A 71,466-nucleotide genomic window follows, 5' to 3' on the forward strand; every position below is an offset into this window, starting at 1 on the left:
CACTGTTTAATGTTTAAATGTACATAGTTAATAAAATACAATAAAATAAAAACAGGAAAACAATGATGAGTACGGCAAACAAATCTCATACAACGTTATTACATTTAGAGATGCCAATCCTGACGTTTCCACTTTCCATCTGAAATTAAAACCAGTGTCTTAACCCTTGAGCATCACTAGAGGACATTTTGGTTTTAATTATTTTGGACTGTGTTAATGCATATGGCATGGCAAATGGCAATGGTGGTATTTTTTTGCTAATTTTAAAATTTAAAAAAATTTTATTTGGTGGGCCTATATTATAGTGTGTGTATCAAGTAGTACCTTAGAGATCCTTTTGGACCAAAATGTCCCCATTGAAACCCATTAAAACACAATTTTTTGATCCCACAGCCATTAGAACAAAAAGATGTGATCCACCAGATTGAGCCAGTTGTACATGTATTGCCTACGGGACAAATGACTGCTATTTTCCTGGTTTCTGTTCCTGTTGTATTATGTTGCACTGTAAGCCAATAAAAAACACGAATGCAACAAAAATGGTGTGGGTGTGTTGCTATGGATGTCACAGAGTGGTGTGTATGTGTATATAGAGAAATTAGTGATGCATTTTTATTTTTTGTGCAGTGTAAGATTTTTAAAATGAAATCACACTCAGAAATTAGGGCAAAAATGGCCCTTTGAAATCCATAAAAACATCATTGTTTTTATCCCACTGCCATTAGAACATAAAATGATTAGAACATAAAATGATGCAATCCACTGTCTTAGGACTTCATTTTGAAGCAATCCCTTCAAAAAATGTTTGTTTCCACCAAATGGTGCCACTTCACATATAGCCTGTAGGGACAAATACATGCAATTTCATGGTTTGCTCCAAGTGCCCTGCTGCTGTATTTTGGAGAACTGCAGGCCAATGGATGAAATATGCAATTTAAATTGTGTTTTTCTGTTCATATGGATTTAAGTGTGTGCGTGTGTGTGTGTGTGTGTGTGTGTGTGTGTGTGTGTGTGTGTGTGTGTGTGAGAGTGAGTGAGACCATATGAGTTGAGAGTCGTTCTAATGGCTTTTGTTTTTCATTAGCTTTGTTTCATGTGTCCTTCAAGTACAGAGATAAACATGAGTTTGACTTTGATATAGGGTTAAAATTCTGAAAATGAATTAATTTTTGGTGGTTATGATCAGGACTGATGTTTGTTAAAAAAATTAACTCAGTTAAAGTGGAAGATAATTTTAATATATAATATTTTTATGGCAGTTTGTTTGATGCTGTCACGGTATGTTGTTCCCAAAAAGGTGAGGACCCAGATGCACACTTATATGATTTAATAAAATAAAAATCCAACTGAAGATCCAACAAAACAGGCAAAAACACAAGGAGCCGGGCAATCCAAATTCCAAAACGATACATCTGCAAACACAGGAAGACAAGCATAAGGTTTTCACAGACAAAGACAAAGACAATGTACCAGCACAGAGACAGGGGAGCACAAAGACTAAATAAACTTAGGAGGTGAAGCTAATCAGACACAGGTGAAACAATCAAGGGCAGGTGAAAACAATCAGGGCAGGGCACACAATCAAACAAGCGGGAAACACAAAGGCAGGAAGTGGATCAACATGAGAGACAAGGTGACAAAGTAAAACAGGAAATGATCTAACCAAAGAGACACAAGTGAAATACTAAACTAAACAAGACTAACTACTGACAAGAACACAGAATAAACTAAATAGAAAACTAAACGACGAGAACTCATGACAATAGACAAAGTGACAATTTGAAACAATAATAACTGAACACCGAAATACAAGACAAAACCAGAACTAAACTAGAAACTCATGACAGATGCGGACATTTTTGTGCTCTAAGGGTAGTTTTGTTTTTTTTTTAAATCTGACACTGCACAAAAACTAATAATACATCGAAATCAATTTTGTTGCTAATCATTGACATATCCCAGACTGTGATAATCCCCCAAAAAATCCCTCTAGTATTTAGTATATGGAAAATAATTATTTTTGTTTTTGTCATTAAAAAAACTGTTTTTTTGTGTAAGCAAACTGGCATTTAAAGGGTTAAAATTCTGAAAATTAATGAATATTCGGTAGTTATGATCAGGACTGATGTTGGTTAAAAAAATTAACTCAGTTAAAGTGAGAAAAAATATTAATATATAATATGTTTATGACAGTTTATTACGCGCAGACATTTTGGTCCTCTAAGGATTCCTAAGACCAGTCGTCGTTAATGATGCACAAGGGTTAAATTCTGAGAACATCCAACCTCTCTTCAATCAGACTTCTTTCCCTATCTTTATCGGGCTTCCCTATTATTGGGCTACTGGAGGCCCGGGCTGACCCTCAGGCTGGCTTTTAGTGGACACACTTTAAACAGGCTCATTTACCTGAAAGATAACATTTATTACACGTTTAAAAATTCCAACGTTTTGTCATTTAGACCCCAAAATATGTTTATAAAGTGCCACTGTTTTTAGTCCCCTGAAATCATTCTATCGTTCTTCAGACAAACAAAGAACTTTAAAAACATCTATTTAAGGTTTTTCATAATCAGCCTCTTGCAATGATTTTGCTGGGATAGTAGGTTTTAAATCTCAGAACAAGCAAGAAAGTAAAGCTTGACTAGAGATTATCTTTGACACATACTAGTACCAAGGTGGACCAGTAGATGGCAGCATAGTCACAACAGATTTAGGAGATACCTGTAAGCAGAGGCGTTTTAGGGAGAGGGATAATGGAATACATACAAGTCAGATCAGATGCAGGTTCATCATCACCATCCTCTCATGTCCTTTGTAACACTCACATCAAGACGTCATGCTTTGATCACTTGTATTTTTGCCATCACAGACAATACTAATGCAAATAAACCTTATAAACTGTTTCCTACCACACTCTAGAAGACCTCCTCTCTCGTCTAAAGACATCAGAGTCTCACATTATAAGATTTTACAAACACTGGGCGTCCTGCAGGACTGCAGCTACATTCCTGTTGTGAATATGTCCTATCATGCTCTTATGTAAAAAAAAAAAACCACGTTTATAAAACAAGTAAGTATGGAAGCCCTAAGCGGACATGCTTCATATATTTTATTTATTCCGTTTTCCCATGTTAACAAGTCATTTCTGTTGTTTTCTTAAAGCCCCCCTTCCAGGTAGAATCCAGTATTTAACCTTCTAAACATCTCCATGTGTTGTTTCTCATGTTCTACAAGACATATCAGGGACAACATCAACATCATCTCCATGACTGGGCCTGTCTGCTGTTAAACTGCAGTGTACCAAGGACAGGCTGAACAAGGTTGGCAGGTTTGAGACGTCACAAACCTAAGGAGCCAATCCTGTTAATGGACGGGGTGACACAACGCATTATGTGCAACCTACGGCAACCAGTTCGGCAATGCGTGAGCCAGCTGTAACCGTCATCGTATGTTACTATTACTAATTACTACATTTCAAGCTAGCTAAGTTTCAACAAGTTGCCACTAAACAATAGCAGAGATGTTTTGTTTTCACGACGGAGGGGGCGGTTGGAAATGTGCATAGTGGGCGGGGCCTATGTAGATTCAGGAGTTTCTAATGAGGGAGAAGGAGGAGATGCTTTGGGAGGAATTTTACAAGGTAATTAAACAGAAAAAACATATGAGACTCAATTTATTATTTCAAGCAGAGCATTTTATATGTCTTAAAACATGACTGGAGCTGCTCTTTAAGATCTCGACTATTTATCTCGTTATCTGGAGATATCATAGCTGATCCACCGTAAAGTCAGGTGATCTTAACTCGTATCCCCAGAGCTGCAAAAGCACCAAACAAACATAGAAACAGGCTTAACTTACCTCATCAGTGTGGGAGACAGCAGCATGGCATGTCCAGCTCTGCAAAGCCACTTTCCCACTGGTCAAAAAACCTCCTAACACTCATTTTTTTTGCTAAGTGGGAAAGGTTACAATCTGCATTCAGAACCCTGAATACACAAAACCCTTGTTGACAAGCTAATCTCCGCCCCCTTTCCGGCCTGATACAATGCTCCGTCTGTAAATTCTGCGACTCCTTGTTAACTCAGCTACAAATTCCGCCCGTCTCCGACCGAGCAGCGCTCGAACATTGCTCCAAATATGTCGCCGTCGAGTTTGATAGAGGATACTGAATGAGTAATAGATACAATAAAGACCTTACCACCGTAACATCTTCACTGGTTACTAACCCTGTCTCTGGCGCGTTTGTGACATCAGGAGGTGACGCAGCAGAAAAGAGACAGACGGGAAAAAGAGGCATCTATTAGCGGGTCTTCCCGGATCTTAAAAACCAGAGTCAACACGCTAATTTCTGTGGGAAAGGTGTATAACATCATAGCGAGCAGCCCGTTGTTCAGTTTTGTAGTTCGACAGAAAATCCTTATCCCGTTATCACGAGAAAACCAGCTTTGTTATCTCGAGAAATGACATAAATAAGTTAAGATCGCAAGAAAACATGTATTGATGCATGTCCGCTTAGGGCTTCCATATAAAACACATAAACAAAAAGGAAATCAAAAGGATGTAATACTGAGAAAACAACCAAACAATCAGGTGAGGAGACGTTTGGAACATTTGTTTCATTTCCTTTAGATGAAATCAGAAGGGAAATATTTAGACGTGAACCATTGAACCTTATATGACTGTCAACTCTTCTCTTGGGTCTTTAAATATTTCTCTGTTACAGAGATGTCCTTAAAAGACTTGGTGCTTTATTTTGGAATCTTAAATGAGATAAGAATGTAAAAAACCTTAAGTTTAGCAGAGTTTTACCTGAAGTTAAGGTCAGATTACATCACAGAAAATCTCGGAATATTCCTTTAATTCAGCTCTTACCTCCTCTTCCTACACCTGCCTACAACACAGGCCAGTGTCACTCATAAAAACAAGGAAATGTCAGAGACACCTTGTGTGCGTGGGGGAAGGGTGGAGGAGGAGGAGGGAGAAGGAGACGGTCTCCCTCCCTCCCTCTCCAGCACACACACTCCCTCCCTCACACACCGCCTGCCCTCAGCAGCGTCTGACGGCTGCATCCTCTGCTGAAGCACCGCGGCTCCTCCATCCTCCTCCTCCTCCTCTTCTGCGTCGTCTGCTCCTGACACTCTGACCGCTGCAGGACTCCTTTGTGTCTCCACGGGGGCCTTTGTTGTCGTTTCTCCCCTTTTTGGAGAAAGAGCAACACCGTGGACATGATGGGGAACAAAGAGCGACGAGGCGTGAATTTCAAAGGCTTGCTGAGGAGGAACTGGCTGCTGATTGCCACCGTTATATCCGTGCTGCTCGGTATGTAGACACGAACGCCTGCTGGTGTGTGCTGAGAGAATGAGGCGCTTTTATTTCACTGATTCATCCTCACTGCTTCATATGTGCATCCCTTCCTTTTCTGTATTACCATTCAGTGCTGCTTTCAGCTGCTGTCACTGGTGAATAAATCATCCTCTCTGCATCAGCATTGCTCTGCTGGACTAAACTGCAACAGTAAACGTGTGTTAAGCTGTACATGCATTATATATGCTCATTATAGTTAACAGAAGAGTGATGTAGATGCAGGCTGGGTGCAGAGTGCGATAGCCTCTGTCCTCTCCTCTTGTGTCTGGATGTGTCTCAGTCAAACGTGACCAGACTGAAGGGACAGTTGATGCTGGGCTGCGAGGAGCCTCAGCACACAGGATGTAAAGTGCCAGATATCAGCAGGTGCTTGTTTATCAGATGTAGATTTTTGTCAGGTCACATTTAGCTGCATTTCCTGTTGGTTCATACAGACAGAGTTAGAAGCATTTGCTTGCATACTTCAACAAAGTGGTGAATATGCAAATAAGCTTTCTTTCTGAGATTAAGCTGAGATAAATATCTGTCTCATGTCTGTAAGCTTGTTTGCTTGTTCCTTCCCTCTAATAAGACCCACAATGTTTCCTAGATTAGCGTCTGTAATCTTGGCAGGCAACACGTTCATGTACCTATATATTATTTATATATATATATATATATATATATAAATAATATATAGTATATATATATATATATTATACATATTTGTACCAGACGAGGAGGTATATCTCAGAGGATAATGTGGTGAAATGTGAGTTAGGTTAGGTTAAGGCACTGAAACAGCTCGGCTAGGTTTAGAAAAAAAGGTATTAAAATAAGTATGCTAGTTAGGTACAATAACTACCTTAACGTGCGTTACATACGTACATAGATTTATATACGATGTCACCTGACTTCTGCCTATTTTCCCGTTATGATTGCTACAGCCACTAGAGGTCGCCACCTATTTATAAATGCAAGTATCAGTTGCAAAAAGCTGTTGCACAAACCACCGATAAGGTTATCAGACCCGGCGTCAGCATTACTAGGAGGGGGAGGGGCACAATAAATCGGTGCTTTGAATAGACACGCTGTCCAGCTGTTGGTAAGTGTGCACAATTAATTAGCTATTGGGCCCTATTTACACGATCTAAAACGCACGGTCTAAGGCGCATGGTGCTAAGTGATGCCACCACAACCTCTTTTCTTACACCATGCCCCTGCACACGCAGAACTCACACAGGTCCCTGTACGATAAACTGCACTGTACAGCAGCGTAACTTTGATTATTGTGATTATTTAAATCTCCAGACGGACAGGATCTGTTTACCAAAGTTCTGTGTGCTGACCATCTCAGAAAGATCTGCTGTAAATGTTTCTTTACTTATTGTTGCTGCTCGATCACATGGCTGTTTTATGTGGTGTCGACACGTGACCGCAGGATCGATGTCTGTTCATCTTTTCTCTCCACTGTGTCCTTATAAATACATCATCTCTAAGATTTATATTCATGTTATTTGTGAACGAGTTGTTTTAAAATTTTAATGCAATTAATTTGGCCATGAGTCCTTATCATTAAAACTAAAATGACAGGTAAATCCACATTATGACGGAGTGTTTACGACCCTGTCTGTCAAAATGAAAAAGTCTAATGCAACCTGTGACTGTAATGGTAGTAAAAATTAAATAAATGAATAATTCGCCTCACGCTCAGCAACTGGAGGAAAGGGGAGGGGACAAGATGCAGGAGGGGGGGGCACAGAGGTCATCCAGGAGGGGCCTGGCCCCTAAATGCGCGCCCACAGCGCCGGGTCTGAAGGTTATGATGTAGTCTCTGCAAAGTACAGAGTTGCATCCAGGGCTAACTAGCTTGGCTTAGCATAAAGTCCTTAAGTCCTTAAAAAGGACAGTGTATCCATACACCCAGCGACTCTGTGCTTCCTCTTTGGCTAAAGCGCATTGACAAGTGGTGAGCGCTGGTTTTCACAGGACTGCAGCGAGTCACCACATTCAGCTACAGAAACTCTTCCAGAAAAACCTGAAGTGAGAGGTGTAAGTAGATGTATTTTTAAACTTAGGACAGAGCCAGGCTAGCTCTTTCCCCCTGCTTCCACTCTTTATGCTAAGCTAGGCTAACTGTCCTAACTGTAGCTCTGTAAACAGACATGACATTATCCTCTCATCTCACTCTCAGAAAGAGAGCAAATAAAATGTTGAACTCTTCCTTTAATTATCACTTTAAACTAAAGTATTAGCACAAATGAGATACTTCAGTTTCTTATTCACACATTGCCTTCAGCACCGAGGAAGCTGTGGTTTCTCTGAGTTTTAGGTAGATAATCTTTTTATAATGTAAAACCATTAAATCATTATATTAAGAAGTGAATTTGTTTACAGCAGCACTGTCAGCATTTCATCAGAGCCAGACAACAGCCGCAGCTTTTCCACTGCATCCCATACGTTTACTTCTCATCCTGCAAACATTTCATTTTCTTTCTGTCATCATCCATCCTAATCACTGGCTGGTCACCAACCCTAACTCATCTGTTAAAATAGAAAACATTAGAATAAAAGCAGAAAACACGTAGCATTAGCATGCACCTGCAGCAACAGAGGCTGGACTATCAGCTTTGCACTTTGGGCGACCGGTCCCTAAACGTCCCAGGATCGACACATGTTAATAGGTTGAATTTGAGGTTATTCATTTGCAATTTGTATGACTAAATCACAATATTTTCAGCTCATGTGGCTGCAGGCTTGAGGATGAATGAAGCACAAAGTTTTGAATCCAAAATTCAAAGAGGAAGCATCATTTCTCTCTCATGCAGGGAGGACAGGACAAGTACTTAGGCTGTAAGGTCTGTTATTTCTACTCGCTTGGTCACAAGACAGACAGGCAAAGTTCCCCTGAGGTCCACATCTCTTCCAGCTCACTGTCACTGTTTTTAACTTGGCTCAGTTCAAGGTTACAAAACATCATCAGTGGGCTGAGAGGAAACGGCCCACTGTCTGGTGATGATGTAAAATCTTAAAGTGAGTCTTTCTTACATAACTGCAGGCATTATAACTGCAGCTGTAAACTGAAGGAGAACAGACAGGGTCACCATCCAAATCAGAGCCAGCAGAGTTCAGACCTGCAGCCTGTGCAAGAACAGCAGTGTAGACCTTCGGTGATAACACGATGATGTGCGCCATCTACAGGCAATGTGACATGGATATTTTCTCTTAAATATGGAGGGGACTCTAGCAAGGTTTTAAAATGAGACAGAGCCAGGAAACCTTCATATATTAAGGCAGGTTAAAGGTCAAAATTACTACTATGAAGTCGGCCAACCCATCCCACAGATGTTCCATTGGATTGCCAAGTCAACACCTTGAACTTATCTTTCCTCAAACCATTCCTGAACAATGTCTGCAGTGTGGCAGGGCGCATTATCCTGCTGACAGAGGCCACCGCCATTAGGGAATACTGTTTCCATGACCTGCATCAATGTTCAGGTAGGTGGTACGTGTCAAAGTAACATCCACATGAACGGCAGGACCCAAGGTTTCCCAGCAGAACATTGCCCAAAGCATCACACTGCCTCCGCCAGCTCGCCTTCTTCCCATAGTGCATCCTGGTGCCATGTCTTCCCCAGGTAAGCGAAGCACCAGGCCACCTTCTTCCATCGCTCTGTGGTCCAGTTCTGATGCTCACATGACCATTGTAGGCGCTTTTGGTGGTGGACGGGTCATCATGGGCACCCTGACCGGTCTGCAGCTACGCAGCCCCATACTCACCAAACTGTGATGCTCTGTGTGTTCTGACACCTTTCTATCAGAACCAGTGTGAACTTTTTCAGCAGTTTGAGCTTCAGTAGCTCTTCTGTTGGATCGGACCACACAGGCCAGCCTTCACTCCCAACTAGTATCAATGAGCATCACCGGTTTTCCTTCCTTGGACCACTTTTGGTAGGTCCTGACCCCTGCAGACCGGGAACACCCCACAAGAGCTGCAGGTCTGGAGCTCTGACCCAGTCGTTTAGCCATCATAATTTGGTCCTTGTCAAAGTCGCTCACATTCTTACCATTGCCCATTTTTCCTGCTACCAACACAACAACTTTGAGAGTTGTGTTCCTAACATGCTCCACCCACCGCCAGGAGCCATTGTAATGAGATAATCAATGTTATTCTCTCGACCAGTGGTCATTATGTCATGGCTAATTGTGTGTGTATATTTGATGTAATCCCTGTAAAGTACAGAGTTGTATCCAGGGCAGACAACAGTCCGTTTCCTCTCAGCCCACTGATCATGAAAACATACGTATTCTAACGCAGGGTAAAGGTCACAATGAAGTGTACTGAGAAGTTCACAGAGGCTAAATCCTTACCGAAGCCAACGAAGGATCTGGCCAATGATACGTTGGCACTGAAATTAGTATTAAGGAAGAAGAATGAATGAGAGGTCTTGTGTTCCTTCCACACTGGTTAAAGCTGCACATGCACAGTTGCAGAAAGGCAGGATGAACAGATAGCGAAGTAGCGACAGGTTGCTAGCCTTTACCTTAGAGTTAGCATCAGAGGCCAATGAACAGCTGTGTCTGTGTTGTTGTGATGGATGCAGAACTTTCAGATCCTTTACCTGAGTGAAGTAGCACTGATCTACCTAATGTTTTTTGGCTAATCTTATAGCTGCATGAACATGTATGCTGCCTTTTGTTGCTTTAGATGTTTAAGATCTTCTAACTGAATGTTCCGTACTAAAAGAAACAAATTCAAAGCATGCATCATGTGTAAGAACATAATATTCTGTCCAAACAGGCTCAGAAAAACAGCAATTTCTTAGTTTTTCACGATGCATTTTGCAGCTAGAGGTTGTGTCAGCACATAGAGGAACATTAAATCCGTCAGTTTATTAGTTTAAAAATTAAATCTGCAATCGTCAAATTTGGACATTCATGTTTTTTTTTACAGGACAGGAAGGAAATAATAATAATTTGTAACCTGAAAAGAAAAACGGAAATACCTGCGTAAATGTACTTAAATACATTCTTCATCTGCATACAGTTTGCTGAATCATCGATGTGTTTTACAAGCATCTTTAACGGGGGTCTGGTAAATGTGATAACACAGATGAGTATATGAAATCACTGAGTGGAATACATGCAAGGTTTATAGCTGGAAAATATGGACCAGTGTGTGTTGAGCCTCGTGAATTCTGTACAGATGAAAACGCAAACTCTGCATTCGTTTTACAGACATAACCCCAACGTGAATGTTCTTTAAAATGCAGTAACATTGGGTTTGTCTTTGTATATCTGCAGCCATTATATTGTCCTGCTGTGTGTGTTTTCACTCTGTCTTCTCCTGCTGTTTCAGGGATCAGTTTGGGTGTCGTGGTCAGAGAGTATGCCTCCCTCTCACATCTGCACAAACAGTACTTTGGCTTCCCAGGAGAGATCTTGATGAGGATGCTGAAGCTTGTCATCCTCCCGCTCATCATTTCAAGCATGATAACAGGTAACTGACACATGAACATTACTAGTTAAACTCTCTGGTGTCATGGAAAAATATGACTATGTCCTCATACAACAGTTCGTATGAGCGACTGTACGCAAGTATAATCCTTCGAATGTCCAAAGCCTTCTTATCTGTAGTTCGTCAAACACTGATTCCTTGTTACAGTCACCTTTGTTGTCACAAACAGACATACAACATAGTGCCAGCTTAGCATCCAGGTTTTAGGTACCATTAAGCAGCTGTTTCAGCTTTACGTTCCATGCAGGGGTGGAGCAGTGATTGTAAAAGTATGGGGGTTCTAGGGTAGGACATGAGCAGGGCTATTTTGGTGGCCTATAGGCAGGTTTGGGGTTTGATGCCCAACACTGCAAATGGTATAAAATAATTTGTTCTGCCGCACAATATCATTTTTTTATGTATTGCATGCTATTTTGCAACAGTTATCCCAATAATGATCGAGGTTACCACAAAGTGTGAAGACATTGTGGAGCCTTAGACCCCAGTAGGCAGGACGGGAGATTCTCCCCAAGGTTTTTCTTTTTATAAAATGGTCTGTTTTGATGCAATTTGTATGCACTCTTTGTTATCACTCAAAGAAGGTGTCAATATGGAAGTAGGCTTCTATTTAACATTGTACCCAGGGCTACATTCAAGAGACTGCCTATATTGACTATGCATTGAGTTGGACTTGGTTCTGACAGCCAGCAATGAGAGACAAAATCCGTTTCTGCTCGCACGCAACTTTACTGTGGTGGGATGGTCTAACACAGGGGAGCTACTTTGAAAACATGAAAGTGGCCAAGAGCTACTTGCATCACATCACTGTAACTTTTGGTGGCAGCCCATGTTGATTCCTTTATCCACTGAACGTTGGCACCACAGATGAGGCACACAAACTTGTTCTTCACATTCGTGAATAAAAACTCGCTTTCCCACACCCCGTGGAAATAGTATGATTTCTGCTTTTTCTCGGCCTGGCCCCCTTTACTGTCCATCATAAATCTGGCTAAACAGGCTAACAGCACCAAACTCCTCACTTTAGCTCAACTAGCATACAGCATAACTGACCCGACCTGTCGATGCAGGTTGCTGCAACGTTGCTGTGATTGGTTAGGCTCAGACATTGACAAACTTGCCAGGAGCATCACCGGTTATTATTGAGTGCAACATGCCTGGGTTCATGCAAACTCTTGGTGCCCATGCAGAAGATAATGTGAAAAGTGTAGAGGTTAGGAGGGTGTGTGTGTGTGTGATGCATCTGACTTTTGGAAACCTTTAGCCTTTCTAACATGTAATCAACCTTGTGAAATGATTTGGATGATTGGATAGATTTAAGTCCCAAAGCTACTTTTAGCAGAGGGATTGAGACTTGGGTTAAAAATGTCCTCATGTCACGTTACATATACAGTATAATGTCATGATACTATTACTACCTCACCTGACTTTCTAAAAGATCCTAACTGGCTTTCTTTGGCAGTGTTTCTGCAGTGCAGCCATATTTCTAAGAGACAAATGTGCAGTATTGGTCCGTCCCAGTCTTTCCCTAACCTAAAGTGTATTAGATGCCCAATCTTAACCACAACTCAACCATGGTTAATGTGCAAGAACAATGACCTTTTCCTGACATCAGCCATACCACAGCCGCCACGAGCGGAGGCTGTAGAACAGAAAAAGAATGAAGGACGTGGGTTTTGGCTACGACGTTGGCTAACCCTAACCCTAACCCTTTAAATACTGTCACTGAACGTGCAAGTTTCACCACTATTTGTCACAACCTTCTGAGGCAAAACAAGCTACCTGTGTCAAAGTAAGATATTTGTATGTAAATGTACATAAAAAGATGATGGTAATCTCTACTGTTGTGTCCAGATCTGCAGAGTTTAGCTTGTATGTACACAGTGATGGTAGGATAACATCTGTCAGGTTAAGTCTGAGTCCTGCTGTGTAGAGATAAGAAAAATTGAGTGAAGGAACCATTCACAAAGTAGACTGAAGGATAACTGCAGGTGCTACATTACCTCCTCTCTGACTAATCCCTTCACCTGGTACACAGCAGCATGCCAGCGCTCCCTCCTGAGAGGACTCAGGCCTGCAGAAGAAGAACATTTCACTGAGGCTTTAGCTTGATCTTCATTATGAGACCTGACTGTGTTGTTTGTTGATTGTGTTGTGCATTCGTTCCACTGTTCATCCATGAAAACACTTCTTACATTGGTTGCTCAGGATGAGTTTTTTCCACCTGACTTTCCCCGGAGTTTTTCCCACCTGGGTACCATCATGTCTCACTGTGTATTACAACTCATTATTAAATACAGGGAGGCCTGCTGTGGTTATATGTGTAAGGTTTTGCTACAGGTCGTTCGACACCTGTTAGGACGAGCTGATTGTTTGGATTTCTGTCGTGCTTTTTGTCCTCAGGTGTTGCAGCCCTGGACTCTGAAGTCTCAGGAAAGATCGGTCTGCGAGCTGTCATCTATTACTTCTCCACGACCATCATTGCAGTCATTCTCGGTGAGTTCATGTTGTCCCTCCTGCCTTGCTTTTCTTCTATGGACACTGATTGTTATTAATTTATTTCAGTTACTATGTGGTTAAGGCCCTCAAAAGGTGTTATATTAAAGTGGTAATACAGTTACATTATAATCAACTTATTGTTGAGTGGTGTACTCATTTGCAGGTATTATCCTGGTGATGACCATCAAACCAGGAGTCTCTCAGACAGCTGAGCACATCGACAGAGCCGGGACCACGCCCAACGTCACGACAGTCGACACGCTCCTGGACCTCGTCAGGTGACTTCCGAGAACTAGTCATCGGAATTACTGCTCTGTTGTAATGGCTCTGTTCCCTTGTGTTGGACTGGCTGGTTCTCACTGTAAACCTAAACAAATTGGAAGTTTATATCTTGTATCTAGTTTTTTTGTGTTTATTGGCGGTTGGCAAACCAGCTTAGAGGTAAATTACTGCCACCAACTGGACTGGAGTGGAACAAGGGGAGTAGATTTGGGGTAGGCAGTAATCTCTATTAAGGATTTGTAGAACAATCTGTTCTAGATCTAAAATTCAACTTGAGCCTTTCGGCGTTCAGATATCCTGACTTCCTTGAATGCATCATAAATGATGGCTCCGACCTCTGTTCAAAAAACTTGTCATGTTAAAGTTTTCTTCTCCTCTTGAGGACAGACCTGACAAAGCTTCATGTTGATTTGTTAGTAATCTGCATCATGATGGGGTTAGGGTTAGGGTTAGCTAACCCTAAATGCCGGCTACATGCCCTGGCATGCTCACTGTTCTCCTCAGAGGCTGTATCGTCGTCAGACTATAGCCGATGGGAACCAAGATTGGGGTAGGCAGTGAAATTTTGCTGCAACAGTAAAATCTACAAATTGATTAGAAACATTTGTACAACATAGCCATTTAAAAGAATCTGATCGTAAGTGGCTGTACGTTATAGTTATACGACCGATTCCTCAGAACTACGAAGAGTTGATTCATTCAGATATTGAAAGTGAATAAGTGAAAGGGACTGTAACCTAAGTTTGTGATATGAAACGTTGCTCAACAGGCTGTTCTCATTCAGTGTTCGTACTTATACCTACCAAAATCAGTGCTTTACAAGTTATTTATTATCCAGTTAATTGTTGGCCAATCTGCAAAATTAGATTCTCTCAGCATTTGCTCCACCTAAAAAAGGTGACAAATTCTGCTCGAGGTTGAGGCCAATGGGTCAAACAACGCAGGACTCAGGACACCGAGGAGAAGGAGAAATCCACTTTGAAACAAGTAATTATTTTAACCCACACTATGATGTGTTTCCTGAACCTAACCGAGTATTTGGGCCTAAATCTAACAGACCTTTTTATGGTGACAGTCATGTTAGAAAGGTAGAAAACAGGTGGCTGTCAGAAAGGAGTTTTCAGGCTCTGCTAGATGATCTGACAGGTGTTTTGTTTGTTGCATACTGTGGCCTTTAATTCCAAACCTATGAGGTTCAAATGTCCAACCTTCAATTTCTTGAATGAAGGACAACTGCCCTCCCTTTCCCACTGGTCAAAAACCAGCTAACACCCAGCTTTTTTGCTTCATGGGAAAGGTTACAATCGTTCCAAATTTGTTGGCGCTGAGTTTGATAAAGAGACTGAATGAGTAATAGATCCAATAAGAGCCTAACCACCGTAACATCTTCACTGTTTACTAACCCTCTCCGGCACGTTTGTGACATCAGACGGTGACGCAGAAGTAAAGAGGCTTAGAGGAGGATACTTCACTGGCAATGGGAAAAGAGAAAATATAAGCGGGTCTTCACAGGTCTGAAAAACCTAAGTCAACGTGGTAATTTTGGTCGGAAAGGGATACTGGTTCAAAGAGTCGTTGCAGAGACTCAAGAAACGATTGTAGTACACATCTTCTGTGTCTCTCAATCATCCCCAACCCTGTCTCTTCCATCAACAGAAACATGTTCCCTGAAAATCTGGTTCAGGCGTGTTTTCAGCAGGTAAGACGCTCTGCACTTCCATAAATCATTCCTGTCTGAATTTATACACATATTTAAGTGATATTGGAACCTATACCTGACCCATGTGACCCGCCTTCTGATCACATTCCAGTACAAGACCAAGCGCAAAGAGCTGGAGCCTCCGAGAGTTTCATCCAACACCAACACCACCGTGATTCCACCTCTCACAACTACGATCATCTCAGTGGTAGAGGTAGGTATGCACATTATTAACAGTCAGCAACCTTAACCCGTTTGCATTTGCACAGTAGCGCAATGCTTTCAAATGTGAAGACCAGAGACTTCCGGTATGACCGCGAGCTAGTAAGTCACGCTCAACCCTGCTCTGCTAAAAATCCTAAAAAATCCTGATATAGAATATAGAACTACAGCTATAAAGTGTAGGCGACCCTTGGTCTTGAAGCGGTGATGTCAAATCTTGGAAAACCGAGCAGAAATAGAGGGAAAATACAGACGCAAGTGAAGTTAACTGACTTCAGGGCGCAAAGCATGGAAAATCAAGCTAGCAAAGAGGCTAACATGAGCACGGAGACTCCTGAGGAAAGCGGCAGCGAGCTAACCGGAGCTAAAGCAGAGATACTGGCGGCAATACACAGCTTGAAGTCCGAGTTCTCAACTAGACTTGATGGGATCCTGCAAGCCGTTGAAGAAAACAGAAAAGAACTGGCGGAGTGCACCGAAAGGATAACGCAAGCAGAGGTGCGTTTATCAACCGTGGAGGACGAACACGCCGAGCTACAAGAAACGGTTAAAGCACTGAAGAAAAGAAACAAAGTTCTGGAGGATAAAGTTGTAGATATGGAAACGAGATCGCGCCTGAATAACCTGAGGCTGGTGAACTTGCCCGAGGGGGCCGAGGGCCCGGACCCTTGCTCATTTCTGGAGGGCTGGTTACCGGAGGTGCTGAACTTGGCTCCCCTGCGGTGCCCGATAGTGATGGAGAGAGCGCACCGGGTCGGGCCGAGAAGAGACAACGAAACTCCGCCGAGAACGTTGATAATGAGATTCCTGAACTACAAGCAGAAGATAGAAGTGATAAAAGCAGCGAAGGCAAAGAAAGACATCCTCTACAAAAACCAACAGGTGCGTCTTTACAACGACCTCGCCACAGAAGTGCACAAACAACGGAGACAGTACGACTCGGTGCGCCAGCAGCTGCGGAGTCTGGGCCTCAGACACGGCATAATACCCCCGGCCAAACTGGTGATAACTTATAAGGAACAAACACGCACATTTAACACTCCGACGGAGGTGCAACACTTCATAAACAAGGTGAAGGAAGAAGCTGCAGGAGTAAATGTTGAAGCCTGAGACAGAGGAAGCAACAGGACTGTCAGCTGAATGTTTGTGTTTACATCCCTGCAGATGTGAGGTTGATCACACGGTAAGAGGGATTGTGCAACAACAGACTGTGAAACAATATAATTTGTGATACTAAAACGGGGAATTAACAAAACGTGAAAATCCTCTGGGTTTCTTTTTTTTTTCTTCCTTAACATTCTTTCTTAACATGCTAAAGTTAAAGGCATCAGTATATCAGTATTTTGAACACTGGTAGCTTATTATGTTTGCACAGGTTTATAAAACATACTCCAGTCAGGGATGTTTGTCGTTACATAAAGCAGCACACACTGTTAAACCCTGAAAAAGCAGGAGACTAAGTTTGAATGTTTTTGATTAAGCTGCTGCAGATGCAGGAGGGTTTGCACACTAAGACAGGCTGTGTAATAATAGAGTAAAGATACTATAATTTCTGTTATTTTAATGGAACTCCGCTCAAACATTGCCCTCTATCTTATTTTTCACTCTTTAGTAATTTTCGTAAGTAATACGAAACAAGTTCGTTAAGTAAATGTTGCCATTAAAAGCTGCAACAAGGTCAGTATTTTAACATTGGCAATTTATGAGCTTGCACTTATATACCACTTTTTTCAGGAGTAACTATTCAGATAGAAGTAAAACGGAGCAGGTTAGCAAGGGCAGAGAGAAGGCTGAGTGGACTGATCCAGGGATCTGTTCGCAACAGTAGCTGGAAGCAAATCTAGGGGGGCTTCCCATTTAGTTGGGAGAATGGGGTTATTTTTTTTCTACTGTTCAGTGTGTTCAATGAATGTTTTAGGGTTTAAATGTGTTAATCCTCTCAGATATGTCATTTTCATTAAGGGTACTTCATGGTATATTATTCGGAATGTCTCAAAAAGTAGAACTTAAATGTACCTCCTGGAATTGCAGAGGTTTACAAAAAACTAAGAAAATTAAACAGGTTATGAATAAGTTGAAAGACACCGATTCAAAAATTGTTTTTCTGCAGGAAACACACACCTTAAAAGAGGACATTGTAAGAATTAGAAGGAGGTGGCAGGGGAGCATCTATGCAGCATCATTTACAACACAGGCAAGGGGAGTTATGACACTAATCCACCATTCAGTGCCCTTTCAGGTTTCTAATGTAATCGAGGATAAATTTGGTAGATATTTGATCGTCCAGGGATCGCTGCTCTCAGTAAACTTGAATTTGGTTAATATATACGGCCCCAATACAGATGAACCCAGCTTTTTTACAAATGTATTTCTCACACTTGCATCCCTCCCAGGAGAGTATATAATTGCTGGGGACTGGAACTGTACACTAGATCCAGTCAGGGACAGATCTACAGGTACTGATCAAACTCATAATAGAAGTAGAACAACCATTCATCATTTCATTAAAGAGTTAAATCTGTTAGACATCTGGAGACACCTGAAACCTAATGATGTTGCCTACTCCTGTCACTCAAGTACTTATCAGACATACTCACGGATAGACTACTTTTTAATCTCTGCATCATTAGTTTCAAAAATACAGGATTGTTCATACGGCAGTGTATTAATATCAGACCACGGACTGTGCTGTATGATATACACAGATGGGAACCTTATTAGAGATCGATCTAGATGGACTCTGAGTCAGAAATGGTTACAAGATGATGACTTTGTAAAGTACGTGGGAACAGAAATAGATAATTATTTTAAGGATAATACAACACAAACAACAGCATGTGTCAAGTGGGATGCTTTCAAAGCCTTCTTGAGGGGGCATGTAATAAGTTACACTTCATCCAAATCTAGGGAGTTACGCCAGAAAAGACAGCAACTAGAATCCAGAATACAAATTCTTCAAGAGCAGATATTTAGGAATAAAACCCTGGAAGCAGAAAAAGAATTGTTGCTCTTAAGAGCACAATATAATAAACTATCGGCAGCTAGGGCAGCATCCAGTATGCTTAGGCTGAACCAAACATTCTACGAGCAAGGGGAAAAACCCGGCAAACTTCTGGCCTGGCAGATCAAACAGTTTGAAACAAGGAAAAACATTACTTCAATTATCAACAATAATGGCGATACAATAATAAATCCTGCTGAATTAAATAGGGAATTTAGGGAATACTATGAAAATCTATATAAATCCCAAATCAAATACGACCCCCAGGCCCAAAAGACATTTCTGGATAAACTGGATATTCCAACTATTTCTGAAGAATTTGCAGAGATGCTAGAGGCAGATCTTAAGGAAGAGGAAATAAGTATTGCTATTGACGGCATGAAAGCGGGAAAATCAGCAGGACCAGACGGAATCCCAATAGACCTGTATAAAAAATTTAAGACAAAATTACTTAAACCATTATTAGAAATGTTTTTGGAAGCATTTTGTAATGGTAGTTTACCCAAATCAATGACTGGTGCGTTAATAACATTACTGCCAAAACCAGGAAAGCCCAACAATAGATGCGAAAATATGAGACCAATAAGTCTACTAAACTCTGACCTCAAAATTCTGTGTAAAGTCTTAGCAAGACGGCTTCAAGAAACATTACCCAGTGTAATACATAGAGATCAAAATGGGTTTATCATCGGTCGCCAAGGGTTCCACAATGTTAGGAGGGTCCTTAATATTATTCAAAGCTTGGAGGACACTTCAGATATGGCCCTCCTATCTCTAGACGCCGAAAAGGCTTTTGATAAGGTGGAATGGTCCTACCTTTTTAACACTTTGGAACGATTTGGATATGGAAACAAATTTATAAAGTGGGTTCAACTACTGTACCTTAACCCTATGGCGGAAATACTAACAAACAAAAATATATCAGAACCGATCTCAATCAAAAGAGGATGCCGTCAGGGGTGCCCCTTGTCCCCGCTTTTGTTTACTCTGGCGATCGAACCTTTTGCTATAGCTGTACGGATGCATACGGGAATAATGGGAATAACAACTGGCCAGACAGAACATAAACTTTCCCTATATGCAGATGACGTTATCTTATTTATCTCGCACCTTAACAAAACAATCCCTGCTCTTCTACAGTTAATAAAATCATTTGGTGCCATCTCAGGATATACAATTAATAACACTAAGTCCTCAGTTCTATTACTCAATGAAAAGGAAAGGGAAAACCCACTTACGGAAACTTCTAAATTTAAAGTGGTAGATCAATTTACATATTTAGGAATTCAAATTGGATCTAAACTAGATTGGACTGTAAAAATTAACTATGAGCCTTTGATGGAAGAAATAACAAAATTAATTAATAGGTGGATTTCCCTGCCTTTATCTTTGATTGGCAGAATAAATGTTATAAAAATGAATATACTCCCTAAAATATTGTATGTATTTCAGAATATTCCACTACCTCCACCTGATGATTTTTTTCAGAAGATAAGAAGGTTGTTCACAGAATTTATATGGGCTAATAACCGTGCCAGAGTTCGCTTATCGCTTCTATACTTACCATATAGTAAGGGGGGCTTAAAAAGTCCAAATATAACCTGGTATTATTGGGCGGTACAACTAAGGACCATCAAGTTTTACTTTGCAACAAGGGATAGTCCACAATGGACAGAAATGGAATCGGAGGGTTTAAGTTTGCCTCTACCCCTGTACTTATATTCAGATACACTGTCGAATTTGATGAAACGAACTACTAATCCAATTGTTAAAAATATGATAAAGGTGTGGTTTGAAGTGAAAAAATGTATTAAAGAACCTAAAATATTGTCTCAGTACAGTCCTGTGTGGGGAAATCAACACTTTACTCCAGGAAGAGCAGACGCTGTATTTAGAACATGGGCATCAAAGGGATTAGAAAAGATTCAGGACTTGTATCTGCCCAATTCAGATAATATGATGTCATTTGAAGAAATTAAACATAAGTATGACATAGATAAAAAATACTTTTTTAAATTTCTCCAACTCAGAGCTTTTATCAGGACAAGTCAAAAGGGTCTTATAACTAAACCCTTAACATCCAGCTTGGAAAAATTGATGTCTAAGGACAGCTTAAGCAAAGGTGCTATTTCAGAGCTGTATGATGTATTGATGTCTAACTCATCAGAAAATTCAGATTGTAAAAAAAACTTATGGAGTAAGGACCTGGGAAAAGAGATCTCCCCAGAGGACTGGGGATCAATATGCACAAAGGCTCACTCCCAATCAGTCAACACTAGATTGAGATTGTTACAGTATAAATGGACAATGAGAACTTATATCACACCAGCTAAATTAAATAAATATAATAGTAATATTCCTGATCTATGTATAAAATGTATGGAGGAAAAAGGGACGCTATTCCACTGTGTGTGGCAATGCAGTAAGGTCAAAGCTTTTTGGGAAGACATTAAAAAAGCAATAGAAAAGATTATCTCAAAAGATCTTGTGATAAACCCAGTTTTCTTTATTTTAGGACTTTACCCCAAAAATCACAAATACACCAAGAGTGAACAAATAATGATAGATATGTGTCTTTTGCATGCAAAAAAATCAATTGCATTGTTTTGGAAGAAGTCCAGTAGACCAAATGTCACATACTGGGTCAGGCAAATGTTGATAACTTTTCCTTTGGAAAAAATAACATATATACAAAGAGGGAAGCAAGAACTATTTGAGAAGGTTTGGGGACCATTTGATTTGTTTGTGAAAGGTGTTGAGCTAGCGGACGAAGAGGAGGTTTGAGTACTGGTTAATGTAAACCTCTTAATGAGGCTAATGAGAGTTTAGAAGATGAAGTTACCTTTAAATAAGATTGATTAGACATCAATTTGTTGTACTATTTTTGTGTTACTATCTGAGAGGTTTATTTTATTTTATTTTTATTATTTATTTTTTTCATTTGTATCTTGTATTTATGTATTTAATTTCTCCTTTTTTGTCCTTTGACTTAAAATTGTTTGTTTGAAGTTTTGCGTATATCACTTGTGTGTCAGTGCAGTCGGGAAGAGTCGGTGTACACTTATGTGAGTTTATAACTATACACTGTACACTCGTGTTTTGAGTAAAATGTCAATAAACATATTGTTCAAAAAAAAATGTGAAGACCATTTATAAGCTTTATTTTGCCAAATCTATCCAGTGTTTCTCTAAATATATATTAACGCAGAATTTCTAGGCAAGGGAGATGATGATTTTGGTTTCAGGAAGGTTCTGGTTTCTGTTTGTAGTCCGTTAAGTATTGTCCAATTATTTGCTGTGGAATTTGGTTGCATGCAGGAAAGCAGTCGATGTGGAGAGCAGAATAGAGGCGACACATTGGCCATAAGTCAATCACAGAACACATCAACTAGTTACAAATAAACTGTAAATAATGTCTAAAACATGGACAAGAATGGAAGCACTGAAAAATTGGCCCTCACTCCCACTGTCAGATGTTAGCCAATCTGTTCTGAGACTGTGGCTAACTTGACTGCTGTATTTAAAGTCTAACAGGATGTTGCAAGATTATTTTCAATATATCAACTGCATGTTCAAAGCTGACGGTAATGCTACCTAGATGTTCATATTCTGAAGCTTAGGGTCACTGACCAAGCTGCTGTATTTGACTGGCTAGGGCTAAGAATGTGATGAATTTGCAACCGAGTTCTCCTGATGGGAACTTCCATTTACTGTTGGGGTTCTGAATTTCACATGACAACAATGTGTCCTTGTTTTATCCGTCTGCTGCACCTTATGTTTCATGTTTCTGCACCTGGAGGCCAGCATCTGATCTAAATGCATCACAGGACCCAATAATGAGTCATAAGTGGTCGTGGGTCACTGGACTGTGATCCTGTAGAAAACATTAGCACAGCTCATCAATGGCTCTTTAGAGTCGGCTGATGTGGTCGTGAAGGCAGCTTCCTGGCTTGGTCCTGGTTATCTGAATGAATCGCCTCCTTGTTTCCTCTCTTGGCAGAATATAACCAAGGACTATAAAATCATCGGGACGTACTCGGATGGAATCAACGTGTTGGGGCTTATCGTGTTCTGTGTTGCTTTCGGCCTCGTTATTGGGAAGATGGGCGAAAAGGGACGAATCCTCCTGGAGTTCTTTGACGCTCTGAATGAAGCCACCATGAAATTGGTCCAGATCATCATGTGGTACGTATCAAAGGCTGATCTGTGGGTATAGGCTTCGAAAGAGATTTAAAAGCTATGTGGTGCAGTGAAAACTTGGAGCTTCTATGTGATTGGATATTTGAGTACCTGTGCAGAATATGTGTTGAGGTTTTGCATAGTCAGAACTAAGAGCTGAACTTGGCCTTAACCTCGCCTGGTTGAGCCCGACTGACCAAATTTGAAACGCTTCTTTTTTTTCTTTCTCAAAGATAAAGTGATATCTTTGCTTTACTCTAGGAAATGGCTTCAACTCTCTGGAGGGCTCTTGGAAGCAGTAATTAAACCTAACTAAATCTTAATTGCATCTCATGAACTGCCTCAGGTGTGGGCTACATATTCTATGAACAGAGGAAGACCATTTTATATAAAGTTTGTTTTTATCAAATTACCAATTAGCAAATTAGCCATTTCCATTGGCCTACACATTATATATTCACTTTATACTTTGGGAAGCTGGCTACTTTAAATAAAACTGTGCTGTTTGCTGTAGCTAAACTGCTTCTTGTGAAGAGAAGCTTGGAGCTGTATCAGCTAGCTTGACAGGCTACCAAACCTATTAAACCTCCCTCTTTCCCTTTACCCATTTGGATGTTCGCTGCTACTTGTGAGACGTTTGTGTTTTGTAGAGTCAGAAAAAAAGAGAAGCTTCATTAAACTTGAGAATGCCAAACCCAGCCAGTGTTTGAAGCTAAAATGGGAACTCTAGGCCGCAAAACTCTTCTTTGGTAGATTTGATATTTAAATACTTTTTTACCCCAAGTCGTGCTGAATAATTGGTAAATTTGTCAGACCAATAGTTTAAAACCAAAGATATCCACTTTGTTCAATTTTTGAGCCCTTTTTGGCTTTAATATAATGACATAAATAATTAATTGTTTCTTAAAATTGTTGTTGATATATTTTTTGTTGAGGGACTAAACTTTCTACACCCAAAAGGACTAAACTTGATGTCTTTTTCAGCTACATGCCAGTAGGAATCCTGTTTCTAATTGCTGCTAAGATAATCGAGGTGGAGGACTGGGAGATCTTCAGGAAGATGGGTCTATATATGGTGACGGTGCTGAGTGGGTAAGCTGTCCCATTACTCTGTATCCGCCTGTTCCAGACTCCGGATTTATGGTCGACATTTGGGCCGATTCTCCCTCCAGTGATACAGTAAAAATCTGAGCTCTGTGTGGGCACAGATAAGGGCCAAGGACATTTAAAACTGCTCAACCTGCAGATGCAGTAATGAAAGCTGTGCTCATGCCTCTAAATCTAAGTGACACCAATAAAGGCTGTACAGTAAATCCCATCCAGTTAGGTCACAGGGTGAGTCCAAGGTTCTGAGTGTCCCTGTGACGACATGTGCACACTTTGTTGAAATGTTCTGAGCAGAACCAGTGCCAATAACCTTTTTATGCATTATTGCTTTATGACTATTAATTACAGTGGATGCAATTTAAGTTTAAGCATCACTCCCCTCAAAGTCACAAGACTCCATTGACAATTGTACTTTGAGTTGCAGGTCTACCGCTGCCTTGATCAGTCAATTAGTTTGTGCTGTTGTGTTTCAACAATAATGTGTCGCATCTAAACTAACCATTCAAAGTCACACAATTACACAAACCAACTTACCAATTAAGGCAGCAGTAGAGCAGCTACTTCTGTTAAAATAGAGTCTGGTTGCTTTGAAGAGAACAATGTAGCAACCGTTTCTGATTTAAAACGAAGGTTCTTACCTTACCAAAAAGGTCTATCTCTGTAGGGATTCTTTCTGTAATGTTGTCACACACTTAGAATAACAATCAGAGCCTGTCAGTGGAAACAACAAGAACTTTAAATGGATGCATTTTGATTGGCTGCATTTGCCCCAAAGGTTAACATTGCAGCCATTACCTCCCAATTCTTGGCTGCAATCTAACCGAGCAGCTTCAAAATGGTTTGAAGCTGATTGTCAAGTAAAATATGGCAGAGGTTCAGAAATATCAGAATTAATTTCAGTCACATTGCTCTATAATAATGTCTGTTTTGTCCCTCAGTTTAGCTATCCACTCCACCATCTGTCTGCCCCTCATCTACTTCGTCATCGTGAGGAAGAACCCCTTCACATTCACACTGGGGATGGCTCAGGCCCTGGTGACAGCGCTCATGATCTCCTCCAGGTCAGCACCAACACTACTCATACATACACTGCCCAAGCATATAAATAGCTGTATATTTCATAAAGCCAACCACTGCCTTGTCTTCCAGCTCTGCCACCCTGCCCGTCACCTTCAGATGTGCCGAGGAAAACAATCGCATCGACAAGCGTATCACCCGCTTCGTCCTCCCAGTGGGAGCCACCATCAACATGGACGGCACAGCGCTCTATGAGGCGGTGGCCGCCATCTTCATCGCCCAGCTGAACGACTATGCTCTAGATGTGGGCCAGATTGTTACTATCAGGTATGTAGTTACTCAGTGACATCTAACAACAATAATAATACTATAAAAAGACATTTATGATACTATAAAATACAACTTGTGTTTGCCTGTAATTCCTGACTCCAATTACACCTTGTCTGACAAACATGAGAAAACAAAAACATGTAAAACAACAAAGGTAAAGACAAACACGGCCTGAAGTCATGAATCAGGTTAACAACCGGAATTTAGGTTTATGACTTTGGTGTCTGATGAGTCATTCAGACCACGGTAACACAATGATACTTTAAACATTATGGAACAGTGCTGGCACGGAAAACACAATTAGTTAGGACCAAAGTCCAAAAATCTTTAACCCAAAAGTCAGGCCAAGGCTGAGGTTAAACCTGGGAGGTAAACAAGAGAGGCAGTAAAACCAGGGAAGAATCAAAGTCCGGAGAATCATGCAGGTCTCTCTTGAAACCCATCACTTATTGTCTGACGATCATTTGACCTCTTGGGATGACAGCGGATATTTCGGGGTTTCTGGTGTGTTTAATGGTAATGGACACTTATATTGCGCCAAAGTGCTTTTCACAACTGCCACATTCTCCCCTTCAAGCACACATTCATACATTGATGACAGAGGCTGCCGTGCAAGGAACCAACCAGCCCATTAGAATCTAATCTAATTCATTCACACACTTTAACACATGAATTGCTATGCCTTTGGGAGCAATTTGGGGTTCAGTGTCTTGCCTAAGGACAATTTAACTTGCAAACCCTAGGAGCCAGGGGTGGATCTTTTGATTAGGGTTAGCAAAGAAAAATCCAACGCCTGCAGATAATAAAACTTCTATAATAAATTGACATTCAGATGAACCCTTGCCCAATGACGTTATTTTTTTCACAACCATGATTTATCCCCATACTGCGAGCCTTCAAGTTAAACTTTGGGACTACGAATTTAGAGGCTTAGAACCAGTGCTTAAATAGATAATTGTCAATGCCTGTTGTGTTTTAAAAGAAATCAAAGACTGTTGATGGAAAACTAAAGTTACAGGCTCCACCAACCCATCCTCCCACCGGAACTTCCTCTCTACAAAGCTTTGAAGCTCTATATCCACAAGCAAGTTCAGAGTAGTGACTTACAAGAAATCTACGGTTGTTATTATGAAGAATATTCATCATGACAATGTGTCTCTTTGTTTCAGTATAACAGCCACAGTTGCCAGTATTGGAGCAGCAGGAGTCCCTAACGCTGGGCTTGTCACAATGGTTATAGTCCTAACAGCTGTTGGGTTACCTGCAAGTGATGTCACTCTGATCGTCGCTGTGGATTGGCTCCTGTAAGTCTTTCACTTTTCTACCTAAAAACTTTAAATGTGGGGGCGTCTCTGTGGATTGACTTTGGTTGGTGTGTTTCAGGGACCGTTTCCGTACTATGATCAACGTTCTTGGCGATGCTTACGGAGCCGGAATCGTCCAGAAACTGTCCAAGAGGGAACTGGAGAGGATGGATCTGACGTCGGACGTGGACGTCGCCAACCCCTTCGCTCTGGAAGCCACTTTGGATGATGAAGAGTGCGAGAAGAAATCCTACGTCAACGGAGGCTTCACCGTTGACAAGACAGATGCAATCTCGTTTACTGAAACCTCCCAGTTTTAGCCTCTGGCTGGCTCAGAGGAGCAGAGAAAGTGCCACGCTGCTATGGATGTGAAACCTTCCATCATGTATCAGCGCCATGACGAGAGAGGAAAACTATCCAACCAGCCCCATCCGAGCTCAGACATCAGCAATAGCAGCCTCCATTAAGCTTACCCAAGATGATCACGCTTCATGTCGGACATTTACAACCACGACTAGATTAAAGTGCTTCCTTCTTACACTCAAAATGTGCCAAGATGAAGAAAAGTTTTCTTTTAAATTAGAGTGTTCTTTCGTGCAAAGATGCACTCAAAAGAAGAGCTGTTTGTGTGTGTGTGTGCACAAGGACATTCTTTTAGGATGTATCAGAGGCGTGTGTGTTTATTTTGCAAAAAATAAAAATCTATTTAACACAAGTAAAAGCAAAAACAGTAATCCTGATGTGAAACATCACTTTAGTACATTATTTACTCCCTGATTAGACAGTTATTCTCTAATATGTCTAAATTATCTTTTTTGTGTGGCTGTGTTGAATGTCTACGTCCCATAATGCACTGCTTGTATATCTATCTGTATGTTTAAACTGTGCCAAACATATAAAGAAAGTTTTTACCAAGTTGCATGAAGCAATATGTTAAAGAAATGCTAATCGCTGACTGCAACATGCAGATTTTATATGGAGACTTCACTGAGACTGGAGGTGGTTAACTGAGGCTTATGAAGTCATTGATCACTGTGAACTTTGAGGACATTTTTCAGAACCAAACTAACATTCATTGCTTTTATTTATAAGTATAATGATCATAAATAGCATCTGTGTTTAGGCAGCGTGGGGGATAAGACAACAAATAAAGTACTCCATAGTTTAGATCCTCTCAAACAAGACTAGAAAATGATGGAAAGACGCTTGCCTCCATATTTTCACTGTGGCGTGGACTCAAGGGCTCAGATTTGACATAGATGTGCGATAAGTTTGGACCATGTTTGGGCTAAATTAAATGTCAATCTTGCATTCTGGTTTCACACGGTACATGACAACAGTCTCCTGTCTTAAAGAGGAAGGGCTCTCTGACAGCAAAGGTTGTCGTTTTGCAGGAACAAAATATAAATCCAGTTCAAATCGTTTAGTTTGAAATTTGTGCCAAATGACAACAAAGGGAAGGTTCACTGTGACTATTCCTTGACATGCAGTGAGACTAGGTTGTAGGGGAACAACACTGGTATCCCTGAAGTGCTTTCTGTTGTACTCTTTATGCTATTCCTATACAGTACATTTGAGCAGCATGTGTTCCTTGTGCTGGTCCCAGTGTTATCAGTCCAATAATCAATATCATTATTTCTTGGCTGAAGTAAAAGTGGTTGTTTTATGATTGATTTTACTTTTCACCATCTCTAGAGTCTGAGCCAAACACCTTTCAAACCACTACAACACAACTCAACGGCAATCATTTCACCCATCACTTGATAAATGTATTTAACAAGAACAGACCTGGCACATCTAAACGATCTTCTGTCAATACGAGATAACTACAAACTTCGACTTAGCAGTTTGTTGGTCAGATTTTGGTAAAAATGAAACTGCCACAGTAGTTTACAGCCTGATCATACTGTGCAATGTTTCCTATTTGAAGTAGGAAATTTCCCCGGCTAAGGAGACATGCTAATTTTAGTTGTCAAGCTTTTAAGAATCACACCTGTAAGATTTTCTTTTGTTTGTGCAGGGTACTGCCTTCAAAACCACATCCTACGTGCCAGTACTTCACCATGTTACTAGCTTTGTTGGTGTAGAATATTAGCCAATGCAAACGCTATCTGGAAAAAATCCTTGCTAGGTACCTGTAAAAATTACAACAGATATATTAGACACAGTTGTAAGTTTTTCCCCCAGAAACAACAGTTACTGTCCCACGACTGTCTGTAGCTAGGTGTGCGCAGAAAGTTAGCCACTGCAAATGCTTGTTGTAAAAAATTCTTGCCTGGTACATTTGCTTATTTTCATTGACCAGCTTGGAAATTGTCCACAAAAACACCTCCAAGATTGTCTTTTGTTTACGTAAAGCACTGTCCCGAAAACTAGAACTGTTAGAAGCTTGGTTGGCGTGGAAAGTAAGCCAGACATGATAACTTCATTGTTCCAGCCTAGAAAATATCCAACAGAAAACCTGTGGGATCTTGTCTTGTCTGGTTTAAGTACTCGCCCAAAAACAACATCTATCGTGTAACAATGTTTGTAACTTGGTTGTTATAGAAAATTAGCCATTGCAAACATGCATCATAACAAATCCATGCTAGGTAGACATGCTACTTTCAATGGTCCAGCCTGGTAAATATCCAATAAAAAACACCTGTTAGATCTTCTTTGTTTTAATGTACTGCCTCCAAAAACAACAGCTACTGTTTCAATACTTAACATTTGTGTCCAAGTTTATGTAAACCGTTAGCTACCGCAAATGCTACTTATAGAAATTCTTTGAAGGGAAGACTTGCTTATTTCAATTGTCTAAGTTGAATCACAAAAGAAAAACTTTTTTTTGGTGTAACAAACAATTCCTAAAGAAACAGCTAATGTTTCAGTACTTTGCAATATTAGTAGCTGCCTAGCATAGAAGAATTAGCAGCTGCAAATGCTACTTCAGCTTTATACTTAACCAAGTGTCACGCAGATGTTTTGATATTGGTCATGGAGTGGTGAACATGCTGTGTCTTTGTTCAGAGTAATAAATCAGTCCCGTTGTTATTTCACATGCTACATGCTGGGAAGAACCATATTTTGATGAATTTCTTACTTTGACTTTCATGTTAGAAGATCATTCCATTAGTTTTACCCAAGAGGTCTAAATCCATTGTGTCTTTAATGCAGTCTAAGTCTAAGTCTAGTTGCCCCTACACTGCCAAAAGGGCCACATTTGAAATAAAACATGGGTGAATGAAGTTGCTTGTTTGTAATTCTACACTGACATGCAGATAATCCGTCGCAAATCAGGTTCTTTTCTACATTTCAAAAGCACACTGGCATCAACCAACCCCTTCTGTGTACAAACAACTACTTGAGTACCTACAGTATGTGAATCAACATGTACTACATTATGTTTAACTGCAAGCAAATAAAAGAAAGTTGCTCATTTTTGGTCTGATTTTGTTGCGTTCCTTTTTGGTAGCTAGCGACTAATCGTGCACCATAAAATATGGAAAACGAGATTGTTCATGGTCATTTATTGCAATTCTCTTTATAGAAATACACAAGTTTTAGGTAAAGTGAGTTGTTCATTCTCCTGATGAGGGCCAATGAAATGCAAAAATAGCTGCTCTAAAATTGGGAATATGATCTTTGACAAAATAATCCAAAGGTTCTCTGTTAAAACACCCTTTTCAAGACGATACAAAATGGTTTAAACTTCAACTTCTTTCCGTTTTTAGTTGTTCCTAAAACCTAGCTCTTCTTGTTTGGCATTTTAGAGGATGTGCGATGTATATAATGTACGTACAGTCATAGTGTAAAGAGCACCGCATCCAACTATTACTGCCAAAACTCCTGTAAACAATCCAACAATTACTGTCACCTCAGTTCAGAGAGCAACGCATGCAGAATCTTAGCGCCTTAACAATGTTACTGCCCACACATTAACTACACAACCATGCTGAATACACAGCTTTTGTTTTTAAGGAGGTATTCATGCGACATATCTTGTCAAGATAAAATCACAACAGCCATTAAATTAACAGCATCCTCCACCAAGAACAACAAAAACTGTTGAAAGTCTAGAAAATCCATCCAGTTATTTTAAAAAAACACATAACATACATCGATCAGCCATAACATTATGACCACCTGCCTGATATTGTGTAGGTCCCCTTTTTTCACTGACCCGTCCAGGCATGGACTCCACCAGAACCTCTGAAGGTGTGCTGAGGTATCTGGCACCAAGACGTGAGCAGCAGATCCTTTAAGTCCTGTAAGCTGCGAGGTGGGGCCTCCATGGATCGGACTTGTTTGTCCAGCACATCCCACAGACGCTCCATTGGATTGAGATCTGGTGAATCTGGAGGCCAAGTCAACACCTTGAATTTTTGTTCCTCAAACCACTCCTGAACCATGTCTGCAGTGTGGCAGGGTGCATTATCCTGCTGACAGAGGCCACCGCCATTAGGGAATACTGTTTCCATGAACTTGGTCTGCAACAATGTTCAGGTAGGTGGTACGTGTCAAAGTAACATCCACATGAACGGCAGGAACCAAGGTTTCCCAGCAGAACATTGCCCAAAGCATCACACTGCCTCCGCCGGCTCACCTTCTTCCCAAAGTGCATCCTGGTGCCATGTCTTCCCCAAGTAAGCAACGCACATGCACCCAGCCATCCACATGATGTATAAGGTTTTCCTTCCTTGGACCACTTTTGGTAGGTCCTGACCCCTGCAGACCGGGAACAGCCCACAAGAGCTGCAGGTTTGGAGATGCTCTGACCCAGTCGTCCCTTTTTTCCTGCTTTGTGTTCAAACTTCTATCACTCGATGCCGGTATACTTAACCTATTTCTGACTGTTTAAGAAAATAATTTTACCATTCAATAGGATCAACTCAATGCATACACTCCAAATGGACCAAGAACAAGAAATTTACTTTGGGAATGCCTTAGATTTTTGGCTAATTTTACAGGATTAGTGAGACATTAGCTCCTATTTGTATTCTTCAAACAAATACTTCCATCTCTTTTTGTGCACAACAGAGTCTAAGAAGAAGAAGAAGTTTAAGAAGACACACATTTCTCCTTAGTGTAGATGCCCTGGCACAGCGACCCCCTGTTGTAAAGTAGTAGGAAAAACAGATCATCACAGCTTGGCTTGGCATGGCTAAACCGCATCGACCCCAGCCGATGGAAAAACCCCACATCCTCCTGACACGCTCACTGTAATTGGAGACAGCAGCTCCTTCTAATTTATAGCATTATTTAGAGACTTTTCTTAAATTCAACCAAGCGAACCAATAAAATGACTCACTGTCACTAAAAGGCCCAAAGTTTCTGACTGAGTATTACACCAAAATAGCATTCTGTTTCAGCAGCACGTCCGCCATAGATCACAATGTTCCTGACAGAGCCGCAGTAGTGAGCAGCTATTTCTCTGATATATGGCAGCAGTTCACACAGAGCTGCATCGCCATGGACACAATTAGCTTTTAATGGCCTTCAGTTGATTTACCCGAGGACTCCACAATGTCAGCTTGATAGATTAACGCGATACGGACTTATGGCGTCAAACTCATACCACTGGATGTGTTCAAACTAAGATGCAGACGTGAGTTTGAATCCTAAACGGTTTATTTAACATGAAACACATTATTTTGTCATTAACACTGGGTGTGTGGACATTTATCAAACCACTGCAGTGAAATTCCTCTCTCTCTTTCACACACACATCAGGAGAGACTTGACATCTGAAGACTTGGTATGGCAAGGTGAGGGTCTCTTTCCCTAAAGGAGAGGAAAGAGACAGATATCAGACATCACGCATATCATCACGGGTTATGAGTGACTTAAGGCTACCACGCATGAGATGACTTTTAAGAGACTAATGTCTGACATTCTCTCACATCTAAGGACATTTCAGTTATTGGAGATTTTGCAAAGACACTATTTACAAGACTACAACTAGATTCCTGTAGGGATTATTTCCCACCATGCTCCTGATGTAAATTTACAAAAAGCAAAATAAACAATGGAGCAAAGACAGAAGAAGCTGCATTTGTGTGAAGCATATCTTCCTGTTCACTAGTTTACAAGAGATAACCACTGCTCTGCTGTGCTACCAGGAGGCAAGCGTCCAACTCAGGTGTCACATTCAGGGAAGACACAGCAGCCTTCCCCTGAGTCCCCTCTATGTTTTCCATGTTTACTATCTACTGGGTTTGCTGCTTCCTGAAGCTGGAGAAAGCGCTCCTATTGGCTGTTGAAAATCCTCACTTCATAGAAGATCACTAGTTCCTCAGTTTATACAATATCCATGTTTTATGATCAACATTATCTGTGTGTCTCTCATGACTTTTGAGATGTATCTGCCGCAGTGAAATCACTTGAAAAGTCTTGGTGTCTTGTTTCTTGAGAAGCTGTATTGTTAATCTTGTGTTTGATGTTGGTATGTTGTTTATAATTAACAGATATATTCACATATGTTCAAAGTGTATCTGAAATTAAAGAATAAAAATTCAAATCTGAAGAGTTTAGTAGAAAACAATGTTGAAATGAAATCCGTTGTGACTGGCGGGTTGTTGTAGCGGCTCAACAAGCGTGTGGCGAGACTGCACACGGGGTGTCTGCAGTGATTAGGTGAGCAGAGGGTTGAAACAGCTGCGCTCAGACAGCCAGGTTTCTTTTGCTGATTACTGTGATTTTAACACAAGTTTGTCGTTCAGAATGTATCGTTCTGTATGGGAGAGATGAGGACGCATGGATAGTGAGTTTACTGCATCCCTTCAGAGACGCAGGATGCGTAGCTAGCAACATCACTGACTATAAGTTGTGAGTTTGCTTTAAAATCGTATTGCTGCCCTCTGTGGGAATTTTTTTAACCATATAAATTTCATGAAAACCCACATTTTCAAAAAATCCAAGGTCTGCATTGTTTTGTAAAGGACAATGAACCATTATGGAGGCATCTCCATCCAAACATAATCTATTGACAGCATTTTTACAGACCAAGAATGCCACAACTTCTCCATACAGTGTTTCTTCCCGGCTCGACAATTGCAATTCCCTTTTCACCTGCCTCAGTAAGTCCTCCCTCGACTGTCTAAGAAAAGGCCAGAGCGCTGCCGCAAGGCTGCTGACCAGGTCCAGCAGGTCAAGTCACATTACACCAATCTTATTTTCATTACATTGGCTCCCAGTTATATTCAGAGTTCATTTTAAGGTCCTTGTTTTAATCTATAAAGCCCTGCATGATCAGGCACCTGTGTACATCTCAGACCTGCTCCATCCCTACAACCCCTGCAGATCCCTCAGGTCGGACCAGGGTCTACTTGTCATCCCTCGTGTCCAACTGAAAACTAAAGGTGATCGTGCTTTCAAAGTTGTAGCTCCAACACTTTGGAACACACCTATGCAGTTTCTACGGATGTTTTTAAAAAGCACCTTTTTAAATTGGCCTTTGATCATCTCCTGTTATTTGTTGTCTTTCTCTGTTCAATTTTATTCATGATTGTTATTACTATTATTGTAATGTGTTGTTGGTGTTGTGTTGTTCTGTTTAGGACTTTGCTCTGTGAAAGGTGCTGTACCAAATAAACTTGTTATTATTATTATTAATATTAATAGGAGGGAGAAGCAGTGAAAATGAATTAGAAACAGACATGCAACAAACAGGGAAGTTGCAGTTTCATAGAACTTATCCACCTAACCTTTCCAGAGCCTGGCTGGTCATCATGGTGGACCTGGAGAGATGGACCTCCTGGTTAAAACCTCGTCTACCTCAGAGTGTGTGGCCCCCTAAAACACAAAAACAGCAGCCACATGCCCTTACATTGTTGCATCATTAACCTGTGACCCTCTGTACCTTGTGCTACACTCCCAGGGTCAGGTCTGCCTTCTACAGCACACCTCAAAGGACAGACTGGATGCCCAGGCAACTGCCCATTAAATTTTAGACAAATACAGTTTTTATTGACAAATCAATTACAGTTCCTTATAATCTGAATCACAGTAACTGAACAGTTCCTTGCATTTTTCAAAATAAAAGCTCATTAAAAATAGGATGGATTTTGCTCTTTACCTCTGAAAGGTACATGTGAAAAGAGTTAACTTTCCTAAACAGCGATCAATAAAGCAACATGAAAGAGATTCTGCTAAATGAGCATGACATGATTTTGTTGTACTATCTAATGAGAGTGGTGGAAATAGACATGTAGCTTAGCATAAGTGCATCATTCATCATTAGCATCATTCATTCATGTCATGTTCTCTCTCTCTCTCTCTCTCTCTCTCTCCCCTCTTGTCATGTCTCATCATTTATGTTAAGTTCACACCTTTTAGTTCAGTCCTGTCTTTTGTGTTTCCCGTCCTGTTTTATTTTGTAGTAATATCTCTCCTCTCGTTACAGAAAACTTCACTTCCTGCCCTGATGCGTTTCCCGCCTTTGTGATTGTCGTCCCCACCCTCATTGTTTCCACCTGTGTCCCATTACCTGGTGTGTGTATATATAGTCTGTGTCTCCCTTTGTCCTGTGCCTGTTCGTCTTGTCATGTTAGGTGTTTCCAAAGGTCAGTCAGGTTGCTATGTTATTTATTCTTTATAATTTATTTGTTCTTTTGTTTAGGATTTTTTGTAGACCAGTTTATCTTTGAGAGTTCTAGTTAATCTTCCTTTACCGATTTTTCCAGCCTTGCAGTGATTTTGTTTTGTTACTTTTGCTTTTTATGGCAGTACTATACTGTGATTTTCAGTTAATACTTTGTCTTGTTTATTTTTCCTCGAATAAAGAGTCTTTTTGGTTGTACTTTTGAGTCGGGCGCCTGGGTCCTTTACTTGGTTCTTGTCACCTCTCTGTTCTTCCTGTCTGGTGATCAGCTGATTATGGGCCTTACTATTTAAGTTATTAACCATCCAGAGTTAGCCTCAACATCTGTCAACCAATCATCCTGCTGCTGTCAAACTTCTCCTCTCTTCCGCAGTCTGTTTGTCGTTTCAGTCAATTATAGCGACCCTCCTCCACCCCAGTCACCTCCAATCTCAGCTCTCAGCTCATCCTGCATCCTCTATTCACCATCATCACCACCACCAGTGTCTAGACTCCATCAGGGGGTATTCTATCCTGCTCTCGGCCTCTCTACCCCTTCAAGTACATGAGGACATCATGATGGGGTCTAATCCCCAAAGACTTTTCACATTTCATCTTTTTAAACTTGTAAATAAATAATTGAAGTCTCTTCTGATTGAAATTTATTTACTTTATAAGAGACATGTTAGGATGGGGAAGTTGGGGAACGTCGGAGGATAAAAGATCAAAGAAAAGGAGGCTTCTAACTGAAATATGATATGACATATTCATAAAAAACATAACAGGTTTCTGACAAAGGGTCAAATGTCATGTTTTACTTACATAGACGAGTCGGCGTACAGCTTTCGGTGTCGTGAGGAGTCCTCGAATTCGCTCTTGGACCTCTTCCCAGTCTCTGTGAGACCTGAATGTCACCAAAACAAATGTCAGGGATTTTAGGCTGACATTTTTAGCACATCATACCATGATGTGTTTAGCCTAGCTTAGCATAAATATTTGTTAAAGGTGAGAGTACCCAATCAAAAGTGGAAAAAACATCTTCAAAAAGCCTCGAAGCCTTTTTAAAATATGTAAAGTTATTGAGAAAACATTTGATAAATGTTACTATTTTGATGTGTTTCTTATGATATTCTCTCCATCTTCAGTGAGGTGCACTGTTAGAAAAGACCTGCTGTGCCTGGCCTGTTCCCTGTAAGACCTCCACAGTCCTGAAGGGTCAGGAGCTCTGTGGTGGTCACTTGTTTCTGAAGAGCTGGAGTCGTCTTCTGATGGCTCTCCAACCTGCCGACGGAAGCAGAGAGGAGAATCAGATAACCTTTCCATTAATGCATCTGCAAGTCTGCAGTTGAATAATTTCACTCTCAAATTAAAGGTTCAGTCTGTCTTTTTTTTCCAATGTACATTAGCACTAGATTCAGACACATGATTAAAGAGTTCAGGTTACATTTTTGAATGTTTCTTAACTTATTTCAATTCACATTTAGACCTTCATGCACATGATTCTGTCAAAAAACATTAAGGGCCTAATTCACTAAAGGATTGCGTGGCTTTTGCGTCCTCTAAACCTGTGCAAATGACACATCAAGACTCCTAATTCTCTAAGCACACGCAGAGGGTTGAATGGACCCTAAACAGCAGAGCAAACAGCGTCTCTGTGCTCCGGTGCGGTCTGTGTTTAAATCATTACGCAGACATTCAGGGCAAATTTGGCCCCTTTCTTTTAAAATGAGCCTCGCTGCAAAAAGCGTCACATTCACAAACGCCAGCGCTAACAGCTCCACGCGGTTAGAGTGGAAATATTACCATCTGCAGAGAGCTGGTGGGAACTGTGGCGCAGTATTATCAGGGCTGTCACGCTCTGAGTTTACACTGATCATTACAACAACTCCACCTTTGTGTGACTGACATGCATTTGTCTGTAAATAATATTCTGTCATTATTATTATAAGGGATGCACGATATTGTTTTTTTTGCCGATATCTGATATGCCGATATTTTCCAACCCGTTTTGCCGATTTCGATATCAATATATTCGGCACGTTTTTTTCCACCTTATTGCAGAAAACATCCAGTCTCCGCTGTAGTGGAATTGATATCATGCCTCCTCTTGTTGTAGTGGCCCACTGGCAGATGCAGAAATAACACAGTGCTTTTTAAAATGTGCACATTCACTAGGCAACATAAGAAAAGTACTTTGGTTATGTACTAAATGCCATATTTATTTGTTTGTAACATTCTTTTTTTTAAGGGAATCACGGAGCATTAAAGCGTTCTTTTTTCAGCAGAAAATATCGGCAGAAAAATGACGTCACACTTTGTCACGTGTGTAGAGGCGGTCTGGAGCCGCTATGAGGACGGGGATTATTATATGTAAGCATGTAACTTTCTGTACGAAACTAAAATTAAGATGCGGTTAAACATGTCGTTCCTGTTTGAATTTACACAAACAGAGATGTGCCAATGCACGGTCATTAAGAGAGATTTAATTTTGAGTTTACATTTTTTGTTGTTTTTTTTCTCTCGGAAAGAAAGATCACATATTTCCAAAAGTGTCAGATAGATAGATAGATAGATAGATAGATAGGTAGGTAGATAGAGCATGCTATATCTATATCTAGCATATAACTTCCGGTTCGAGAGGCTATATAAACTGTACGTACCAAACCATTGGAAACAGATTTTCTTCTCCCACTTGGAGAATGTGTCACTAAAAAAAGAGAAGAGAGGAAAACATTTAAAGTAAGACCTGATTCATAATTCTTTGGTGATAAACACCTGACGGTATGTAGGTTAACGAACAGCAGGTGGCTGTAACAAGGTTATCATCATAAAAACAACCAGGTCAGGTCAAATCAGAGCACTTTAGTGATAACAATCAAAGGTACAAGCTGTTTGAGACTGTAAACCAGGTTAAGAAGCAAGTTCTACCTGTGGATGAAGACCTGGTCAAAGGTGAGGAGGAGCTGGTAAACACTGTAGAGCGGTGGGGCGAGGCAGACCGACTGGCTCCAGGGCATGAAGCCAAGGTCTACACAGGACAATAATGACACGTGAGGCAGACTGTAGCTTTTAATGTGATAAGGAAACAACTTGTGCAGTAATTATAAGATGTTTCCTGAAATGGGAGTGTGTCAGTGAGTGCTGTATGATAATAATTAACCTTAAAGAATCTTAATTATCCTGGTAGTAGCAGGAGACGGATTCAGGGAGGATTTCAGGGACAAAATGTGATGAAATGTTTCAAAACGTCAAATAAACTTTTGAAACACATATACAATTGTTTATATTTACACCTGATTAGTGTAACTGTTAGAGTGATAAAGTAGACACCTGGCTTGAGTTAATATCGTTATCTTGAGAAACCAGTTTTGTTATCGACCTGTTACCAATAGAAACAAAAGATCCTTTCCCTGCATTCCTCTTAATATTTATCAGAGAGCATAGGTGGTATCCTGACAACTGTAGTAACTGATTTAAGATAAAAACATCAGATCAAGGAGTGCCCATTATTGATCAACTGTCCTTCAATCACTGAATCCACCCGGACAGTCCTGACCGTGATCTTGAAAGCAGAAAGGCTCATCTCCATCAGACGCAAAAGAAGCACAAAATGCATGAATCTTGAAACGTGAGCATAGAAAAAGATGGCCGACATGACCGCTCCATAAAGAGAAGCCAACCCCTCTCTGTCGCCCCCTACTGACTGGCTGCAGTATAGCTCATAAAGCCCGCCTCCTCCATGTTAACAGATGGGACATGAGTCAAACTATAAAATCAAAATACACGTCAAATACATTTTTCTGCTGATTTACGTCCAAGTGTTCATTTTTCTGACACTTTTAATTAGTTATTTGACGCTATAAAAAGGGGGCGTGGTCTCATGATTGACAGCTCTGTGGACAAATGGGGCTCCTGCAGCTTTCTGTTCCCAGGGGGCAGAGCAGAGGAGGAACGGCGAGAGGAGACGTAACTAATACTAACACTACAGTCATTGAACTTTCCATCAGCGTGAATATCTGCTTCAGACCGACACAAGAAGCTGTTCTGCTGCAGACTGAGCCCACCTGAGGGCTCCAACACAGCAAGGACACAAGGTGAAGGTGTGTGTCGGGTAGAGGAAGGGGCGGGACGTCAATACTGAGGCTCCACCAGCCGATCTCTGCTGAACACACTCTGGAGACAGATGAGCAGGATGGTGGAGAAGTGTGAAAGTAACACAATGGACACTTTTTATGTCTGTTTCCTGTGTTTGTTATGCGTTTACTCATCTTTAAAGTATCCACCTCTTGCCCCCAGATTATGTCAAAGTGAAGCATTTACTTACTTAACTCATTCTGTGGCTTTATGATGACTGACCCTCAAATGCTCCCCCAGGTGAAGGATTAGGTAACTCTGAAGATGAGCTATTCAGTGAGATAACTGCTGCGTGGATGTCTCCACATCTGACTCAACTCTTCTCTGCCACCTGCTGGCTGAACATGGAAATAAAGTTTTTTTGCTTACAGGCCTGGAGCTGCAGGTGGCAGAGTCCAGGCTGAGCCAGGCTGGACTCTGGGTGTTCCCAGTTCTCAGAGGGGACAGGGACTGGGATCTGGGGATGTGTGACGGTGACTTGGCGCTGCTGCTTCTCTCCCTGAGCGTCCTGACAGCTCGTCTCCTCAGAGGAGAGGAGGTCCTGGGTCTGCTGGAGGACTTCCTGTTCCTCTTTATCACAGGCCTCTGGAAAGAAAACACACACTGATAACAGAGGAGGCTTTTATCTGCCCTTGTCAAACCTTCTGCTAAAGGCATACTGTAGTCCATTTGATCCAAATTTACATTTTTAGATGCAGGTCTGGGTAAATTGTCGAATCATCCTTTCTGCATTGTGCACACTTAAAACAGAACAGAATAAAAAAAGTTTTATTACGTCCATTACCATTTTAAAGCCTGGTTTCTGCAGAAGCTTTTTGAGTAACATTAGCTTGAATTATTTATAAATGACTGTCGAAACCTTTTAACTCACAGTAGTACAGAAGGCCTTTTTGCACAGTTTCAGAGGTATTTGTACTCAATCGTGTTTTCTGATGCTAAAAATCATCGCCAGAATAAATTGGAAGGTTTTCAAAGCATCTATTGAAGTTAGAAACAAGTATCATGCATTTAAAATTCAGCTCTCAGACTTTAACTGGGCATAAAAAAGTCTGTCATAAAATCTGTCCTCACATCAACCAGTTTTAAATTTTGGGATTAAATTAAGAATTTTATAAAAGCTAAACTTCCTTTGTGGCTGATGTTACAGCTGCATATGTGTCCTGCACTGTTTGTCCCTTTTCCCCTTCTGTTGTCTCTTCCCAGGTGATTGCTCGACGACGTGCACCTGAAAAAACAGAATAATGGCATCCCACTGACTGCATGGATTCTGCCTCTCAGACAGGGATTTTGTCTTGTTGTGTTTTGTTGGTCTTCAGTTTATATATATTTATATATAAATCACATGTGTTTGAGTGTTTAAAGGTGTTTCACTCGGTTACTTTTGGGTAAGATTGTGGATAGTTGTTAGCCCCATAGGACCACCTTAGGGCGGGGCTTAACAGCTGATCATCATCTTAGGGCGGGTTCACAGCAGCCTTGTTTAGTCCGATTGAATATAAGGGTTAGGGTTAGCTATAAGAGACGGGTTTCAGCGAGATGAGCAGAGGACAGACGTGGGGAGAGCGATGAGGAAATAGAAATATCTGCTGACCAAACAATTTCACAAATGCTTGTCGAAAACACGGAGGCGTTAAAAGTGTTCAGTGAGAAACTAAAGGAGAACTGAACTGTGGAACAATGTCGGTTAAAAGTAAAAAAACGACAATAAAACATTAAAGTCCTCGATCATGTTGAGTGTGATTGATAAGTGTGCTCTCTTGCTTTGTTTATATCAGGGAGTTTTCCCACGCGGAAATTCTGACCAATCAGAGAGCAGTTTCCCCGTGCAACAAAACTTTTGGTCCGCTGGTAAAAGCTGCCGTGTGGACACAAACCAAAGTGGAGGCAAAATGCAACTTTGGAACAATTTGGACTTTGATCTTTGAAGTGTTTACCTTGTGTATTATAATACAAATGCTGCATAAATATAGTTCATATTAATTTTGCAAAAAGAAAGGCCACACTTTGAATTCATAAAACCCATTACATCTTATACTATATATATATACTGTACATGTTAAGGCATATGATATAATGTTTACCAGGAGTTGATTGGGGTAAATGTTGATCTGTGCATCTGCCGAGCACTCGATGATGGTTGTTTTGCTGGAAAACTCCAACCTGGGAGCGATACCCTGAAAGAAAGGAGAGGAGGATTTTGTACCTTAATGAGATAAATCTGCAAAGCTCTATGAAAACAGGGAACAGGTGTGCTTTGAGTTAATTTACAGAGGTTGGACTTACTGGGAAGTAAGCTGCTCGGGCCATCAGAACCTCTCGATCCACTCCAGAGAAGGAGGGAACCAGTTTGGGCTCCGGGAATAAGAAACGTCGAGCATCTTCCTCAAAGCAGGCCAGAGTGTCGCCCGCTGAAAACACAAACATGGTTTTATTCACATAAGTGGAGCATAGAAGTATTAATATATAAATGTTATATCTTTACCTGGAGGAATCAGCTGCACCAGTTCAACTCTGACCGTCTCATCTGAAGAGAAAAAACATCGAGTTTAGAAAGACCCACAGACGAGGATCAGCAACAGTTGAACTGCTCTTTCCTGTTATGTGCTTTATGACACAGATTAACAGTCCGGACCTCCTAATATAGGTATAATATGATTACACTGATATAATTTGTTATATATCTATCAAGAAGATAGTGTACGGATTAATTGACAATGGACATAGTTGTTAGTTTTAGCCCTAGTCCAAAGCAAAGTCAGAACAAAACAAACTGCACCATCCCCACCAACACTAGAGTTTGAAATGGTCACTTTATAACACAAAATGAAGGCACTGATTGAAGTGCTTTATGCATTTAAACTTTACAGGAAACAGAAATTTGTTGTGAGTTTACTCTTAACCTGATGAGGCTGAATAATTTGTGTTTTTCTGTTTGTAATCAACGGGATTTGACACAGATTTGTAGTTCTTTTTTTAATGTTATGATAGCTCACTGTATGAGAACATATCTGTGCACTAACTTTTCAATGTATTTTTTTTTATTATTATACATAATACTTGAGAAAACAATTTATGAAGATTCCTCTGAGAAAAAAATATACAAGAAAATATAGAAAAGAAATAGAAAAACATTGGATCCAGTGTGAGAAAGAAGTAAAAACTAGTACATTCGCTGCGATGCACAGCAGAGCTACTGTATGCAAAATACAACTTACACCCAAGCATCACAGCGATGTCTCCCGGATCGACTGCATGTCTGAAAATCTGAACAGAAATAAGAGAATCTTATTCTTTTTCTACTTGGGTTCCTTTATTTTTTAAAATAAATGAATGTACTTTATATAAATAGGCCAGTTGACTGTGCAGTCCTATCAAGTTTATTTTTATATCATTTAATACAGGCATTTCTCCAATTACTTTTGGAGTTTGACAAAAACTACATCTAAATAATTCATAACTTCTTGTACTACATTTCATCTATTCTTCACATTCAGATTACTCAAACCTGTCTTCATCTTTCTCCAATATGTATCCTATAAAGACCTGCCTTTTCAAACGTCATCTTCTCATGAAACAGCAGAGGAAAGACGGCAGGGAGACATTCAGACTGACGGTACTGTCCCATGAAGCACATGCTGAGGTAGATATCATCCTTGGCCGGTAGATGAACTCCAGGACAGGAAACCTGAGAACAAAAAAGAGCATATTTTTAGTTAAAAGCTAAATTTGTACAGGGACATAACCATTTCTCATGCTAGTGGAGGTCGACAGGTCAACAGTTCTTAATAATTTAATAATTTAACCATTTAAGCTTTAAGGCCATTTCCCCCCCTTCTGGATGAGTCAACTCTGCTTCCGTTTTTCACTTTATTCATATATTTATTACAAGTTATTATATTTAACTGCCTGCAGTTGCATTAGTGTTAATTCTTTGTTGTATAAATACTGGGTATTATTATATAGTATACTTTTTTTGAGTGAATGGTGTAAAATGTAAAAACCTTAACAGAATGCTACAATGGCTACACATCATAGCTACAGTAAGCTAATAAACGCCTCATGCATGGGCTAACATATGCAGCTGTAATGACAGGTATACGGTGTGTACAAGTCAAATTTTAGCTAGCTGTTAACTACTTCAATTTAAATGCACTGCATTATTTACATGCCGAATTGTACCCCGTGACGTTTCATAGAACATTATTATGCAACTTTTCTGACAAACATTTATCTTTACTGCTAGGTAAGAAGGCGTTGAAATTATAATAATGTCTACTGGCGTTTGGTGTGTCATGCTCTCCCAAGAGAGCCTCGTCTGCATTAGTAGGGAAGTTTAAGAATGATTGAATAAAATAGACAAATCTTACCGCTCTGAACTTTAATTCAACAACCACTTTGAGCGCTTTTCGGGACATTGAAATGTTCAACCTAAGGTAAAAATACAGAGAAGCTAGCTAAATATTCTGAGTAAAGCGTTACGTTACTCTTCCTCGGTTCAGTGTCTCTTTACCCGTCACCATGGTTACTACAACTTCCGGGTTTGGTTGCTTGAGCAGCTAGTGGGTTTTCCAACTCAGTGAAGATCGATCAAACTTCAAAGTTGGTTAACAAATGCAAACGTTTTTAGTGCTTTTTATCGATAAAACGACAGCTCCCCGGTGTACCAGCCAGACTAACCCGTCCCAATATGGCGGCAGTGTTGACGTACTACAGCAATTACGTTCTTAAATACTTTTGTTTGTTCACTCACTTACCTTATAAATTCACCATTGCCAATCTCGTCATAAAATCTTATACGCCTTAAATTTAGTCCACTGCCTTTGTTAGAATGAACTGGTGAAGGGGATTCAGCCATTTTTCCAACAATAATGTCAAATAAGCATATATTTCCAGAATTTGAATAAAATTAATTTAAGTGCACTTGAATTCATTGTTGCCCTATTTGTGAAAGAGGTGCTGAATTTGTAGACAGAGCCTGATTCATCTGCCATGGGGCCCCAAATAAACGTTGTAATGCCTATTTATAGATGTTTTTAGTAATTACAAAAATTACATTTTACCTTGAGCTCCACCATGAGTCATATGGCCTCTAATTAAGTTAGGCTACTATTATCTTTCAAGACAATGGGCCTCATTTACGAACAGTGCGTACGCACGTTTGACGCACAAATCTGAGATTCATCAATTTGTTCTTACCCAAGTATCTTCGTACTCTGCGAACGAATTTAGAACTCCCTCAGACCATGCGTACGCACAAATGATGAAAGAAATGTCCTAGGAAATGTTAACACACACCCTTTTAACTAAATGCATACTATATTAAAAACTTATAGACAGCAATAATTGAATTTACTAATGTATGGACCAAACGTAAATGCCGTGTCATCCTCATATTTTATTGTCATATAATTAAAATCTTCAATTATAGCAGTTGAGTTAGTTTATTAAGTTTACAATAGAGTAGACCATATGAAAATGTTCATATTGAAATGTAACACTTTCGTTACAATTGTTTCTATTTCTGCTGATGTGAAATTTTTCTTTTTACCTTTTGAGGCCATCTTTCACGTTCTTTCAGCTTCTCCATAACACCGCTCTTGTGTTCATAGAAAAAGTCTTCGATCTTTGAGTTCAGCTCATGAAAAATGGGAGCAAAAACAAAAGTGTTGCGTTTATATATTTGTTCAGTGTAGATCATATTCCGCTTTGGCCTCGGCTTTATCCTATATTTGGCGCAATTTTTGATGGATTTGTCCACTTCAGAACACGTCCATTTATCTACAATATATGTTCAAGGTAGCAAAACGAAAGATTAATTTAACTTTATATATCTGCTGCCTCTAAATTTACAAGTCAGGCTCTTGCTGACATCACACATTAATAAAACACACTTTTTGGAAAGTCTTAGTAACTGCAGTTTCTACTGATATTTCTGCTATTTGTTCTATAATTTCAATGTTATCCTGTGGTTATACTTTCTTTTTTAAGATGCAGCTTCGAACTGATTGTCTACTAAAATCAAAGTATGAGTTATAATCTGTAGTTTCCCTTTAAATGTTCACTTCGGATGACATTATTTACCAAAGATCAATATGCAAAAACTTTGATTTTACCCCAACATCTCTGCAGACTTTATATATTGTGACAACAACTTTAAACCGTTAATATTCCAGAAATTCCAGAGACATTTGGCACAACTCTGACTGCCTTGGCTTCAAGCTGAAAAAAGAGATTCAAGTTTAAATGACTTCATTCAGTCTAACATCAGCTGCATTTCCTGCCAAAACTTGAAGCAACAGAAAATTTGTATTTAAACTACAATCCATTACAGGAGGCACAAAATAAAACTTTCAATAAATATCAGTTCTTCTTAAAAAAGAAATAAACAGAAACATCTCTCTTTCGAGCCTCAGCATCGATAAATCTAAACTTTGAACATGTCCTCTTGAACTTGTTTTGGCTCATTCGTCATTTCTTCTCTGGTGTGTCAGAGTCCGAGTCTGAGTCTTCCTCCTCTTTTTCCTGAATACCTGCTCCGTCCTGGTCGACAGCCACCGCTCCTTTCCTCTGAGGCAGGACGGTGAAGAAGGCCTCCTGCCAGCTGCCCTTCTCCAGGTATGCCAGGATGATCTCAAACACTGCAGGATGAACAAATGCACACTTTTAATAAGGGAAATTCTGGTATTTTAAACCTGGGTGCTATTTTTTATATATATTGTGGTCTAACATGATTAAAAATTGTTCCAGGAGATGCTTAAGCGGCTGCCATGAAACAGGCTGTAATGGCTGCACCAGATCAAAGTTTGTTGACTAAAAGTTTTTATTTAATTTTATCACTGACAGGCTCAGATTGTTATTCTGCGTGTCTCATAAAACTACAGAAAAGCAGGGATGCAAACAGGTAACGGGTAAAAAAGGTGAGAACATTGCATGGATAGAGAAAACCAGCCAGAACTAGGGGGTCTAGAAAATGTTGCTTTACATGCTGCGGAGCTTCGCGCCCAGGCACTCTGTCTGCAAACAGACCAATTGGTTAACATGGGCGCCGGGGGGAGTGGGCAGCGCTTCGCGGCGCGTCCGCCTCCTGTTGCCATCTGTTGGCTTAGCTAGCCATTTGTCTTCACTGACATCACTTCCTGTTGATTTTCATGACAAGATGCCAAATAAGATAAAAACTGAATGACACTAAAGTCAATGGCCATTACCTGCTCATTGCGCTGCATGTGCACATTCAATGCCATCTATATGTGCAAAGGAGAATCTACATATTATTCATTACATTTAAGCTGCTCTACTCTTTATTTCAGCTGCTGTGACTCTTAGTAAGTAATACAGTAAAAGATGCCCTCTGATGTTTATACAACATTGCAGATCTCAGGGGATCAATATTTTAGACATCAAAGAAGTGAGTTTGGTGACGTACATGACTCCACGCTTGCAGGGAAATCGGATGATGGGTCAAATTTGCCCAAAGTTCTGATGCAACCTCAGGGCTTTAGGAGAATCTGAACTGTGACTTCACACATTTTTGTATCATGCATTGACCAGCTCAGATATGCATCTCTTCAAATGTTTGCATTGACTCTGTATGCTGTCATGGGACACGATATATCCTCCTCGTTTTTGGTTTGAACACAACTTAAGACCTGCCGCACCTGGCTATGGTTGCTAAGCTTCTATTAGAGCAATTTCACCACAAATATAAAGACAGCACATACTAAATCCACTTGTGTAACTACTAAAAACACTTATCATTCTCATATGCATGTCTGATTCAAGTTCATACCATGATTGACTGCCAGAACCTTCCGACTGTTCATCTTAACAAAACTGCTGAGTGGAAGCTGGGCGTGATCGATCCCCAGCTCTTTCGCCCTTTCAAATGTGATCCCCTGAAAAATAAAACCCAGATGGAGCATAAAAAAATAGCATACAGTAATGACATCGAGCAGTGTATTCCAGCTGTGCAGGCAGACAGACCTTATGGTGGTTGTGGTCCACCAGACCTCCGATGACGTAGGCCTTGTTTTGGTCCAGCTCCTCCAGCACGTTGGGAGAGTCTGAGGTCAGGTACACCAGCTCCTCCTTCGCCACAAGGTCTCTGTAGTGCTCCGTTTTAATGTTGATGTCCTGCACACACAGTTATCCAACACTGCATACTTAGACATAGCGTACTAAACTATAAACTTGTTTGTTTTCCCACAGGAACTGAACCAGTCTCCTGGGTAAAAGTGCTGTTTTTAACTGTTCATCTACCCTGACTTATTTCCTGCAATAACTTTTAACTCTTTACAGTGCCGTACACATTAACAAGCAGCGTGCACAATCAAGAAACATCTTGTGCAAACCTTGAGACACTTTTGAGATAATTTTCTGCAAAATCTCCGCTGCACAATCTGCTTGAAATGACAGGTCCCAGACTGAAGCCAGACTGCAAAGAAGGAAAAAAAACCCCTCTTCGTTCTTGGTCATGCTTACCTTCCAGTTCACCCATCCTTTGTCTTTCTCATCCATGCTCTCCTTCAGCTGTCCGCCCATGCTGGTCAGATAGAACTGGAGAAGTGAGAGCAGTCGTTATACATCAGACAGGATCCTCTGGGTTGTTTCATAATGGTCGGTAGTCATTTACCTGCACTGGGTGTAAGGCTCGTCTGTTCTCTGCATAGCATCGCTGGATCTGCTTGTGAAGCTTCCGGACATCCTGAACACACAACGACATTTTAAGTCAGGAGAGTCGGTGCCTCAGTTCATATCTAAATGTACACATGGTGGGCATATGACCTTGATCAGCATGAGGTCGTCGAAGCTGCAGTCCACCACCAGCCTCAGTGAGCTGGGCGTTACCTCTCTGCGTGGGCGTTTCCTGACACTCTGAGCTTCTCCTCGCTCCTCCTCCGGGTGATTCTGCCTCTGCTCCCGACGCTGCTGCTTCCTCTCCTTTCGTTTCTGTCTGCAGCACAAGACACAGCACGGATACTCCTAAAAGTTAGTCTATATATCTCTAACAGCTGTTGTGACGATTCCTGGAGTATGTCATGCTTGTTAATTGAATGTATATAATGTTCATATTGGTTGTTTCATGGGATTTGTTGACGCACATGTGTAGGACCAACATGCACCTGTGACAGTCCATGCTCTATGTTTTGTACTAGAGAAAGAGGCAGCAGGAATGTTTATTTGCTTACAAAAGGTTAAATTACTCATAAATTAATAATAATAATAATTAATAATAATAATAATTAATAAATAAATTAAATGCAACCTTCCAAACTGACCAACTTTAGCAGAGAAACGTTTACAGATTTTTGTTAAGGCACAAATTAATAGTGAATTTATAATCTTGAAGTAAAATAAACCCTTTTTGCATTAAATGGGTCCTGATTTTACATCAAAACGATGATGCAAACATTCTTAGTGGGCTTCTTTCTTTAACAAATAATGTTATTTAATAACACTTAACATTATTATGCAATGTTAACCAATTCTAGTGTGGACCTGCTTCAGCTCAGCTGTGATACTATGGAATCAGAGTGCACTCTTCAGGAAAACCTATGTATTGACACCATTTATTAAGCATCCTACGCATTGTTTTCTGCTTACAGGCACATCTGAGAAAACATAATGTAGAATAGATACTGATATGTATGTGATAGGCCCAAGCAATACAAATCTAAAGGCCATCCCTTTACATACTTTATAGCATTTTGATTTCAAGTTTATGTAATTTTAGTTATAGAAGGAAAGCGACTTTAGTAATACAGCCTTAAATTGACAAATGTTTGAATGGAGTTTGGCATGGATGGGAGCCATCACTGACAATGCTACTTTCATACGCAGTTAAAAGAACAGCTTATAGCATATGTGTGCACCAAGAGTAAGAATAAGCTTACTCACTTTCGTAGCTCTCTCTCCTCTTCCCATTTCTGCTGCTTCACAAGTTTTTTTCTCTGTCTTTTGGACAGAGTTTGGTTTCCAGCTGCAGCCTCTCCGTTACTGCTCACGGACTTCTGACTGTTCTTATTATCTCCGTTTTCACCCTCCTGCGGGGCTGCAGCTTCACTTTTCACGCTGTCATCAGCCATCTGTACAGAGCTGGGATGCTTGTTAATGCTGCTGCGTTAACTAGCTGCAGGTGTTAGCTTGTTGGCTGCTCTGTGCAGGAAGCTAACTAGCTGCATTTAAAAGCCAATCAGAGTTCTTTGATTTTAAATTGAACAAAGAACGAACTTTTTTACAGCTCTCTAATATCCAACTATAGCCTGTTAAACAAACAAACAGCGGGAAAGAAAACAAGCGGTTTAACTGAGCAACAGTTCCACATGTATATTTTGCCGGCGCATTTATGACGTCATTTGACCGCGCCAGATGCATTCATACACAATCGAGCAGTCTAACGAATGCAGATCCAAGGGTCAGTGAGGAGGTTTAAAAGGTCCCTAGCAATGTAATATTACTCTAATTCAATAAATAAAAAACACAATGACTTAATTTATTACAGATTTGAATCTCATTTACTTTCTGTAAAAGCAAAAAAAAAACTTTTAGATGAGGAACCTGAAAGAAAATAGATTCATATTGGGGGAATTTGTGTCAATATTTAGGCTCTATTACATTAAAAAGTTTGAGAACCATCGCTGTAATACACACTGGGAAAAGGCCCTCAAAATGTTATTACTCGACATTATAACAAAATTGAAAAGAAATATGTCAACTGTAGTGTTTCATTTTAAACAGGTTAAATATTTAAAGTCAGTTGTTATCCAAATTAAAACCTATTCCAGTCATACCTGTTGTATAAATAAACGTTGTTATATACTGTATGAGACGCCATTGAATGGAGGAAAAAACGCTACAAATTCAGGATTGTCTGAAAATGAGGAGCCCCTGAAGGCAACGTGAAGATGCCAGAAGGTGGTTTAAATGAATTTGCATTTTCTGCAGATGTGAAATGGCTCACTGGTTAGAGGCCATGTAACCCTGTGACAACAACCACAGACTCCCTTAAGCCCCCCTAAAACAAGCACTCACAATTAATGATGTTGCAGTAACGGTACAAAGCAAAGGTGTATAACTGACGTGATGCTGCTCAAACAAGTACTGCTCAAGTCACATCGCTGTTTTCCCAATGCCCAGGATGCTCATTCACAACAGGATGCTGACTGCAGTTAATATTAGATTTTGATTTAACTTGGAACGCTAGCACATGAACATCTCATCAGATAGTATTTTGCTAGTGATAACGTTAGCTAGCAAGTAAGCTATGCCTGCATTCACATGCTCCTCGGATGCTCAGAGTTCCGGAGTTGGAAAATTTTCGACTTCTGTGTCGTAACGTGGAAACAACATGGAAGCAATGAAAAGATGTGTTAATTTTATTGTCAAGAACTAAACTAGGTCCCTCTGTGTTACAACCTTACACCATGTTTAGCAAATGGTAACTGAATTGATGAAAACATTTTGACCATAAAGCCAACATTTTCTTTCATCTGCAATGTTTTCGCGTAATTTGATGTTCAGTTTTATAACTCGCAAGTCAGGTACCAACATTTCTTAGACTTTACCCCTTGTTGTTCCGACTTGGGGGAGCTTTTGAGGGAATTTTCCCAGCGCATTTTCTTCTCACTATCCCGACAGCATGTGAATGTGGTTAGCTGTGATGCACGATTCTAGAGTAGGTTGTATGTAGTCAATTTACCAGCCAAATCATTTGTGGTAAGCTGGTTTAATTAGCTGATGTTTTCTAATCAGGACAGTATTTTGTTACTTTAGCTAGCTAGCAATTTGTCAGCAAACAAGCTACCGTTAGTTACAAAACGATACAGAGATCCCACAGGAATCAAATACTCTGCTGATGTTAAGCCTAGTTTTTCTTCCAATGTTGGTCATATTCACATTTAGCAAGAACTGTTTATCTAGATAAAACTCTTGTGTTAGATTTTGTTTTGTTGTTGTGAGCAGACAACATTTACCATACGTTAGCTAATGTTATAAACTGCTGCTGCTTTTTTGCGGCTTCAGAAAGACAAGGGACAAAAGCGCAAAAGTAAACGTCACATTCTTGAGATTCTCCCAACAAAATCATGCCGACGATTCCGAGATATAAGATTCCTAGGTATAAATCCAACTGTCCTAAAACATCTTCTCACTCAGACAGTTATGGTATATGCCCTATAACTACAGTTCTGATGCTGATCTGTTGACAGTGCACATTACACAGAGTGCATAGCAAAATAGCTAAAGCCTTATGTGTTTGAGTGTTATCGCTCTGGATGTATTGGTATGCGTTGCAGGCATGCTGGGATTATAAGCCTCTGTATGTATACAGTTAGAGCTCTGCAACATGATCCTGCATTCATCAACCAACACCCCCCTCCTAACCCAGTTTCTATACGGACCCACAGCCAGCAGAGAACCCTTTCACACTGGTTGCTTATCTAGCACACATTCCAGCAACAACAGTGCTAAGCCAGTTTCCAGCCTTGCAAACACACGGGTAAACTATTAGTGCTGAATTGGATTCCTAGAGGATGCAAACCATGAACATGACTTTTTGAGAGGTGTTCAACTGCCACCTGATGTCGCTGAATGATTGTAATCATCCAGAAAGTGTTCCCTCATTCTCCTGACCAGCTAATAAGTGTCTCGTCTAAAGGAACACTTAAATATTTTAGGAAACAGTCATATTTGCTTAATTTCAGAGACCTTGTGCTTGTGTGTTAAGCATGGAAATGCAGTCAAAACATGGTTAGCTTAGATTAGCTAAGGAGGTTAATCATTTAAGTCATTCACACTACCTGTGAAAAACACAAAAGAGAGGTCTGCAAAAGGGTTTTCTGTTTAATACATTTTCACAATGCACAAACACATTATTCATGAACACCTGATGAAAGGTCACTGCATTATTCATGACAGAATTTTGAGCCTTGACTGTAAATCTGCAAAACACCTCAAAGTTTAAAAGAAAGCTTTTATTTTTCAAAATGTCCTTTGTTTCTTTACTCTCTATCTAAACGCTCGTTTTCCTGCTGTGCCTCCACATTTCACTCCATATAAAGTTCCTTCATTCCAAAAGTCAAAAACGTCCTCACCGTTTCTCTTCAATCTACTTTCTTTTACCTTCATTCGATCACGCTCTGTCCTGTTCACAGTTTCAAAGCAGCAGGGTGGTCTGGCCTTAAACCCTGTTTGAGTGTCCTTGTGCAAGGCTTACAGAAGTCCTTACAGAAGAACTTAGTGACACACCAGAACATCAGGTCTTACCTCGAGACCTGTGGAAAAATAATTTACATTATACAGAAAATATTTTACTTAAATTACAAGCTGTACTTTTCTTTCTTTTCTTTGCACAGGTAGAAAATAAAAAAAACTATTCTCCATGCACACTTAAATACTACAAAACGACCACAAACCAAGGCAAAGTAGGATTTGTTTGAATAAATAACAATTCAAAAGACCTGAACCCATGAAAAAAACCAGTGGCAAAACTGTCCTAATTCAAACTTAAATGCCATCACAGCCTTTAAATCCATGTGAAAAAAATACATTTCAACGTAAACATTTCTTAATAAAACAAAACACCAATATATTTACACAAGAGTGGTTTTCATTAATACTAAAACATATTATAAAAAATAATGCATGATGTTGGGTTAGTCTGGACTTTCTTTGCATCAAAACAGAGCAGAGTAACATATTTCCAAAAGTTGATTCAAAATCTAGGACGAAGGACGGCCTGGCCAGCAGATCCACAGTCTGTGAAGTATTTTAAGTATAAAAACAAAGTGACTTAAAAAGAGAAAACACGTCAAACAGGCCTAAAAATTATATCAATGTTTAGGTCAAACTATTGAGTCATCATGGAGGTCCCTCTTTGCTCTGCTTGCCAAATAGCATCCTGTAGCTACACTGTGCTCTCAGAAATATGGGGAAGGACCACGACACATCTCGTGTCACATACTGTTAATATTACGTGCCCACACCAGAAAAAACAATACCAATGGAAAGTCAACGTTGATTTGCTTTTCTTCACGAACATAACATAAAATAACTTATATCCTGTACGTTACGTCAAAATAATGTACTTAGATGACGTCACAGACACAAGTACATTAAAATCAAAACCACCACTTTTTTCTAACTAACCAAGTATTTTTGGAACCCAACATAACAAAGTGCATAACCTAGCTAACGTAAAGTAAAGTTAATTTGCAATCAAACGTAACACACATGCACACTTACATCAGTACTTATTTAACCCAAACCACAATCCTTTTCCAAACCTAACCTAAGTAATTTAGTGCCTAAACATACAGTTCTTTGTCACATATTGTTTTGTCGAAATCTTTTCGAAATATAACCAGACCAGTGGGGCGGCTGTGGCTCAGTGGTAGAGTCAGTCGTCTTTCAATCGGAAGGTCGGAGGCTCGATCCCCAGCTCCCTCAGGCTACATGTCGAAGTGTCCTTGGGCAAGACACTGAACCCCAAATTGCTCCAGGTGGCATAGCCAACGGGTATGAATGTGATATCTGATTGACAGTTGGGCACTTTACGTAGCAGCCTCTGCCATCAGTGTGTAAATGGGTGAATGTGATATGTAGTGTAAAAGCAGCTTTGAGTGGTCGCAAAGACTAGAAAAGCGCTATATAAGTACAGTCCATTTACCTTTTTTATAACCTACGTAATGGAACGCATATAACGTAACTCGCATGTGTAATTTAGCCCCAACAATTACCTTCTTTTGAAAACCTAACCAAGAATGTAACGTAGTTAAAGTAACATACTAAAAATACGAACATTAAATAGAAGAATACTTACGTCAGTATAGACAGTATTTATTTTAAGGGAAACATTATATTTTTTTGTAAACATAACCAAGTAGTTAATGTAATAGCATGACTTGTTATCTACCTTTATGACGCAAGTTCTTTTTTGTTTTGTTTTTATACTTTATTTATGTGATTTTTGTTTTAGTGAAACACAGATGTACCATGAAAAAGAACAGACAGGTCACCAGGGGTAAAATAAAACAGTTTAAATGTTATCAGTAGTCGGCGTGTTAGAGGTTACTTTACGACGCAAGTTTTTAATATAATACGTTTTTTCTCAACTTTACCAACTAGTGTTGGTGCCTAAATTTAACCAAGTAGTTTTCCGTCAGCTACACAACTTGATGTAATGTAAAGTACATAATAAACTACTGAAATACTGAATTTTACTTACATACGTTTTTAACATAACCCAACCACAGTCTTTTGCTAAGCATACCGTTATAGTTTTTCATCATCTATGTAATTTTATGTAATGTAAGGTACATAGTAAACATAAAGTAACTAACATACTTACTTACGTAACCAGACATACCTTTTTAAAATTAACCCAATCAACAATCTTTTCTTAAACCTAACTAAGTAGTGTTGGTGTCAAAATACATAAGTAATGTAGCCGAAAATAACATTATCTAAAGTAACATACGTGTGTAACTTTACTGTGGTAAATACTTGTTTTTACCCAAACCCAAATCATATTTCTTAACCAAAATTAACAGTTTTGGGGAGGATTATCAAACTGCAACCTTTTCTATTTTCTATTCACCCAATACACTTTCCATTGGCATTGTTTCTGTTGTGCCGGTATGTAATTTTAACACATTATTTTCCACCGCCTCCTGTTGCACTGCTCTTTCAACCTAAGTGCTACGTGGAAAATTAATAATTGTTCATAATTTAGTGAGAACACATCACAAACTGGTCAGCCTTATTTTAGTATGATCGATTAATAAACTGGATCTCAGTCTCATGTTCTAAAATAAAATTAATGAAGAAGTGACACTGCATAAAATCCACTTGGTAAAAATTATATTACTTGCAACTTGCTTAAAATATTTGGCTAAATATGTTCATTCTATAAATATTGTACAATTCTGTTGTAAAGCCAAATAACAAAAATCTGACCTGTTAAAAGTAAAGAATTTCCAGCATTACACCCTAATCAGTAAGATTGATGACTGTGCCGGCAAAGACAATTAAATAGAGACCAAACTTTTACAATGTTATGATAAAAAAAAACAAAAAACACAATTTATACACATCTTTTACAAGTTACAGAAGGTGAAAACAGGATATAAAGGAGTCCTTACAAAAGCCCCGATCCGTCACCTCCAGCTTTTAAAATAAACATATGTGACTGAAGAGACCGAAACTCGGAGAAGTCCAGCATCCACTCGGCCCTGCGGAGAACCAAGAACACAAAACAGATAGTTCAACAGTTACGTTATTAATTTCAACACATTAATATCTGAAACACAAATACACTTATTTACAAAGGGTTATTTCAACGAAAACTGTGTTATATACAGCATGTAACTTGTTTCACTTATGCAAAGTGGGATCAGTAGGGAAACAATCATATGACTGGATTAAAAAATTACATGACAGATAATTACCTTGGTGCTTTCTAGAAAACTTTACGGAAGTTTATTAATGACAAAATGAAAAAAGTGATTATTAAAATTATTCAATGTAAATTTTAAACTTCAAGATTGCCTGAATGCAATTTGTAATTACAATTTGTTTTGTGTGCAAATTCCTAATTTTGTTGATGCAAAGTGTGATAATGAGACTAAATTAATGAGACTTGTTTTTATACTTTAGTCATGTATGTGCGAGGATAACTTTGCCATAACAAATCAGTGTTAAAACCAGTCTATCTTAATAAAAGAAGCAAGTTAACTTATCAATCCTCAAAGAAGTTTGACGTAACTCATCCCGATGAATTAGCAATAGTTCAAAAATGATTATTGTGGTACTTATTTAGTCTAAATTGAGTTCATAGCATTTTTAAAAATGTAAACATCGCCCGAGGGCTGCTCTGATGCAGTGTGATGGTTTGTTGCTGGTTGAGAAGAGTGCGTACAAGAGAGAAAGGAGATGGTAAGACTGAGCAATAAAAAACTGGACTTATAGTGCACCTGTAGCTGTTGGACTAGGAGCATTTTTGGAGGGAAACCTGCATTTTAGAATTGTTGCTGAAAACGTTTACCATGAGCTCTACCAAGGACACGGCAACAGACACAGTGATGTTTCTGTTTTATAAGGTAGGCCACTGGGTCACATGTCATGGAAGCTATTGAAAAAAAAATACAATTTTAGATAAAAATATTAATATAAAATATTAAATCCAATGTAATGACGTGTGTCTTATTGGTCAAAGTGAGTAGTAATATCTGACATTGATTTGAGGCCACTGGGTCACATGACTAAGTAAGTTCATCTTACTTCATTGGTAAGTTAAAAATACTTAACCATTTTAAGTTCAATACCCTGAATGGAATGGCTAGGGTTTAGTTAATTTAATTAAGTTACCTTAACAATAAATAAAGAGTTCGGTTCCCCCAAATTGTTTGAGTTGAACTAACTTATCAGGTTTTACACTTGGAGACATTAAGTGCTGACATCTTAAAGAAAAAAGTACAGTTTACTTAAATAACGCATGTTCATCTAAACACACAATCATTTCACATGACTTGACACAGTTAAGTTCTTTTACTTACTTTTACTAAGGGAATAGGTTTGGAATTGACAGAGTACTCAAGTATCTGACCTAATGTCTTTTACTGGTTGCTATAGCAAATCCATTACCAACGTACCAAAAAAACAAAACAACTAAATTGCCAATGCAGTGGTTTCATTTCCTTGTAGCATATTTTTTGTTGTGTATTGTTTCATTTGATTTTCAACTTGACCAGGATTTATACTATAATAATTGCACTTTCTATTTGCAGATATATTATACTAGTACTCTATGGCAACAAAACAAGTAAAGAAAAACAGACAAAAAAGGAAAACCCCAACACAAACAAACAGAAAGGAGGTGGCCTGTGTTTTTTTAACAATATGATTTATTTATTAGTCATGAAGTGATGTTGAAAATTTTCAGAAACCAAACCTTGGCTAAAGTTGACCATTACTGAACATAAAAATGCAAACAACAATATTATCAAATAACAAGGACATTTTTTGTATCAATTCAATCTGCAATTTTATTGTGACATAAATAAGAAGCAATATACATTTTCAAGTTTGGGTAGCACATATTTTGACAATTTAAAAATTAAAAGTCTTTGACGTATTTAATTCAATCTTTTGTAACTTTGTAACTTTTTTGCACAAAACTTTGTTTAAATTGGAATTTTACAAAATATTTTAAAAAATGACTAATTATTTGATTTGATTTTAAATATGGCGGTATATGATTTTAAATTATCTATCAAGTGATTTTGTATTTGAATTTCTTCTGCAGTGATGCATTTGAAAAGCCAGAAATAAAATTGATTTTTGGACCGTTTTGATGATAGTCGCAGATGTTTTAAGCATTGCATTTGTCCCACAACATCCAAACCCAATTACAAAACAGAATCAAAATTTAATGTTATCATTTGAATTTACTATTTATTATAGTATGCAAATTAAACATGAGGCTAAGGGTTGACTTTACTAACTGTACCCTCAGATTCCTGCACACATACTTTTGTCACTAATTTGCCTCCATACCTGTAGGTTGAACTTGTATAACGACTCAAAAGCAGGTACCTTTTTGATCATTTTCTAACTTGTTACAAAACCTGCTGTACATTTTCTCCTGACAACAAAGCTTAGTTTTAATCTAATCTAGCCTCACATATAAAAACACACATATCTGTTAACTGGAAATACAATTATAGACATATCGGGAATATAGTATTCCATAAAATAACTGGTATTCGTTCAAAGAAATAGACACTTCATGTAGGCAGTTTGTGAAACAACTTTTTTCATCTCATATTTATGTCACCAGTTACCAATGCTGCAGCTATACCAGCCGATCTCTACAGCACAGAGTCTGGATACAAATGTACAAGATGGCAGCGCCTGCTCTGGGGGCCAGTCACGACCGGTTTAAACTCAAAGTTTACCAAAAATGTTATGACAATATTTCAAATTTGATTAAAACTAATTCCTAACATTCTTTCGACCCCATTTACAAAGCTAGAAGGTTCATGTGGGTTTGGGTTTCCAGAGGCTTTACCATCATTATCTACATCTCTAACTGTAGGATGACTTTCTTTGGTAACATGCTCAGTGAATTTGTATTTGTTGTGTTAGCGAAAGGAAACAGCCGCTCAGTGAAAGTCTGTGAGAAGGTGTAAATGTGTGTGCCAGTGTCCGGATCAAAGAAAGACAGCTTTCCTCTGTTCCAGTCCAGCCGTACTCTGATCCTCTGGAGATGCTTCTTTACAGACAGAACTTTATCTATACCTGGTGGAGAGTACGCTCTGTATATACCATCACTAAACCATATTTCCCAGTATCCAGCCAGAATATCCCCTTTCCTTGACACAGACTCTGTTATGACACCCACTGCCCAGTTCCCATCACTTCTTACATGAACGTCCCAGCTGTGAGTCCCTGAGTTAAAGCCCTCAGATCCCAGGACTGCTGGATACTCCCCAAATCTTTCTGGGTTCTGTGGAAGCTGTCTGACTTCCTCGACGTATCTCAGACTTTTCAGATCTTCAGATACAACGATGTTAAATCCTGCAGTGTTTGGATCCAGAATCACAGGATAATACGTTACCATCTCCTTCATCTTGTTCCAGATGTTGAAGATCAGATTTCCCAGATGTTTGGCCACATCTATCAGAGCTCCTGAGAGCAGATGTGGATCCTTCACTTGGTGGCGCTGCTGGACTCTTTCCGCTGCAGCCTTGTAGTTCTGCAGGAATGTGACACTACCAGATTCCAGCTCCTTGTCTGTGGCTTTGACCGTGTCTGAAAGAGCTGCTATCTCTCTGTTCAGAGCCGCAATCCTCAGCATCATCATTTCACTCTTCAGCTGCTCCTCCCTCCTCAGGGCAGTGATCCTGGCCACCTCTTCTTCTTTTAGGAAATCCCGAAGCTTCTTAAACTCCTCCCTTATCTGCGTCTCTGTACTGTGAGCCTGGACCTTAATTTGATCTGCTGCTAGATCCCAGTCAGCTTTAACTTGATTAAAGTGCTGCACTTTGGTCTGTAAAGGCTTCAGGTGTTTCCTCAGCTCCTTCTTGTATTCCTCAGCTGCCTCATCAATGGGTCTGAATTTGTGCTGTAAGTGTGTTTTTGAATCTCGACAGACAACACACACTGGCTGCTGATGGTCCAGACAGAAGAGCTTTAACTTCTCTGAATGCAGACTGCAGAGTTTCTCTGACCTCGCAGCAGCTTTTTCTTCAAGAGTAAGTTCCAGTAAGAAGGATTCACACAGGTTCTTCAATGCCAGGTTACAGGGCGGGTCACTCTTTGAAGATCTTCTTTTACAGAGCGGACACAGGAGAATCTGTTTTCCTGCCCACCAGCGCTGCAGACAGTCTTTACAGAAGCTGTGACTGCACGACAGCAAGACAGGATTTTGGAAGAAGTTGCAACAGATCGTACAGCAAAAATCCACTTCTGATTGAGAAATCTGGGAACCCATTTCTGAGTCTTGCTTTGAGTCGTCACTCTTCTAAAACTTTCTTTAAGAAACAGATGGAAGTAGAGGTATTCCAGTATTCCCAGTAATCCTCTGTCGTCCTCCAGTCAGCCGTATCCTGCGGTCGGTCTCTGTGCTTGTGTCTGTCCTCAGCGAGAAACACCAACAAAAGTCTGTGTTTCCTGGTTTTTATATCTTGACAGGGAGTTGGTGAATTGCCACTCAGCCATAAACTGTACCAACCAGGTGAGTTGCATTCCAAAGCAGTCCTTTCTCACTGCTCATCGGGAAGTGTCGACCTTTTTTGTAATGGGTGTATTTTTTTACTTTTCATATTCAGCAGAACTTTTTTATTTTATTCATGAACATTGTGTCCTGGGAAAATCTCAGGAAATCTATGGTTTGAATATTAAAAAAAAAAATCTTGTGCCAAATAAAAAATGTAAATTTTCTGTGCATGGCATGGCCATAGGACAGACTTAATATCAAGTTAAAAAAGTCCTATTTAAAAAAGCGGCAACACTGTGGATGTAAATATGTTGTGCATACAGACAAACAATGAAAGCATTTCAGCCAATATTCTGCTGGGTTTTTTTTAATCACCCATCACTCGCGCTTTCTGGCTTCAAAAGGGAGGTTCATTGAGACAGAAATAAAGCAAAACTAAGAAGCATGTTGGTATGAGGATGTTGCTACAGCGTTGCTAAACCAGTAGATCCAGTTTAGTGGCGAATAAACAACAATATGGCGGACATCCTTTTCTCGTCTGTCTTTGTCAGGTTTCTACGGAGTAAAGTTTCATTTAATTTGCTTTACAAAATTTCACGTCACGGCTAAAACCTGGCTTTGTACAGCGCTATGAACAGATTTTGAAAAGATGTTATTACAATTAAGGGGTAAAAAGTATGCCAAAATAACAATATCACGATGCAATTTTGGTACAAGTTCAAATTCATGCTTGTCAGTTTGTTCAAAGACGACACAAGCAAACAACTTTAAAAATGCTTGTTTTTTTTAAATGGGATTTGGATTGACGTCATGTAAATCAAAGCGCTGATGGCCTTTTGCGAGATAGCATCAAGTGATGTTGGAATAGCTCAACTGAAGCAAAGACACAAATTACGTCAATTCTTGTCATTGACTTTAATTAAATTAAATTCGCTTTTGGTCTAAAACCTTAAAATTCTTCAGCATTTTGGAAAGCTATGAGAGGCTGTACGGAGGCACAATAATGACAATATGTTAATATTAGCTTGCTAACACAGTCTTATTGGCATTCACATGTATGTTTTAGGTATGATTTTACTTTGTTAACCATCTTAGCATAGCGTATTAGCATTCTAACATTTGCTAATTAGCACTGAACACAGTATTGTTAAATGGTTAACCTGCAGGTCTGTATTTGTTTGCGTCACACCATGTGCTTACAAATCTACCAATTTACACTCTCAGATTTTACCCTTCAATGCACACTTAGTTTTGACATTAATGGACTTCCATACATTGGGGTATTTCCCAGATTAAACCCTGCACATCAAGTTATTCCCCATGGCATGTGAGTCTATCATTTCGGGTATGTCACAGCCAGCCAGACGTACCTTTGGTTTCAGTTTTTTGCATAATTAAAACCTGCAGGTAAAGTTTTTCTGCACCAAAGCATTAAATATTTTAGGAAAGGAAAGTGCCGGCAAAATCAGGTGTTTTGGACCTGGCTTCGTTTTCTTTATTCTAATAAATGTGGTAGAGTAACTTCTACTCCAAAGCCCACAGCTAACATGATCAGACTACAGAGTATCTGTTTACTATACAAACACAACTGAGCCCTCCAGTATGTGGGTCTCAGATGAGAAGGGGAACTCCAAGTGTTCGCCCACATGCAGCTGCAGCTCTCTGCTGCCATGTTGCATGATGTGTTTATGTAATTGCTGATCAGAGGCCATGTGAACCTGGCTTCTCACTCTCTCTGTCTTTAAATGACTGCTCCTATAAAAAGCCGGCTGACCCTGCTGCGACTCTGACCTGCCAGGCAGCCTCTTGATGTCCAGCAGCAGCTGAAGCAGCCCGTGTATACAATAACAAATACCTGCCATTGCTCGACCTTTTACTCCTGCACAAGTGTTATGTCCAACATGCACCACACACTCACAATCAAACACCCAGCTAATAAAGAGATGTCAGTGTAATCCATTGAGTCTCTGCTGTGACATCAGAATGCAGAAAGTAGCTCGCTGAGGTGTTCAGTTGCAAACTTTACAATCCTATTGTGTTTCTTGCTTTTAAATTATTGCATGATCGGTGAAAAAATACAAAACATTGTGATTTTGTGTTAAATTGTGTGCCACCAATCCACTATATCAAGGTTAAACAAAGGCATCTATGGAGACACAAAGTGGTCAAAAGAAATTATAACGTCAATGTGAAATAGATCAAATAAAAAATAAAAATCTTTTTTACGACAAAATTGTATTTATTTATTTATTTTATAAAAACTGGGCCCTTTTTTGACTTAATGATTTATGGTAGAAAAAGTTTTGCAATTTCTCCAGATGATTGTTTTAGCAGCTGCTAAATGTGCTGAAATGGCTGCAACGTTTGGGGAAATGCTCCCAATCAAAGTCTAACAGTTCTTGTTGTTTCCACTGACAGGCTCAGATTGTTCTTCTAAGTGTGTGACAACATGACAGAAAGGATCCCTACAGAGATAGACCTTTTTGTTACAGAGGAAGATGATTGTTTTAACCACACACAGACGTTACATCGCTCTCTGCAAACACACCAGACTCCATTGACAAAAACACTGATTTAACCTCACAGAACATGGGAGTTGCTGGTTTACCTCTGCCTTGATTTTGTTTGGTGTGTATTCATCCATATATTTCATTATGTTTAATATTAATGACACTGTGGTAATAAATGTTGCTAGGATCAAGTTTGGATTCTGCATGCTTTTGATAACTTTTGTCATTTTAAAAATGTTTTCAGTATTTTTAATGTCATTAAAAATGCCACAAGGACTTATTAATTTGATTAATTTCTGCCACTTTTGTTACCCATGCATGTTGGGCTTTACTCCGATGATATCATCGGTAGTATTAAAAGTAAGAACATTTTAAACTACTACTTCCCTAAAAAACAGGACATTAATTTGAAGTGAGTGCGGCGCGCACTGCCTGCACCACCCCTCTTCTGTCAAGCGTGAAGAAGGGTGAAAGATGTCTGCGGCAGTTTTTCAAAGTTCATGAAATGGACAGCAAGGCTGACTTCATTTATGTATTTGTTCTGTGCAACAGGTGGAATTTGCCTTTGTTGTGGCTGTTGTCAGGATTGTCCTGGGGAGAGCATCATCTAACCTGTCCAAGTTTAATGAATGTTACAGTTTTATGGTTAGTTTTTTTTTTTTATTCATCGAGCATTTAGACGACACACAGATCTACATCACAATGTCACCAGGGGACCATACAAGCCCTAGTTAAATGCATTGAACAAATCAATGAGTGGATGTGCCATAATTTCCTTCAGTTGAACAAACCAAGACAAACTGAGGTAGTTATTTTTGGAGCTAAAGAGGAGCGATTAAAAGTCAGTGCACAGCTTCAGTCATTAGTGTTGAAAACCACTGACCAAGCCAGAAATCTGGGTGAAGTCATGGACTCAGACCTGAACCATCAAAGCCACATTAAACAATCACAAAGTCGGCCTACTATCGCCTCAAGAATATATCCAAGATTAAAGGACTTATGTCTCAGCAGGATCTAGAAAAACTGGTCCATGCATTTATCTTCAGTCGACTTGATTACTGTAACAGTGTCTTTACAGGTCTCCCTAAAAAATCAATCAGACAACTGCAGCTGATCCAGGACGCTGCTGCTCGAGTCCTCACCAAGACCAGGACAGTAGATCACACCACTCCAGCTCTGAGGTCTTTACACTGGCTCCCTGTCTGTCAGAGAATAGATTTCAAAATACTACTGCTGGTTTACAAAGCGCTGAACGGTCAAGGGCCAAAATACATTTGTGGTCTCCTGACACAGTACGAACCATCCCGACCCCTCAGGTCGTCAGGGACAGGTGTGCTTTCTGTCCCCAGAGTCAGAACCAAACATGGAGCAGCAGCGTTCAGTTTCTATGCTCCGTATATCTGGAACAAACTCCCACAAACATGCAGGTCTGCTGAAACACTCACTTCTTTTCAATCAAGCCTGAAGACTCACCTGTTCACAGCTGCTTTTTATTCAACTGTTTTAATACATTTAATTTAAAAACTGTTCTAATTATTTATATCTGCACTGCAGCTTTAACTCTTATCCTTTTATATTTTCGCTTCTATTTTTGGCTGTTTTTATTTTATCTTCACTTTGCTTTTTAATGTCTTGTTTTATGATGTGTTTCTTTGCTTTTGTTGTTCTGTGTAAAGCCCTTGAATTGTCTTGCTGCTGAAAATGTGCTATATAAATAAACTTGCCTTGCCTTGCCTTATTTGAAAGAAACATACAAATGAATATAGCATTTTGTACACAACCTCAGTTTAAGTAGTTTTGTTATCTTGCTCAGTGAATGTGCACATTTTAAAAAGCTCTGTATTATGTTATTTCTGCATCTGCCAGTGGGCCACGACAATAAGAGCAGGCATGATATCAACTCCACTACAGGGGAGACGTGATGCTCTCTGCAACGAGGTGGAAAACAACATGTGCCTAATATATCGGTATCGGTATCTGAATATCAGATATCGGCAAAAAATACAATATCGTTCATCCCTATCAATAATAATGAACTTTAATAAATATTAAGCCAGAGACATCAGATTGTTGTATTATATAAATAAATGTTAATTACTGTGCAGACTATTTTTGCCTTTTTCACACATTCTCCTGACCAGCACCTTTTACCCTTTTTGGTTTCCAGTACAAACTTTGATCAAGTAGTACTACAGTAGTATTGATAAAGGGAGTAGCTAATCTTAACAGAGAGATTAGCAGCAGTTTTAGCACAAATTAGCACTATCAGAAACCCTGAAGTAGGACTAACAGTAGTAAAATAAGTGTCCTGTTTTTGTCTTAGGAGGGCTAAAGGTTAATGTTTGGTCACACCCAAGATAAAAAAGGTCTGTGTGGTGGTATGTTACATGGAATTACCACAGAATTGGAACAATACCAAGCGAATCTGAAAGTTGAATTTTGAAGGCAGGATTTTTAGTCTTTCTCTTTATCGCATTGTATTGGTAATTTCACTCGGGTAAAGGACCCTGGCCCTTTTATAAACCTCCAAGCACAAATTAGTTACACAATCATCCTGGTTTACTCATACCTGAAGTTGTACATAAACAACGTAAACAGATCTACTCACCTGTCCAGGCAAGTCTCTGTTCATCTGTGCTCCACCACGAAGCTCATGGTGGTCCCATCAAACGAGGGCGGGGCGATGATCCGCGGCCCCTGCTGGGACGTGATGCTGATGACCGGCTGCTTGACGTTGGAGAAGCCCTGCAGTGGCCTGCTGCTGCCCGCAGTCTGCTGTTGAACCCCGGAGGCTGCCTGGGGAGACTTTCCTGTTGCCATGTAGAAGGGACTCTCCATGTACAAGCCTTCTGTCAGCTGTGACGAGGCCCTCTCCACACTCTCTGGCTCTGACTGCATCGACATCTGTGATGGCACGAGCGTCCGGGCCGGGATCATGGATGGCGTCGGCATGAAGCCTGGGTAGATCATGTAGGTGTGTCCGTATGCTCCTGGACTTAGCGCCAAAGGTGAGATCGGCATAGGAATAGGGGTCATGGGAGGCTGAGGCATGGGCACGTCCACATACTGGCCTGTTTCTGGGTCGAAGAGGCGCTTTGTGGCCGGCTGCACCGGAGTATCCACCAGGTAGTAGTTACCAGTGGTGGGATCCAGGAGCATCTTCCTCTGGGTGGCCTGGAACGGGTCCAGATTGGGAGCAGGGGTGATTGCCGGTGAGAAGCAGTACATCTGAGGCTGATTTGCGGTCATGCCCAACGGCAAGGAGTGGTAGATTGTTGCAGAAGGGATTTCAGGTGATCGCGTCTCCATGATAATGCTGGTTCGTTTCGGGGACTGGTTGCGGTCTTCCTGACTCCTGACACCTGGTCCAAGCTGTCCTGAAGGTGTCGTTGGGTGTGTTTGGGTGGTGAATGTGTACACTGAAGTTTTATCCACAGATGAGGCTGCTTTGTTTGTGCTGGCTGGAGACTTAACCGGAATAGTAAGATAGTTTTCGTTGTCAGGGCCCAAGAGATCGTGCAAGGACTTCTCTACCTCCCTGGATTCAGCTCTCTCGTGTCCACTGAGCTTCTTCTGGCTGCTCTTTAAGGAAACTGGCAATTTTGGAGACTTTGGGGTGAAGCTTTTAGTGTTGAAGGGTGTTTGTGTGGCAATGTTTGACTGGGGCGCCTTTGCAGTTTGGGAGGCCTTAAAGCTGGAGCCGAGGCTGAACATGTTCTTGGTTCCTGTGGCGCTGGTGGTCGCTTGCATGGACTTGGCAAGCAGCTTGTCATCACGGCTGCTGAGAGCTTGAAAGACTTTGTCGTCTCGCCTCAGCAGGCTGGGGGACGCCGCTACTGCCGGTGGTGTCTTGTCAGTGTTTGGGTAGGAGTCTCTTCTGGCTATCCTGTCCATGCTGAACCCTCTCATGTCGTCCTCCTCAGGTCCTCCGTGCTCCTCGGAGGAGATCATTGAAAGAACATGGCTGTCTGTCAGCCGCTGGGGCTCGTTCTTCCTCTTCCATTCATTCCTTTCGAACACATAGAGCTGTTCCATGGTTTTCACAGCTGCCTGGAGTTTCTCAAAAGCCGCCTGGTTTGCCATCTTTGACTCAGGTTTCTTGTCTGTGATATCTGATGGTTTCTCCTGCTTCTTTGATGCTGTTTTGCTTTCAATTTTCAAACCTCCCTCTGAGGAGTTATTTAAGTTACCTATGGGTGCTCTTCCTGTTGCCTTTTGCAGTTGAGCGCTTATAGCGCCCTCTGGAGACGATCTGTCGATGTCCAGCGTCTCCCGTTTAGATATCTCTTGTTTTCCGTTACTGTTTGTATTCACAGACTGACATTTTATCACTATGGGGGACACGGAGTTCGGGTTTCGATAGGACATTTGCTTCTTTTGCTCTGAGTGGCCGTCATAAGTGGATTTGTTTTCGTTGTTATCCAAAGAAACAAAGTGATAAGAACTTTTTACTAATTTACGCACGTCCCTGACTTGGTGAATTGGCGTCTGTAGCTTTCCTTTATTATCTCTAATGTCTCTCACCATGAAATGCGGCACTTTATCAGAACACTCACCCTTCAGAGCTGCAGCCAGCGCTTGGCATTTGAAGTCATCTGCTCTGCTGAGGCTGACTGAGTTACAGCCTATATTAGGAGCGCGCAGTTTGGAGACGCCGACGAACGGCTCAGTTTTATTGTCTTTGACGCTCCTTAAGTTAATTTTAATTTCCGGAGATTTAGATGTAGCCACACTCCCGGAGTCTGCGATGTATAAAGTGTTGTCAGAGCGCAGTTTTATCCCTCCTCCGTCTTCACATGGAGAATAACTCCTGTTCTGCAGCTGCTGTCCCACTTCTCCGTCACTGGGCAGCAGTTGGATACTTGGCACAAACAAATGTGACATTTTAATCAGTTTGCCGCTGCCCGATGAGTACTGATCCGCCTCGCCCTCTTTGTCGTTAGCTGAAGGCGGCTTCTCCTGCGCAGTTTTTTGGTTTTTATGATCCTTTTGAAATTCTAGCTCCTCGTCCTTCCAGCATCTGAATGCGCTATTTTGGCTGCGAAGCAGCGTGCTTTTACACGCTTCCAATGCGCCTTTTTTAGTATCGATTCCAGCTTCATTTGCCTGCTCTAAATTAGTTTCTAGTGCGGGAGCGGCCGTGTCTTGTCTCCGAGAGTCGCTCTTGGTATCACATGAGCCGCTGTCCACTATGTCCCCTAATTCATCCACGCACATTATGGCGTACTCGGAGCTGCTCTCGGAAAGCTTGGAGCTCTGTCTGTGCAGCTCCCTGCTCCCCTTCCCCCTGTGACTGTCGCTGTCCTGGTGCACAAAGCTCGGGGAAGGCGCCTGATGCGGCTCACGTATCTCCCCCCTTTCCATCTTACGCTCCTGCTCGAACTGCATCTTCTTAGAAATCACATTTTTGATCAGGCTGGAGGCGAATATGGCCTTCTTGTGTGTGTCTTCCATCGCGTTAGAGGGAGGCTTGCTGGCCCCTCTCCTCTGGCCGCTTGGCAAACTGTTGGTAACTTCATCTGTGGAACGTGATCCTGCAGCATTTTGTGCAAAGTCGGTGCGCCTTTCTCCCTCAGACATTCCCGATTTGACATTACAACGAAAATTCAGAGTCTCTGTGAGTCTGATAACGCCACTGTGGCCCTGAGCGAATTTCCCCATCAGCTCTATTTTCTTTGATGACGATGCGCTGTGGGGATTCCCATTCAGCGTGAAGATCTTGCTGGTGGGTGGTTTGATGCTCGCCAGTGCCATGCCCTTATAACCTCTAGTGTCTACATTTTTGGCTATTTCAAAAGAGGCCGTTGAGTTCTGATGGGAAACTACACTGGGGTCCAGTCCCTGTGACATGTTACCATATTTCAGGTCGACAAACGTGGACCACCTGTTTATCCCTAAGCCATGCTCTGATGCAGAGGACTCGCTGGAGGTGCTGAAATTAATGGCATCAAAGTAAGGGTACGCCAGGCTCTTGAAGGCTTTGGCTGTCAGGTTGCGCACCTCCTTGTCAGCGTCGTCCAGCTCGCTGACAGCGCTGGACGCACCGCTGGAGTACTCGGTGACCTCTTTTCCCCTCAATTTACCAAAGTGTAAGCGTCCGGGCGCGGCTATGAAACACTTCGCCCTGTCACACAACGTCTCTGCCTTCCCATCAACTCCCCTTAGCACATACCGGCTCATGTCTCCGGCGCGCCTGGCATGATAAAGAATATTTTTCTGCTCTTGGATGTTGCTGGGGTCATTTATAGCTCGAGAAGTGGTTCTGATTGACAGGTGAATCTGTCCCGCACTGTTGCCACAGCACTGCTGCTGCTGCTGCTGCGGGGGTTTTGACACACTCTCATCTGAGCTGGTGAACTTGGCTGTGTCGCTCGGATCACTTTCAAGCAGAGTGCTGACTGTTGCTGCGCCCTGAGTGCGCGGCTGACTGCCGTCCCCCCTCTGCCCCGCAGCCGCACCATCACCGTCAAAAGAGGCGTAATCGACAAAAGAGTACACCTGCTGGTTGTCATCCTCGATGTCCCAGCTGGCGGAGGAGCCCACCCCGAGGTCGTAATCCTCCTCATGGTCAGAAAGCTCCGAGAGCTGGATCTCGTGCGTGGTAATGTAGTGGGACTCGTCCTCCGTTACGCACGGGACGCAGTCGTCGGAAAGCACCAAACTCACATCATCATCCTCCTCAAAATCATCCGACTCACTTCTCCCGCTCAGATAATTATCACTGCAGTGTAACTCCTCTTCTCTCTGAGTGTTTCTCTTCTCTTCTGTTTTGGACACCTCGGCTTGCGTAATCGCGCGCTCGCCTTTGTCTCCGGATTTGAGGCAATCCTCTGACTTTGCTTTAAGACAAGGAGGATCTGTTAAAGATTGTCTATTAGAGGGATCCTGCTCTAAATCGCCACCATATTTCTCAGCCGTAGAATCTTTTTTCTTTTTAGTTTCAGTCTCGGTTTTAATCGCACATTCCTGGTTTGGCTCCGTTGCGCGTGGAGCTCCGGAGCTGCTGCTGCTAACAAAGACAGACATTTGGCTTCTTTCATCAGAGTGACAGTCTTTCTCCGGTTTTGCGCCGCTTTTTTTCACGTCCACTACCTCCAAATCCACATAATTGCTTTCGTCCTGCTTCTCCGACGCATCTTCCTTTCCACGCGCCAGTTTATGGAGCAGATCCGTGACTTCCCTGAGAGTTGTTGGCTTCTCCACACAGCTTTGCTCAGTCTTCATGGCTGAACCTGCAGGTTTAAGTCGGCCTCCGGTGTGTGACTGTGAAGAAACCGCAGAGACGGAGCCCCCCCGGGATTCCTCAGACCTGCAGGCAGAGATGATGCCTCACGCCCGGTTTGACAGACACTCTGATGAGACGGAAGCGCTCCAAATATTCCAGCTCACCGCGACATGCAGCCTAAAGCCGCCTGTCTAAAAAGGACCAGAGACATTACTAACTACTGTCTAGGCCACATGGTCCTCAAGCTGCGGCCCGCGGACCAATAGGGGTCGTTGAGAGGAAGTCTTAAATATGATAATTAATACTCCCTCTAAAGATGAACGTGTTATTACACAACTGATGAGGTACAGAGCTCTGTTACACTTGAAAATGCTCCTCCTCCTCTCCTGATTTATTCCCTCAGTAAACATGTTCCTAATGAGTTTATGGTCTCAGTCTCTAGTTTCAAGTCTTCTTCAACACAGCATGATGTTCATTTGGTCACTGATGCTCCCATTGAGAGTCACACAGACCAGAAAGAGGGGAGGGGTTAGGGCGGGGCTAACTGTGATAGACAGGTCGCTACCTCAGCAACCTTTAAAGTGCCAGTTTGCCAATTTTCAACCTCAGTGCTATCATGCTATCATGGGGAGCTAATGCCATTATAGTAGGAAAAAAATGCAATGTCTCTCTGTGCCTTTGGAGGGCGCTACCTACTTCTCCAATGGGCCCTGGCAAACGTCCGCCAGACTACGTAAAACGTGTCATCAGGCGGAGGCCAGGGAGCTCGCTAAACTACACTTCCTCAATCTCGGACGCCGCCTCCGATGTCGTCTCGTTCAGAATCGTCGGGTTTGAAATGTCGACTGCAGACCTGAAGATGTTTCAGACGATCCACCGGTATATTCTCGATGTGTTTCAGACTCTGTCCCGCTCTGAGCCGTCGCCTGCAGAAAAACGATAGTATTTCACTCCAGCGTCTCTCGCTGGGCCGTTCCTTTCAGAGGGAGGGGCGCAATGCATGCTGGGTGTTGTAGGAATGTAGAATGGGCGAAACCCGGAGCTGAACTTTCTCCACAGCTGTGGCGCCAATTTCAAATATTATTGCTTCTATCAATCACAGAGAACACCAGCTTTGACTGACAGCGGCTTTTTACAGAGGCGGACTGCTCCTTTAAGAGCACTGTTCTGCATTCAGTTGTACTTAAAGACTGAGAAGTTGGCTGTGCGTTTGCCGCTAGCAAACATTAGCATCCCAATTAATTCAGTTGCTGTGAATTACAGATACACTTCTTGCCGTCTTTTGGATCGACTATATAAATGAGTTTAAATTTATTTAGCTTAAGAACATTTTGCTGTGAATATTTCTGTGCTTTTACTCCGTATCTAAAAAAGCCTGATGAGGCTGGATTTCTTATTTAATCTATGAGACAAGAGTCAACACAAGCCGCCTGACTGCCCCGTTTCAGCCAGGCTAACAGATAACATTTCCATGCAGACAGACGGCTCACTGGCTGTTTTTAAAAATACACGTCAAAGTCAAATATAGGCACCGTGGCAAAATGTGAAAATTGCAGCTATGTTAGACAGGAAGGAATGTGTGCAGGGTTTTTGTGACACTTCAGATGACGGTTGTCTGGCAGATAAACACCCAAGTGACAACAACTCAGCAACAGCACACCCCCATGAGGAGCGGGCCGCTGTGCATGCTGCTGCCTGCTGAGGGTCTCAGAGGGGTTAGTCTGTGTCAGCCAGGGCTGGTCTGCAGGTCCAGGGACCACCAGTGGCCACCGGAAGATGCCAGAAGGTCCAACGCATAAGTAGGTCACATTGATTTAGCTGTT

General features: G+C 40.7%; 5 protein-coding genes across 5 annotated transcripts; 1 reads left to right on the top strand and 4 right to left on the bottom strand.

The window, feature by feature from the left end:
- Positions 1 to 5,143: 5,143 nt before the first annotated feature.
- slc1a1 (solute carrier family 1 member 1) lies at positions 5,144 to 29,919 on the top strand. The gene is made up of 12 exons (XM_069671830.1): positions 5,144 to 5,319; positions 10,703 to 10,843; positions 13,262 to 13,354; positions 13,521 to 13,635; positions 15,296 to 15,338; positions 15,451 to 15,552; positions 22,562 to 22,746; positions 23,725 to 23,832; positions 24,786 to 24,908; positions 24,997 to 25,191; positions 26,364 to 26,498; positions 26,578 to 29,919. Exons 1-12 carry the CDS (start codon positions 5,226 to 5,228, stop codon positions 26,816 to 26,818), a joined length of 1,575 nt encoding a protein of 524 aa, XP_069527931.1. The 5' UTR covers positions 5,144 to 5,225; the 3' UTR covers positions 26,819 to 29,919.
- Positions 29,920 to 32,191: 2,272 nt separating this feature from the next.
- On the bottom strand, positions 32,192 to 43,626 carry spata6l (spermatogenesis associated 6-like). Its single transcript, XM_069672811.1, has 13 exons — positions 43,563 to 43,626; positions 42,743 to 42,880; positions 42,411 to 42,459; positions 41,678 to 41,719; positions 41,479 to 41,603; positions 41,277 to 41,369; positions 39,565 to 39,780; positions 37,990 to 38,089; positions 37,722 to 37,768; positions 36,230 to 36,342; positions 35,884 to 35,965; positions 34,187 to 34,274; positions 32,192 to 32,264 (listed from the first exon to the last, which is right to left on the bottom strand). The coding sequence occupies exons 1-12, from the start codon at positions 43,608 to 43,610 to the stop codon at positions 34,209 to 34,211; spliced, it is 1,119 nt and encodes a 372-aa protein (XP_069528912.1). The 5' UTR covers positions 43,611 to 43,626; the 3' UTR covers positions 32,192 to 32,264; positions 34,187 to 34,208.
- A 951-nt stretch (positions 43,627 to 44,577) lies between these two features.
- Positions 44,578 to 49,461, bottom strand: trmt10a (tRNA methyltransferase 10A). The gene is made up of 7 exons (XM_069672458.1): positions 49,090 to 49,461; positions 47,977 to 48,145; positions 47,825 to 47,896; positions 47,674 to 47,748; positions 47,176 to 47,325; positions 46,982 to 47,087; positions 44,578 to 45,833 (listed from the first exon to the last, which is right to left on the bottom strand). The coding sequence occupies exons 1-7, from the start codon at positions 49,275 to 49,277 to the stop codon at positions 45,664 to 45,666; spliced, it is 930 nt and encodes a 309-aa protein (XP_069528559.1). The 5' UTR covers positions 49,278 to 49,461; the 3' UTR covers positions 44,578 to 45,663.
- Positions 49,462 to 55,374: 5,913 nt separating this feature from the next.
- Positions 55,375 to 69,642, bottom strand: cunh4orf54 (chromosome unknown C4orf54 homolog). The gene is made up of 2 exons (XM_069672807.1): positions 65,027 to 69,642; positions 55,375 to 55,421 (listed from the first exon to the last, which is right to left on the bottom strand). The coding sequence occupies exon 1, from the start codon at positions 69,640 to 69,642 to the stop codon at positions 65,047 to 65,049; it is 4,596 nt and encodes a 1,531-aa protein (XP_069528908.1). The 3' UTR covers positions 55,375 to 55,421; positions 65,027 to 65,046.
- Positions 57,117 to 59,818, bottom strand: LOC138600981 (E3 ubiquitin-protein ligase TRIM39-like). Its single transcript, XM_069672546.1, has one exon. The coding sequence runs from the start codon at positions 59,681 to 59,683 to the stop codon at positions 58,268 to 58,270; it is 1,416 nt and encodes a 471-aa protein (XP_069528647.1). The 5' UTR covers positions 59,684 to 59,818; the 3' UTR covers positions 57,117 to 58,267.
- Positions 69,643 to 71,466: the final 1,824 nt, after the last annotated feature.

The sequence above is a fragment of the Semicossyphus pulcher genome, unplaced genomic scaffold (genome assembly GCF_022749685.1).
Source record: "Semicossyphus pulcher isolate SPU_LCO1_2020_fin unplaced genomic scaffold, fSemPul1.0.p SCAF_21, whole genome shotgun sequence".
NCBI classification, from domain to species: Eukaryota; Metazoa; Chordata; class Actinopteri; order Labriformes; family Labridae; genus Semicossyphus; species Semicossyphus pulcher.

Excerpts from the sequence above, each read along its gene's own strand:
- trmt10a (XM_069672458.1), bottom strand. The coding sequence starts at position 49,277 with ATGGCTGATGACAGCGTGAAAAGTGAAGCTGCAGCCCCGCAGGAGGGT. Across the intron at positions 47,749-47,824 it reads GAGCCTTACACCCAGTGCAG|TTCTATCTGACCAGCATGGG; the intron begins GTAAATGACTAC and ends TCACTTCTCCAG. Across the intron at positions 47,326-47,673 it reads AAGGATGGGTGAACTGGAAG|GACATCAACATTAAAACGGA; the intron begins GTAAGCATGACC and ends CTGTGTGTGCAG.
- spata6l (XM_069672811.1), bottom strand. The coding sequence starts at position 43,610 with ATGTCCCGAAAAGCGCTCAAAGTGGTTGTTGAATTAAAGTTCAGAGCG. Across the intron at positions 42,881-43,562 it reads TTGAATTAAAGTTCAGAGCG|GTTTCCTGTCCTGGAGTTCA; the intron begins GTAAGATTTGTC and ends TTTTGTTCTCAG. Across the intron at positions 42,460-42,742 it reads AGAAGATGACGTTTGAAAAG|ATTTTCAGACATGCAGTCGA; the intron begins GCAGGTCTTTAT and ends ATTTCTGTTCAG.
- slc1a1 (XM_069671830.1), top strand. The coding sequence starts at position 5,226 with ATGATGGGGAACAAAGAGCGACGAGGCGTGAATTTCAAAGGCTTGCTG. Across the intron at positions 13,355-13,520 it reads CATCATTGCAGTCATTCTCG|GTATTATCCTGGTGATGACC; the intron begins GTGAGTTCATGT and ends ACTCATTTGCAG. Across the intron at positions 23,833-24,785 it reads ATGGTGACGGTGCTGAGTGG|TTTAGCTATCCACTCCACCA; the intron begins GTAAGCTGTCCC and ends TTTGTCCCTCAG.
- cunh4orf54 (XM_069672807.1), bottom strand. The coding sequence starts at position 69,642 with ATGAAGACTGAGCAAAGCTGTGTGGAGAAGCCAACAACTCTCAGGGAA.
- LOC138600981 (XM_069672546.1), bottom strand. The coding sequence starts at position 59,683 with ATGGGTTCCCAGATTTCTCAATCAGAAGTGGATTTTTGCTGTACGATC.